The 63191-nt window shown below is 40.1% G+C and overlaps 1 protein-coding gene across 1 annotated transcript; it reads left to right on the top strand.

Moving 5' to 3' along the window:
- Positions 1–6520: 6520 nt before the first annotated feature.
- On the top strand, positions 6521–23841 carry ANXA1 (annexin A1). Its single transcript, XM_054809567.1, has 13 exons — positions 6521–6644; positions 9514–9592; positions 11760–11853; positions 12662–12756; positions 15231–15344; positions 15956–16046; positions 17059–17138; positions 18092–18148; positions 19126–19219; positions 19864–19959; positions 21014–21072; positions 21946–22068; positions 23466–23841. The coding sequence occupies exons 2-13, from the start codon at positions 9527–9529 to the stop codon at positions 23523–23525; spliced, it is 1029 nt and encodes a 342-aa protein (XP_054665542.1). The 5' UTR covers positions 6521–6644; positions 9514–9526; the 3' UTR covers positions 23526–23841.
- The last annotated feature ends 39350 nt before the right edge of the window (positions 23842–63191 follow it).

The following is a 63191-nucleotide window of genomic DNA, read 5'->3' as shown; positions in this document are numbered from 1 at the left end:
CTGGATGCAGTACTCCAGGTGGGGTCTCACAAGAGCAGAGTAGAGGGGCAGGATCACCTCCCTCGACCTGCTGGTCACACTTCTTTTGATGCAGCCCAGGACATGGTTGGCTTTCTGGGCTGCAAGCACACACTGCCAGCTCATGTTGAGCTTCTCTTTAACAAACACCTCCAAATCTATCTCCTCAGGGCTGCTTTCAATCCATTCTCTGCCCAGCCTGTACTTGTGCTTGGGATTGCGCCAACCCATGTGCAGGACCTTGCACTTGGCCTTGTTGAACTTCATGCGGTTTGCACGGGCTCACCTCTCCAGCCTGTCAAGGTCCCTCTGGATGGCATCCCTTCCCTCCAGTGTGTTGACCTCACCACACAGCTTGGTGTCATTGGCAAACTTGCTGAGGGTGCACTCGATCCCACTGTCCGTGTCGCCGACAAAGATGTTAAACAGCGCTAGTCCCAGTACTAACACCTGAGGAATGCCACTGATCACTGGTCTCCACTTGGACATTGAGCCATTGACTACAACTCCTTGAGTGCGACCATCCAGCCAATTCCTTATCCACTGAGTGGTCCATCCATCGAATCCATGTCTCTCCAATTTAGAGACAAGGATGTCATGCGGGACAGTGTCAAATGCTTTGCATAAGTGCAGGTAGATGACATCAGTCACTCTTTTGTTATCCACCAATGCTGTAACCCCATCATAGAAGGCTACCAAATGTGTCAGGCATGATTTCCCCTTAGTGAAGCCATGTTGGCTGTCACCAATCACCTCTTTATTTTCCATGTGCCTTACCATCGTTTCCATGAGGATCTGCTTCATGTTCTTGCTGGGCATAGGGATCACACTGACCAGTCTGTAGTTCCCTGGGTCTTCCATTTTTCCCTTTTTAAAAATGGGGGTTATGTTTCCCCTCTTCTAGTCAGTGGGAACTTCACTGGACTGCCAGGACTTCTCAAATATGATGGAGAGTGGCTTAGCAACTTCATCTGCCAGTTCCCTCAGGACCCACAGATACATTTCGTCAGGTCCCATGGACTCATGCACCTTTGGATTCCTTAGATATTCTTGAACCTGATCTTCTCCTACAGTGGGTGGTTCTGCATTCTCCCAGTCCCTGCTTTTGCCTTGTGCAACTTGGGCAGTGCGGCTACAGCACTTGCCGGTGAAGACTGAGGAAAAAAAAATTCATTTCGTACCTCAGCCTTCTCTATATCCCAAATAACCAGCTCTCCTGTTTCCTTCCAGAGAGGGCCCACATTTTCCCTCATCTTCCTTTTATCACTGACATACCTATAGAAGCTTTTGTTGTTGCCCTTGACGTCCCCCACCAGATGTAATTCTATCAGGGCTTTGGCTTTCCTAACCTGATCCCTGGCTGCTCAGACAGTTTCTCTGTATTCTTCCCAGGCTACCTGCCCTTGCTCCCACCCTCTGTAGGCTTCCTTTTTTGTTTGAGTTTGTCCAGCAGCTCCTTGTTCATCCATGCAGGCCTCCTGGTGTTTTTGCCTGACTGTCACAGATGAAGGTGTTTGACATGGTTACAATTTAGTCAATTCAGAATTTATTAATAGTATAAGGTAAATCAAAGATTAAATTTTAGCAGCACTTAATGATTGACTAACTTTAAAGATTTACAAGTAGTTCAGTAAATATATTATGATGAATACAGTGACTTAAATACAGATTCAAAGATGACAAGATTCACACTAACTTACTATAAGGTATCTTAAATCAAACTTTATAGATTGGTAGATATTGATATATATATCATATATATAAAAAATATAAACCAAATGGATACAGACAAATGAACAGAAATATTTGGGCCCAGTGATATATGACACCCACACTTGTAAAGGCAAATATATGTATTTAAATGCCTATATAAGTAGAGAGGTGGATGAAAGAAGCTACCTTATAGTTAGGATTTCACTCTTTGAGTTTAGAGTAAAACTCACAATGCAACAGCATCCCTCAACAGGTGATAGTTGAGACTCAAGAAGGCTGTAAGCTAGCTTACAGTTAAAATTTCCTTCTTTAAATTTAGAGTAAATAGGCACAATGCATTCCTTAATGGGCAATAGTTGAGACTCAAGAAGGCTGGCCTCACCCTGCAGATGATTCTCACGAAGTTTGTGTCTGAGAGGTGTCTCAGTTCAGGTGAGGGTACTGGTCACAGCCTGCTGCAATCCAGGAGAGCTTTAAAGGGTCTTACTTAGAGTTGCTGTTTATAGGGTCTGAGATAATTGACTTTTGTCAGGTAGTTTTCCACTCCAGCCCAGCTCAGATGGTGAAATATTCTGGTACTTTCCACCAGTTGCACAGACTCAGAACTTTCTGACATCTCCCCTTTTTGGGTCATGACTCAGGCCAAAGTGGATCAGGTTGTCAGGAGGTGATAGATTATCATTATTGTTCCCAAGTATTGAAGCAAAAAGAATGTCACGGTTCGAGCACAGATGTACCAAGGGAGAAAGAACCAGGCACTTCAAGGGGATGCCTTGACGCTCTGGTCTGCTGCTTAGATATGCAGCCCGGAGAAGCCCTCTTCACCAGGTTGGCAAGCCTATGACCAAAGATGCTCTTCCCCTGCTCTGACAGATGGACCCCATCAGACCCCAGTAGACCAGGGTTCTCAAAGCAAGTCCCATGGCCTAAGTAGCCGAACCCCTGGCTGTGGCACCAGTCCTGTAACCATTTGTTGATTCACCAGATTCGACTGGTCCTTTCATACCCCTTCCCTTTGACCAGGAGGATTGATGAAAAAACTGCCTGTGCTCCAGAGTGCCTCACTGCCGCTCCCAGGGCTCCGTAACCCTTCTTGATAGTCCTCAGACTGCTCCTGGCTGCATCACTGGTGCCCATGTGAAACAAGAGCAGCGGATAACAGTCAGAGGACTGTACAACGCTTGGTAGTCTCTCGGTGACACCCCCGATCCGAGCCTCCGTAAGCAGCACACGTCTCTGGAGAGTGCGTGAGGTCGGCACATGGTGCCTCTGTGCCTCTTGGAAGAGAGTCACCTACTGCGCTCACCCTCGCCTTTTCTTAATTGCACTGGTGGTTACCAGCACCTCAGGTGCTATACTTCAGTATGCTTCCTAAAGCAGGAATTTGTGCAGGAATTGGTAAATACATGTCAGTGCAGGAAGTAGTGGGTTTGCTCTGGAATGTCATGGAAGTATTACTGTCTTCAGTAGGACTGCTGTAACTCATGCAGCAGTGACATTACATGCTCTTACATCTATACCATCTATAGCACTGTCTCTATTACTTGGGATGTGAATATAGCTGGTTACCCTGCAGGTCCTGGCTGTCTAAGGAAATGGAATGTGTTTCTCTTCAGTTTTGTAGGATGGAGATAAAAGCTACTGAAGAAAAGTGAAGTCACAATGTGCAAAAGATGAGAGAGGCAGATTCCACGTTGCTTTGGCTTGCTATCAGCTGGCTTAAAATGGATGACTGTCCTGGTGGGAAATAGGTAGACCTTTGTTTTATGACTTATTGTCTGATTTAGTACACTGAGGAGCTCCTGCAGGATAATGCTATTTCATAACAATGAAATTTGTTAGTATCAATTTCCACTTAAAGTTTATCTCATAGGTAATCTGGAGGTCACTTGTAGAATGGTGTTCTTTGGCTAAGTGTGGGTAGAATGGTCCTTTCCCAAATACCCCCAAAATTAAGTCTTCTTTAAGGCATCCCAGGTAGAACAAACACAGAGGTACAGCAGGGGAGGCATTAGCCTCTGAAATAGATGTAAGGGCTGCTGATCTTTCTCCCAGCCTCCAAAAATTCCTGACTCATTTTGCTATCATCTTGTGTAGATTGAATTGCTTGGGGAAACTCCATCTGCCCACTCAAGCTGTTATCACCAGCCTCAAGAGAAATATTTGGCAAGGCCAAATCTGAAAGTTTACCAAAAGCGACTATTTTTCTTTTCTATTTTTACTGAACATTTCCATTTCTCTCAGCAGCAACTCTATTCCATACTACATTGACTATTGTATCAAAATAGTGATACTGGCAGTAACTGAGAGATGTCACAACGAGTATAAAAATAAATAAAAATGTTTCCTTTTGTCCCATTTATACTATAACAGTAGCTGCATGCTTTGCAACTTCTGAATAGACAATACCAGGTCAAAAAAAAAAAAAAAATACACAAACTGTTACAAATTTGTGAAACAAATGATGGAGTTACAGTTAAAAACTTAACAATAAAAACTGAAGCTCCCTCTAATTAAATTGTACTTTTAAGTGTGTTTTGTACAATAAAGCTCTCTAGCTCAGATGGTGACTCACTCCAGCTTCAGGAAGATGATGAGTCAACATCTCCCCGCCCATTAAGAAAGCGGAAAAGCAAATGCCAACAGCTCCTGCAATGAGTTGTAGCACAATGCCTTCACGTCAGATCACTTTGAAAGTAGAAAGACAGGCCTGAAAGACAATATAATAAAAAAGAGGTGAAAAACCTCTATGATGAAAATGGGATAATAGTCCAATTATTGTGAAAGTGTATTAGAAAAAAGAGTTGACCTGAAAGAATGTCTTACTAAATTCTTGCAACACACTGATTCCTGCCCTTATACGCCCACAGTAAATGCTGCTGTGCTATTTTCTTTACCCAGAAAATGCCAAAAACTTATAAAGATGCTTTGAGCCTGTGTAACCCAGCTTTCTAGGTTATTTCAGAACTTCAAAAGACTCAGTTAGGTACACCAGGGATATTTGCAGATTTCCAGCTTTTCAGTATAAATGGATTGTAATTAGCCATGGTCATTAATAGACAGGGGAAACTGTCCCAGAAAAAGAGCATAAACAGAGGTTTTGGCCAACATCTGACACCAGTGAAATAAGACTGGTAATGTTGTACTGACATGGAGAAGGTCAGGAGGGCAGCAGTAATCTGAATTTCACATATCATAATTAAATAAACAAAACCAAATACAACCTGACAGCTTGCTCACAATATTGCTGTCAGCTGGTAGGCCCCTTCAGTTCTTAAGCTTACTGAAAATACCTGAAATTCCTTTGTCAAATAATATGTGAAATTAGCAGGAAAAAAGGGAAAGAACCACATGCTGTGGGAAAATTCTGTTAGAGAGTTAGGGGTACTGGGGGTTCCCTGGGGGCCAGGACTAGGGGGGGAGGTCCCTACGGGGGCGGGCAAGCCTCTCCTGTCCCACCATCCCAGCCAGGAGCAAGACTGCTGGGAGGGGGCACTGGGGGCAGCTCCAGCCCCAGGCATCAGACACTGTCCTGGGGATGGGACAAGGCAGGACATCAGCCCACAGGCTGAGCCGAGCACAGGTCCCGCTGTAGGGTCCCCACTGGGACCCTTGGCCCAGTGGGATGGGGACCCTCTTGGCTATGCTGATCCTGAGCTGACCCCCAGCACCTGCAACCAGACCCTCTTGGGGGGACACATTTACGGCCCAAACAGTTTCTACAGAGCTATTTTAAACAGTGGAAGGTTTAAGCAATGCTGGATCGTGTATGCAATGATGTGCTGCTACCTTTGAGGAATTTGGGAGTGTGCCCTCAAATGCTACCCAGCAGTCTGTTCCCCTTCCTCCTCATTTTACTAATTGCTACACTTGTCTTTCAAGGGCAGATTGCATTACATGTATGTTCATGAGAGGCAGATCAGCCATACTTCCTCATCCTGGAGGTATCAGTGTGTTGTAGCAGGTCCAGATCAGCAGAAAGCAGAACCACAGCCCCTGGGAGGCCAATCTGCTAGTTGCAAATACTTCTGGTTCAGGAAATGTTTTTTCTTCACCAGGCATTGCATTCTGGGCCAATCTGAGATGTTTGCGATAAGCCACATGGTACTGTGCTGGACGTGCTCTGGTGAGTAAGTCCTTGCAGAAAACCACTCCTAGCAGGCTGGCGAAATCCTTCATCTTGTGTGAACCACTCTCACTTTGAACTTCAGAGTTTAATCTGAATGTTTCAACTTCTTTCTAATTATGTAGTTGCCAGTTATTGCCCTTCTATTAAGCCTGCCAGTTTCCAGGTGTTTGCTTTCAGAAAAGAAAAAAAGGGCATTGATATTACGTTTTAGACATGTCTTATTCCTGGACAACTAGACATGGGCTCGTGTGCAGAAGAAGCAGGACCAGTAGCCACCGGAGCTCAGTGAATTGTGGAAGCCACATCAAACGTTCTCCACTCTTTTTTCTCTCAAAATTTCACTGAGCAAAGATATACCTTAATATATTCACTTTGAAGTAGCATCAGACATGTCAAAATGTGAAGGGAATAACTTGAGTTTAGTTTTTTAACATTTTAATCTTATGATCCCAAAAGATTTATGGCAATTTACTACAGTGAGGGATGTGGCCGTGGCAGAGGAGGAGAGCTATCAACACATGATCATTTGTTGTATTTTCCCTTCTGAAATCTGCTCCTGCTTTCTCCAGCGCATAGTTTCGCAATGACTTTTTTTTGTGTGGTTCTGTGTTTTGGACAGTACCCAGATTTAGCTGCTGCAAAGAGCAGCCAGTTGCTGGGGCTGTGCAAACATGCTGGTTGCTAGGTGGGGTCTCCCGCCCAGTGTTATAAAAGCATTTGAGAGACCTCTGCTCTCTTACTCCTGACTGGGCTGTGCTGAAAAGTAGTATTTGTGAGGAAGAAGGTAGGTTTTTGAAGTTTTTTGATGCTCTCTGTAGACCTGGCAAACTTTAAGAATTGTACATTAAATTTGTCAAGTGACCTGGTGCAATTTTCTGTGGGTTGGATTTGCTGGCAAGGGAAAAGATGGGTGTGGGCGGGAGAAATTCTTTGAGTTTTGAAATGTTTTATGTACACAGAAAAGCTTCGACAATTACTGCTTTTATTTAATGCATATAAGGAGTTGAAAATAAAAAGCTAAAAAGATTAAAAGCAAACTTATTTGGAGTTGACTCTTTCCTATGCTTTCTCTTTTGCCTTTGCAGTAGGCTGCTGTAGAAATCTGCAGTAAAACTGGAATTGCTGGAAAACAATGTGCTTTGCATAAAAACTTAGAAAAAGAAACAGCTGTTGGTACTTCAACAACAGTTTGCTGCTTTGGCACTGTAGAGGGGTCTTTGCTCATGAAAATGATGAAAATGAGGCAAAGCAATCTTTTAGAAACATAAGAGCAATCCCCTGGTTTTGTGACTAACAGCTTAGGCAAAGCCACGTAAGGGCTGTATCATCCGGAGTTTGTTCTGCTAAAACTTTCCACTGAATTTTCCAAGGATGAGATTATTTTTCTCTCTGATGTTTTCATTCATATTCAGTAGAATTTCCCACTGTAAAACAAATTATTGTGTTAGATCTACTGCCTGTTTTTCTGATAGGGTGTAATGACCTTAATTTAAATCAAGATCCTGGTAACTAGCATTGGACGGTAACCAGAGATGATATATCTGATACAATTCATGATATGATTAAATAAGCATGGAGAAATTATGTTGTTTGACACAGACTGTAGTGTAAAAGTCTAGTTTGTGTCTTTAAATATTTTCAATAAATAATGAGTATTTTCTCAAAACTTTTAAAAATTTGCATGTGTCCAGTTCAAGAGTGCTTCTTCTGGGGACTGGGAGCCAGACAGAAAGTAACATTGCAGTAATTCTTGTGAAGCAACAGTTAAGTGCTTTCAGCCTGGATCTCTGTTTGATTTTTCATTCCAGTTGCAATGGTGATCATTCCAACTGGGAAAGATAAAATGCATAAAAATAACAATATTTTTCAAACTGAGAAATTTTAAGTGCTTGTTCCTGTTCCTTCCAAATGGGACATCTACACATTCCAGTTTGGGAAGTGGAACACATGTCCCCCAGAATTTTATTAAATAGAATAACTCTCAAGTAGGTATTTGTTATGGAGTAACCAGAAAGAAGTGTCACAAGAAGGGTACAGGATTCACTATAAAACAGTTTTTCAAGGCATTGTAAGTATGCTTTTCTGATCCTCATTAAACGACATGTTCATGAAAGTTGATCCTTACAATTTAGACAATATTCTGACCATTATTTACCCAGATGAGACCTACTCTAAGTCTATACAAAATACACATAAATATAGATTCAGAGTCAGTTTTTCTAGCAGCACAGGCAGAGCTGAATTTTGTCCCCTCAGGGCTGAGGGAAGGGCACAAAAAGCAAGAGATTTTTGAGGAAGAGGGTGCGTAGGTTGCTTCTGCCTTGGAGAGGGGACAGAAGGGTAGAGCTGGGCTGGAGGGCTGGGGGAGGGACGTCGGAGGTAGCTGCCACAAAGTGGCAGGAAGTGGAAGTGGAAGTAAGTTTTACAGTTTTGCTATGAGGGAAAGAAGCAGCAGGGCTGCAGCTACCCTGCTTGGTCTTAGGTGTGCGTCGCTGTAAATGACTGCTCTTTGGTCTTCCTGTGGGGCACAGGGCATAAGTAAGGCAAGCGTGTTTGCAGCATAAGCAACATCATTTTTTTACACTCATGCATATGATCTACATTATATTATCTGTACCCCAAGACTGCAAATAGCATCTTGTCTCGTCATACTAGATTCAAAGACACTCCACTTTAGCCAGCAGCACCTTTAGGTTATTGTTTGTATGTATGCTTTAAAACCAAGCCTTGCCTAGAGTTTGCTTTCGAAGTGTGTTTTGAAAAAAAAGTAAAATCTATTTTCAGCAGACCAAAAATACTTTATTTGATAAAACAATTTCTGCCCTTTGTTCCCTCACTGTTTCTATTAGCAAACAGAATACTCCTCACACCAAATGTGTTATGAAGCAACCTATTAATTCTTTTTGGGTGCTCAATGTCAAATCACATCAACTTTGGTCTTTTTTCCAATTCTGCATGGTATCTTAAAGAAAAGCTGGATTGATTTTCATTTGGATTGGTAAAAAGGAAAAGTTACTTTTTTTCCTTTAAATGGCTAATGCTCTATTCTTTTGTAGAAATTGGAGGAAATATGTAAGAAATAAGGAACAGGATAGGCGAAACTCTGATTTTACTCGTCTTCCTTAGGAAAGGTCTAGTGGAAGAAATGAGAATATATTTAAGAAGGGAATATTTATTGTCTTAACATAACACATAAGAGCTCCATCCTCAGTAAATGATCAGACAAGAATACTTGTTTACCACTAAATTTGAACAGATTCAAGTATTCAGTAAGCTAAATGGGCATAGCTGATACCTTAACTAATGGGGAAAAACAGACTTTAATTTGTTTCTGGTAACTTCCCTTTGTAAGTCAATGCTAATACTTAGGTATTGCCTTAGTAAATAAGCAAATAGTCCAACTAGTTTACTGCTCTATTTCTAATCTAAAACTTCTTGAGCAAGCAATTGTTGAGCATTGCGCCACCTGCCAAACATAAACAAAAGTTAACTGCTTCCAATTGCACAGGCCAATCACTACTTGGGAAACTAACCCCTACATACCATAGTATTTTGCGTTTGGGAAACCTCAAGTTGCACTGGTGCTGAAAATGATAAAAAATTGTTTGTAACTTGATGAGAAATGATTTATAACTTGAAGCATCTCTTCTCAGAAACTCTGTCAAGATGACTATGGTATCAGAATTTCTGAAACAGGCATGGTTCATGGAAAATCAGGAGCAGGAATGTATTGTAAGTATTATCACCTTTTGAGCATCGTGTTTATTTTCAAGTAGTTTTAGAAGTGATTTAAGGGCATAGGCCACCAAACATCTTTCATATACTCAAAGGGAGGAAAACCAATGGCAAAACTCCAGCTAATTAGAATTCAAACCCAATTTTATTGCAGCATGTAATCTAATATAATCTAATAGCCTAGTAAATCTGCTATCAGATGAAAAAATATTCTTATTTGCATATATCAGTCTAGTTGTCAATTCCTGGGCAGAACTAGTTACTGTAATGGAATTCCCACTGGCCAATCACTGATTCACTCAAGTCATCGTCTTTAAAGTAGTAATCTGATGCATAGGTATGTGAATGTGTAAGAACATGTTCAGATGACGTATATGAGAAAAACAGGGACTCCTAGGCTGAGGTACAGGAAGCCATGAGTTGGAGCCCAGGAATGTAAAGGAGGAACTAAAGTCACTAGTATATGTCCTGGTTTTCATATCATATGTCGTGCTTACAGTGGAAAGAGTCACAGTATGTAATAAAACATCTCAGATGATCAGTATTGATACTGATTAGAAGGGTGGTGGTAAGTCAAGAGTTATTGCACTAGGATGATGTGGAGAGTTTTTTGATAATGAAGTTGATTAAAATACTGAAATGACTGTCAGCAAAGGTAAAGCAGCACACTGTAAAGTCACAGGAGATTGTGAAAGAACTTTCACCTTGAAAAATCTCAAATGTAGGGGGAGAAATTTCAGTAAATAAAGTTTTCTGCTCTAGACCTTTGTAGATTTTGTAATTTTGACTCCACAACATTTTGTGCATAAACATTTGGCTCCACTGTCCCATCCCCCTTGCACCCACAGGGTCCTGAGTCATTCTGGTTGCGTTGGTTACAGATAGTTTTTTATTGCTAGTAGGCAAGTTTGTCATGGAAACCAGTATACAAAGATTAACCTGGCGTGCCTGGGAAACAGGCAACAGACTGTCCTGTTGTACATTGCCTTATCACACAAGTCACAGTGTTTTTTTCAAAAGTATGCAAGACACTTCTTTAAGAATGCAGTCCCTCTGCTCTCATACAACTCCTAGTGATATAACTGTGTAGGGAGTTGAGTATTTAATTATCAGACATTAGAAATGTAAAAAATGCAATATAGAATGCTGTATGTAAAGCACGTATCCATAAGACCTTGCCATTTGTCTTGTTCTATTTAACTTTAGTGGCAAAGGATTTAAAAAAATTAAAATAGTGACTTGGTGAAACAGGACAAAGAGGATAGGTGATTCTGAAAAAGCTCAGCTAAACTACTTTTTTTTTGTTTTTAAAAAAATCTCACCATATATCATACCAAGGGAAATTTTATATTAATATTTCATCCAAGAATCTTGGGGCATTTTATAGCTTCTGTAAAAGACGGTAACAAGTATGGGATTGGTTAGGTAGTGCTGTTCAGTTATAGGCCCTACCAGCAACTTGATTTGTCATGTTGCTGACTTAGGGAAAGCCACGTAACCTGTTACGTAGTGGAATTCATCATCCCTAGTTATTCCCAGAGCACTTCAGACACTGACTAGGGAGTGCCCATCTAGGAGTGGATTCACCAAAGGCAGCCAGTAGGTAGTGCCTGTGAAGAACGTGTGACTTATGTCTCAAGTTTCAAAGAAGTTGAGTAACAGTTCTTTTCTTCCTTGTAGGGTTAGACTTGAACTCTTCTCCGAGATCTTGCAGGCAAGAAGTGCTTGTAGTCTTAGATATGAGTCAGCTGAGAAGTCAATTAAGTGATAGTAGCATAGTCAATTTGCATAAGATGAGCAAAGAAACTAGTAGAACTTTAGTGTAGGATTTAATTGTGGCTTTAGAGCCTTTAGAATTTGAACATAATTGCCTAATGTGACAGTTAAGAAATATTTCCTGTGGAATCCAACTTACTCTTAGAAATAGGTCTTCAGGTGCCTAAACCAATATATGAAGTACTTTCTGTTTAAGAAAGTACTGTGAAAGAAATAGATCCAATGCATACCATTACTGAGTCTGTTTAGTTCTCTCTGTGTGTTCCTTGATAGTCCTATAATAGGCAATCCCAAATACATAGTTTATTTAGGCATCTAAAACTGCTTCTTTGCAAAAATATTCTTTGGCATGAGCAATTATTTTTAATTTTTTTTTTTTCCTCTGTAGAAAAGTTCAAAAGGTGGCCCTGGAGTACAGTCATACCCTAACTTCGATCCATCTGCTGATGTTGTTGCTTTGGACAAAGCTATTACTGTAAAGGGTAAGAGGAGTAAATATTAAACCTGCTGCATTAGGACTCTTCCTTAGGAAATTTTGAGAATAGCACTGAATAAAATTTCAGAGTGAGAGGCAATGGCAAGCAGGAGAGGTGCCTCTGCTTTTAAAAGCTTGGCAATACATTAAATTAGGCCACTTCCTAAAGAATCTCATCTCTTTGATATCCTGATGTTGTATTACAATTTCAGACCTTAATATTAAAGTTATTGACTATGTTGAAGGAAAGGTTATAAAAATTTAATTTCTAAAGAATAAAAAATTATTATAACATACTACACTAATACTTTTTGATTTGATTTCCCTAAAATCCCTGGAAGAGGCAGTGAATATGCTGATAATGTAGTGTATCCTTCTATTGCGTTTCTCTCTTTTAATGAAATTCACATTCGGCACTTTGCCTGTACTTTGAAACCTTTTTCAATTTGACTTACTGAGATTAAATGAGTATGCCATCTAATTATTTGATTATATTTTTTTTTCAGTTATTCTATAGCATAAGTTCTGCACTCAGAACACTTTAAAACTTTCTATATGACATTATAGAAACATAGGCTTCTGTGTTCTATGGGAATCTATTTGTTGGGTTTCTTCACTACATCACTAATTGTAAGTCAGCAGATGATTACAGTTTTTCCTTTGGTTAAACTTCAGTGTGTCAAGAAATCAAAAAATGACATAAAGCAAATAATAAAATTTAAAACCTGCTATTTGGCTAAATGATGCACTACAGACAGCTATTAATATTATTTAATATTTCCAATATATTAAACATGTTGTTTGGTGACTCATAGGTGTGGATGAAGCCACCATCATTGACATCTTGACTAAAAGAACAAATGCTCAGCGTCAGCAGATCAAAGCTGCCTATCAGCAGGCTAAAGGAAAGGTAAAGTATATTCAAGCCAAACTTAAATTTATACTCAGAATATCAATGTTACTCCCTGGTCAGATGGTACATATAGCTTTAGCTTCATAGAACAAAAGGTTACGGTTTTCTGCCTTCTGTACTTTGTGAAAGCCATGACAGAACGATAATACCCTGCAACTATATTGCCAGTGATGAGTCTTTGAATATTGTGGCCACTATTTTGGGATAAAAAAAAATAAAAATTTGAAGTTCTAACTTTCCAGCTTTTTGAATGTCCTGGAGATCCTTTAAATCAGTAAATCACTGGTAGTGCAGAGATTTCACTACCACCTGGGAGACAGTCTGCTGAGAGAAAGGGAGAGATGGAGAATGAGACTTGGAGGAATCTCTCTGAATATTTAGGTCCAGATTGAATACTAAATAGGATAGGAAAGTTATAGGACCATGATGCTGTTCCACAAGTACAGCAACACTGGTATGGGGATGAGTGTCCAGAATGTAGTGTTCTTCTACTTCTGAGTGGTAAAAGTACTGGTCCCTGGAACTGAGAAGCATGGAAATTACTGCATGTTTCTGGAAAGGTTTTAATTGCTCTTCTCTCAATAACAAACTTTCTCCAGGTGAACCTGTAACTCTAAACTGAAATTACAATTGCACAGTTGGCATACCAGAGTTACTGAATGTTTGCTCCTTGAAAAGTGATTCTTTTGAGCTTTTTGCTTTGTAGCTCTAAGTGTAACTATTAAGGGCCAACTTAGAAAATAAGTTTAATATCTCATTTTAGCCTAGGTTTCCTTTTTCTGTTCAGGAAACCACACTTGTGGTTTTCATAGCTCTCTCCTCCCTTGCAGGAAGCTTCAGCCTTGCAATTATATTGTTTAAGGACCTAAATTAAAATCTAACTTCAAAGACATAGGGACACTAATGCTGTTAGATCATTAGATACTCTGGTTCCTGGCACACCATCAAAAGCAAAACAGAACTAACTATGGACATAGTGCTTCCTTCTGAAATAATCTCATTGGTTTACGTATCCTGACGAGGCAGGTTGACCTTCTCACTCTTACAGCCACAATCTTGATACATACTTGGTGGAGAGCAGGACTGTAACTTTTAGTGTAACATTATAGAGTACCGAGCATTTCCAGATAAGAGGCAGAATAAATCAGACTTTTAAATTTTTTTTAAAGTTAAATGTAGGTCAAATTAGAATGTAGCCCAAATCTTAACTTCAGGACTTGCAGTTTTGTGTAGGACAATATTACAGTAGGCCCACAGAGTTTCCACTGCAAATCCTGTATCCTTTGTGCCGTAAATGGATGAATTAAAGTGTTATCCAGTTAAGCAACTCAGTCATAATCATAGCAGCAGTATAGTATTGCCTACTGTTAAAAAAGCAAGCAGCCTATTTTGAGTCTTCTTCTGATGCTGTAAATGGCTGATGTCACGGATGGAGTCATGCATTTCACTCACAAGAGAAGGAACAATATACTTTATTCACATAAACCAGTAACAAAGATCAATGGTAAATGTAACAGTAGTTTAACAAGATTTGATGGCAAGGTACAATTGATTATTTACTGCACAGAGGACAAGGTCAGACAGAACTGTCAGGGAGACCCTCTCGTTGAGTCATGAGGTTCAGAAAAGACCCCCTTGCTTTCTAAACTCCTTCTCAGGGAGGAGTCTAGGTGCAGCTGGATCCAATCCTAGTCCCAGACTTGGTCAATAGTTTATGTCTAAAGGATTATGTATGCACAATCAATCCTTTATATCACTTAGGTAAGATTTCAAAGTTTAGCATGCTATTAGTCACTTACTGAGGATGTGTTGTGGCAAGGAATCTCTCAACCTCAAGGAGTAACCTTGAGAGGCATCCCTAGTCGAGGGGAGAACCTGGCATGCAGCCCGTGCTGTGCAGGAGAGCTCAAAGGGCTCTTGGGCTGGTCACTATTTATGGGGGGTAAGATGATTGACTCACGGTCATGTTCGAATACTGACCAAAGATGCTCGTTTCTTCCAAACGTGGCTTGAGATGAACACTGACCGGCACTGTGGTTAAGTGGGCACGTTGCCATAAATTAGCCCTTGGCTATTGTGGTGTTCTCTGTCTCCCCAAAATCCACTTTGAGTCAGGTGCAGCCATCAGGACCACACACATCTATCACCACCACCACTGGTGGTTATCGCTTGAGCAGGGTTACAGGAAATGAAGGTCAGGTTGGGGGCAGAGGTGTGGGGAGCACAGTGTCACAGGTGAATATGGCTGAATTGCAATGTGTGAAAGCACTCCTGAATACTTACTGAAAACCACTGACACTTTGATTAACATAAAGGCGACAAATTAAGAATTTCAAGTAGGGCTTCATAATTCTTTCTAGTAGCTAAAGGAATGATGTTGACTAAGATTTATCAGAGATCAGACAATTTTTGGACTGTAGCTGAACAGCAACATTTTACCGTTAGTGCGTTTCTTACTCTTCCTGTCACAGAGTCTGGAAGAAGCCTTGAAAAAAGTTCTGAAAAGCCACCTGGAAGATGTTGTTGTGGCTCTGCTCAAAACTCCAGCTCAGTTTGATGCTGAAGAATTAAGAGCCTCTATGAAGGTAAGGCAAAAGCTTCTGAGAAAAACTTTCCTAAAAAGCATAAATAATTACCAGGGCCTGTAAATGACACTAGACTTGGATTTCAAAGCTTCCGTATTGTCTTCATTTTAACCCCATTTTGTAAAATAAATCTATACTGGTAATCCAGGTTCTGACAACAAGACCAAGAAACCTCTGCTGAATTTCAGGGTTGGAAGAGATTGGCTGCAAACGATATTCTTTTGTGAGAATGAACTCCTTCTGCCTTCTGAAAACTGGTTGCTGATGTAGTGGTAGAAAGCCATAGGGTTTACATACATGTTTACATAAGAGAAAACAAAAAGGGAAGGGGCTATTTTTCTCCATAAATTTTACATTTCTATCTTTTATGTGCACTTCTTGGTCCCTTTAGTGCTTCTTTTGGGCACCAATGATATTAGATGTGATAAAAAAATAATTTCAAAAGAGCTGAAATAACAATGTTATATGGAAGCACAACGTTCTTAATTTTTCTATCTTGTTCCACATGTGGCCTTCAAAGCCAAGTCCGTGATTTTCATCTTATTTCTGGTCTTCTGAATTTAGGTTTGTTGTATCAAATAACATTTCAAAAATTCAGTCATTTTTGTCAGGGGCTTGGAACTGATGAAGATACCTTAATCGAGATCCTGGCCTCAAGAAACAACAGAGAGATCAGAGAAGCCAGCAGATACTACAAAGAAGGTAACTCAGAACAAGAAGAAGTGATAAGTCTATAACAGATGCATTACAATCACAGCCCCACTTCTCAATATGAGGAGCTGAGATGACAATGTAGGAGACAAGTGAAGCATCACATAAGATTGAAAGAGTTGCAGGGGAGGGAGGCCATACTGACCTTTGCTGGCCTACATAGATCCCAATACAGAAGGAAAAGGCATATCATCACTGCCAGAACTGCAGATGTCTCATGGAATGGGCCATGCATTTAGATACTTTCTAGGGTGCAAGCAAAACCCAGCTGCTTTTCTTCTCTTGTAACTAAGCTTTGGCTGACCTCTTAAGATATCACTAGTCTTGAAAAAAAAAGCTTATTGAATTAGCAACATGGGTAACAGTAGCAGTAGGAGCAACCAGTGAACTAAAGGGGAACAATCTTTGAAGGGGTAACTAAAGTGTAATGTGGTATCTCTCATAGATGTAAAGTTTACTACAGTCAATCAGTGTTTTCTCATTAAATCATGTTTTCTGAGATTATGGGCTAACTTTTCCAAGAGATTTCCATTCAAATAGTTTCAGTTAGAAGCCCAAATTAATAGTTTGATTTTTCAGAAGACTTTTGTGATTGAGTTCAGTGCTGATAAGAACAACCAGAAATAAGAATGAAGGACAAATGGCTCAGAAAAAGTTTCAATCTTTTTTTTGTACTTCAGAAGCAAAAGAGCAAGACAATGCCACCCACAAGACCTTAGAGAAGGACTTGTTCAGCAGATTTTGGGTTTAGCCTCCAATTTCACAGTATGTCTCAGTGATTAGAGGACATTTTACAAATATACCCCTTCTCTCGAAGCTGAATGAGAGAAAGTAAGAAAAATGCATCTCTAGTGTGCATATTTAAGTCGTAAATTAAGAAAAGGCTGAAAAAAATCATAGAATCATAGAATGTTTTGGTTTGGAAGTGAGCTTTAAAGATCATGTCGTCAAACTAGTTGATAACTTTAAAACAAACTACGAATCATTTTTCATTTGATTTCAGTGCTGAAGAGAGATCTGACTCAAGACATTATCTCTGACACATCTGGAGACTTTCAGAAGGCTTTGGTTGCTCTAGCCAAGGTATGCTGTGCTTAAGCATTTTGAGTGACATTACCTTTAGTGAAAAATTAATTTTGTCAAGACTATTTTAGAGAAAGAAATACAATAAATAAGGATTTAGGTAATATTTATTTCCTTGCATTATTTTTTATTTACGTATCTTAGGCCATATGAAATTATTCTTAAACAAGATATAATGTGATCTTATTGCAAATGCATTGTAAAAACCAGTGGTGTTCATTATTGTTTATCAGTTACTCTTTTAAGACCTTGTTAGGGGATTAACGGTCTGTAAGCATTTGAAAAAAGCAACGTGAATAGTGTCATGTCAATTGACTAGAAATAGAAGAAGAAGAAATGCTTACAATTATGTAAATAAACCTTTTGGCTTGCTGTGAAGATATGTTTCTAGTAGTTAGATAATGGGACAGGGGCAGGGACCTAACAAGTGGAAAAAGTGTTTTATGAATTTTTGTTCAGAAGCAGATGATTTTAAACACTGGAGTTGTACAGTGAAAAGACCATTTTAAATTGAATAAATATTTGATTCCATGATTGTTGAGTACATGTATATGAAACTTGTACATGCACATGGGGTTCTTTTTTTTATATGTCTCTGTGCATTGATTTGATTTTCAGTTTTTGGTTTCAAACCAACTTGAAAGAAGTCTATTAAATGGTCATCAGGAAGCAAATCACAGCTTTCAAGCCTGTAACTTCACATTAAGAAACAATATTTCCTATGAATTTTGATGTAGGACTTCAGAAGTGAGTTGCTGATGGCCTTAGAAATGTGAGCTCTGACTGATTAACAAATACAACAGCTTTATTCACAGAATAGTTGACATAACCGTATCTATCTGCAGTTATATATTGTTACGTATGGGAATGGTAGGGCAGAACTCTAAAATGCTGAGTTTTTGGTGAACTGAATTATTGTGAGTACCAGTGAAATTTTATTTATATTTATGTAGGCTGACCGAACTGAAGATTCTCACGTGAATGATGAGCTTGCTGACAATGACGCAAGGGTAAGATCATACTTAGCACTCTGCAGATTTCTTCATCTGATTTACTTGAGATTATAAACTCTGTCTGCGAATGTTCTACCTGAATCTTGTGCATTGCACACTTGACAGATATTTATATGTTAAGTAGCAGTCTTTTCTGAGGGGATGCTATTTTACAAAGTTCCTGTAAGCTCTGCTATCTGAAGGAAATTAAATCTCCACCTGAACATCTAGCTTTAGAAACATTTCTGCAAGACCTCTTCTAGTACATGTAAAGTGTGCAGACCATTTGAAGTAGAGGTCAACAACTAGAGAAATTAGACAGAATCTTCCTTCTGTTTGTAACACAGTTCTTGAATTGAGGGACAAGGGCGTGCTCAAGTAGGTGCCGAACCAGCTGCATTACCTTGACCAGTGTGAACTCTGCAGTGTATTAGCTATAGCTATCATTTTGCAGTGATGAGCCTTTCAAGATTATCGGGTAAACCTCACGGTAATTTTCTGAATAATTCTAAAATAAGCAACTGATCTTTCCCTTATTTCTTCTACCATTAGTGTGATTTTTTTTGTTAAAATCTTGGTAAACCTTAGCGGTCTTTCCTGAGTTTTCACCTGTAAAATCTTACATCACTGTTACAATTTAAATATAGATTGAGTTGAAATTTATTTATTTATTTATTTATTTTAATCCAATCAAGAAAAGGTCATTGAGCAATACTGGTTTTAGTCATGCTACATAAGGAGTTTAGATTTGTCACCAGCTCTAGTTATAAAAGTGCATAGTGTTCTCTAGGTACTGTTATGACATAAGTGATGTATGAAATATCACTTGATAGAGCTAGAGTTATTTTGAGGTTGTGTTATGGACTGTGTCAAGGTTTGGAGTTCATTATTGACAAGCAATGGGCTACCTTTGGCTGGTAGCCTTGCAAGTACAATATTTCTGTTTAGGTTTTACTGTACTTGTTAACTTTTCTACTTTCTTTTCTTTATGACAGGCTTTGTATGAAGCAGGAGAGAAAAGGAAAGGAACAGATATTAATGTGTTTGTTACTGTTCTTACTGCAAGAAGCTACCCACATCTCCGAAAGGGTAGGTTGGATGAAACTTTGTGCTTCATAGGAATTGTATTTTGAACTTGGCCTGCTCATGAACTCAGCGAAGATACAGATTATGAAGTCGTGACTCTGACTCTGACTGCTACAAAGGTCCTTGGACACATGTTTGCTGACTAAGGGCACAGTTGGCAGCTTCGATATTCTTTCCAAACTAGTGATGAGCAATCTCATTTAGGTTTGTAACAAAACTATTACTGTGAAGTCTCACATGACTAGTGATCACAAGGGCAAGGGATCAGTGTGGCAGGAGTTCTGAATGATCCCCAACATGGTCTTGCTCCTCAGCCATTTTTCCTGGGTGGAGGGATATCACTTAAGTTCACAGGCTCCAGTGGAGTCATTGGACCACCTCTGTCCCTACCATGGGGGACATGAGCCTACCCAAGGGGAACATGAGCCCTACCATCCTAACAAAGTCCCATTCCTTTGGCTGACTCCAGCAGTCCATGCAGTAACACTGCTCTTTACACTGTGCTGGCTGAAGAAAATGAGAAAGATGCCCTGCAATCGTTCATCTGTGTGCCCTGCTGCAGCAGTGAGGGCAGAATAAGGCAGAGGCAATGCAGGGAGAACACTGTATTTTCATCACTATTCACTGAGTTTTCTTCCCTTATTTAGTCTTTCAGAAGTACACCAAATACAGCAAGCATGACATGAACAAGGTACTAGATTTGGAGCTGAAAGGTGATATTGAGAAATGCCTGACTGCCCTTGGTAAGTAGTTCTGCAGATTGTAACCCAGTATATATACTGACGATATGAAAACCTACTTTTTACTTCCATCATGCTTGCTCCAATTGAAAGCCATTCTGGGCTTACCCTGCTTCACTGAGAAACATGCTAAATAGTCCTTTGGAAAATTTATTCTGAACATAGTGATTTAATTGAGTTATTTAATGTCAGTTAAAGTTGCTGAATGAGTAAAAATACTTCTCCTGATATGTAGAAAAATCTTTTAAGGAGAACTAACGTGTCATCAACATAGAAGAACTTTACAGAAAGTTAATATGCTAAAAAGAGCTGTCAGAACAGGCACAATGTATATAAAAAATCCAATAGTTTTGAACCTATCTTCAAGAAACCAAAACCAAACCCACTCTTCTCGATTTTTTTTCAAAGACATTTATAATATATAATTATAAAAAATATAACAGATTTCCTTCTGCAATTTTGTTTGAGAAAATATAAGCTTTGTGATAAAGGTGTATATTAAGACCCTTAACATTACTGTTCCTCATGAACAATAAGGTGAGGCAGTGACTCAGTGAAATCATTTTTATCAGTGGACCAGAGATGGAATCAGAAGCCAGACACACATCTTGTTCTCAGCTTTTGCATCACAGTCAAGCGCACTTTGGATGAAAGAATGAGTGCTATCAGAACCCTCTTGATATCAGAAGTGGAGGACAAGTACTTGGTATAACTTTGTTTACAAAACATCAGATCATAACTTCCAGCTCTGCTGTAGAAGACAGAAATGTTTTCATACTATTCTTCTTGGGAATTGCAACATCTCTCTTAATTTTGTGGCAATAAACTAGGGAGTGCAGTCTTGTAACTATTTTCCCCTGACTGAATTGCTGTCTGAATAGACAGAGGATAGGCACTACTACTTCTCCCATGTTTTGAAGGCAAGTACAAAGAATTAGATAAAGAGGATACGCTGGTAGGAACACTGAGACTGCTTTTAAAGTGTTTTCTTTCCAAACTTTTCCCTTTTGTTACTTGTTACCTGTATAACAGATGTGACCTTATTGTTTCATTGCAGTGAAGTGTGCCACAAGCAAGCCAGCTTTTTTTGCTGAAAAGCTCCACTTGGCGATGAAGGTAAAGAAAGAACTTCTCTTTGTAAACATGGGGTGGTTTTTAAGCTGAAAAATAACAACCTAGCTAGAGCTCTCTAAGCCCTTTGTGTGATTAAAAAAAGGGACTGAAGAAGGAAATTCGGTGTATTTCTTTCTTGCCTTCTATTTTTTCCTTTGAAACCTCTGAGTGTCTTTCCATAGGAGGAGCTGTCTGTTAGCTGTAGTGTATCAGGAAGGCATCCGTCCAGCTACACATTTATCTTTTACTCCAGACAGTGACAGAAAGCTAACCGGAACATTTCTTATTTATGAAAACACAAAAATATTAGTGAAAAGTAAATAGGAAAGTAATTAGAGATCTGGACAAGAACCTTGTAGAAGCCTAATCTTTAACAAGACATCCATGGTCATTCTAGCAAATCTTGAACCTGAGCTGAGTGAGGCAGCTGGAGATCCTGAAACAGTTTAGTGTGCAGGTATTTTCATAACTTCTGTGACTTGGTTGTATACGTGAAAAATTGAGTGAAACATTATGAAAATACAGTTAATTGCACTCTTAAAAAATGATGAAAAAGGCACTGAAGTCTAGGTTGTCTCTGGTATCTAGCAAGCACAGGGAAGTACATACCTGTTTTTAGGAAACAGCTAAAAGAGATGCATAAAAAGGAAATCCAGGGGTGGAGGTAGCCTGTCAGAAGTGAATTGTGCTCACAGGGAACAGAAGGGAATGTGAGAGGACTCCCTCATGCGAGACGTTAAAGGAATAGGATGTGGCCTCCGCACACCCACAAAGAAGTCTGATGGATTAACACACAGAACCTTGATTTAAGATATTTCAATGACTTAAGTAGCGTCTTTTTTCCTTTTTTTCTTTTTTCTTTCTTTCTTTTAACAGGGCTTTGGGACACAGCACAAAGAGCTCATCAGAATCATGGTTTCACGCCATGAAGTGGATATGAATGAGATCAAAGGCTATTACAAGAGTCTGTATGGCATCTCTCTCCGCCAAGCCATTATGGTAGGTTTTCTTTCAGGTGACGTATGAAATGCAAAACAACCAAATGATTTTGGAAATTCAGTAAGGGTTTGTTAACTCTTCTGCTCTTGAGTCACCAGTTCATCCTGAGTAACTCCTTGTAGCTGAGTATTTCATGTTCCAAATGATCCAAATGCTGGTAGAACTAATTCATTTTCTGGAGCAACGTTTTTGTCACAAAAGCTATAGCAATTTGTTCGTAGTGGTACATGTCTCCTGATAACACCTTACAGTAAAAGCCAAGAGTTGAATGGAGACTACAGTATCCCCAAGTTCCCGTGCTTGGGCAGACATAAGGTACCTTGGCAGGAGAGTGGAGATGATTGTACCGACAGCAATTTGGGAGATGTTTGATGCAACTGGCTATTGCTTTTTAACAAAAAATACCTTGTTAACTTGACATTTATTTGACCTACTTCTCAGGTGACTTAAAAATATCTTTTTAAAGGGGACAGACCACCCAATGTATTTAAACCAGTGAGGGACCTGAAGAAAGCTAAACTTGAAAAGAAGCTTTGTGGAGGCTTGTAGACAACACTTTAAAAAAAAAAAAAGTCCTGTTTGGAATAGAAACATACTCCTTACATGTATCAAAATGCCTTTTTGATTTTTATTGGTGTCTGCTACTTCTTTAGTTGAGTGCCAAACATCACTTTTATTCTTCCCTCAAGAGTGATCTGTAATGTGATATGTGTGATCTGTAATTTGATATGTAATTACATCACCTCATTGTGTTCCAAAGAGATGATTGCATACAAATTGCTTGAGGCATAGCTGGGCTACACTAGGCAATTCATATGTCTCTGCAAAGTAGATTCAAATTTGAGAAAACATAGCGTGTAATAATTACAGTGCATATTATCCATTTTTAAGTGCACTTAATGCATATTATCAATTTTTTCCAAGCTGAATAAGTGATCCTGTGGTGAGTTGAATATCACTGTACACTTAGCCTGTGTTTGAGATAATTCTAGATGCAATGTGTCTAGTGTTTTAGTATTAATGAACATTGGACATCACTGGTCAAGGAAGGCATTTTCACTTTATCTAGAGAAGAAAAGCTTAAGATTCTAGGCAGATAGAAATCTTCTGTGCCTCTCTTTATTTATGCCATGAGACCTTCTTGGATTTTTATTGGCCTTGTCTACCTCTGCTTCACTCTGGAAATGCATGTGTTTATTTCTAGGTCATATGAATAAGTTCAGCGAGGGTACTCAGTTCAAGCTCAGTCTGTGGCTAACACACATGTGTTATCAAGTGATTAATTTATTTAGGTGAAGGATTGCTGTTTGGTACATGTAATTTGAGAGCTTACTAAAATTTATTCCACTTGAGACCATTATCCTAACAATTGTGGTGTTTTGTGCTTAAATTGACAGGATGAACTCAAAGGGGATTATGAAAATATCCTGGTGGCTTTATGTGGAAGTGATAACTGAGCTTCATGTTCCTGCAATGCACTCAAGCCCTGTTGCTGAAGGTCTTTATATTTACCTCAGCTGTTTATATAAAATACAGTGAGGTTTCTCTGGAATGGTACTTAATCCATATGTGTTATGTCAAAAACCTGTAACCTGGAATGTATTTTTTCAGTTTCTGTATTCTAAATGGCATTAATATCTCTCGTTGCCATTATTTATCCGAAGTTAAAGAACGCCCCACAGTTTTTACTTGCTTGATTAATCATGAAAAAGGTGAAGTTTTCATCTATGCAAAGCAAATAATCTTTTAAAAATAAAATTAACTTGTATGGAACTTTGTATGTCCTTTGTTGCTTTTCTGCATTTAATTTCAAGTTGTCTGTGTACAGTGCATGAGAAAAAAAATCAGTAAATAATTTAATCAAAAAAGAATGTAGCAATATCACACAGAATAGTTGAGCCTATACCTTTCCATTTCACTTCAGCTAGTGTTTATGTAAGCCAGATGTAAGAAAAATAACTAAAGATAGCTTATTAAAACCCCCTACAATATAAAAAAGCTAACAATATCGCTGTCTTGTTCTTTTTCATTTAACTTCTAGAGTAAATAAACTTGTTATGTTTCGTACATAGGGAAAAAAAAGAATTGAAAAAACTCTTCATATGCCAAGTAGGACTTTTATGTTTTTCCTGATGAATTGTGTAAATTTTTTATATTATCTCCACAGTGAAAAAACTACTATCACTACCTCTATTTTGGGCAGAGTTCATGCTCGGCATTACTGTCCTGATTGTGCCAGATGCTGTACATATGATTTATTATAGCCCACTGGTTAAGCATTACTTGATGGTTCGTCGTTACATGCAAACACTGCTAGTCTTTGTTATGGTGGCCTCCAATTACTCATTTGAAAACCAGCATGCTAAACTACTGGGAAATCAAAGGTCATCTTGGCTAATTTGTGTTAAACATTGCAGGCCGTCTTTACTTCATATTGGGATGGTCTAGGGTAACAGAACTAGGTGTCTGGAAAATAAGAAGACATTCTAGAAGAAACATTGGCATTGCTAGAGCTGAAGAGAAAATTCCCATGTGCCTTCCACAGGGCCAAGTTTTTACCTACTCCAATTATTTTCCAAGATCTATAGTTCCTACTCTACCATAGTTTACTTTGTTGGCAATCCTTATTGTCCTCATAGGATAAGTGGAGAAGAGAGATTCCAACAAAGAAGTTTATGGGACATATACATGATAGTTGTCAATTAAAACGGAAAAAAACAAGCAGACATATGTGTTGAGGGAGCTGTTTGATCAAATTACAAGCTTGTGTTGGGTTTGCGTGGCAATGTTTTGGTAGTGGGGGGGCTACAGGGGTGGCTTCTGTGAGAAGCTGCTAGAAGCTCCCCCTGTGTCTGAGAGAGCCAACGCCAGCTGGCTCTAAGACGGGCCCGCCGCTGGCCAAGGCCAAGCCAATCAGCGCCTCTGTGATAACATAATTAAGAAGAAAAAAAACAGTTAGAGAGAGAGCTTTTGCAGCCGGAGAGAAGAGTTGGAAGATGTGAGAAACTCTGCAGACACCAAGGTCAGTGCAGAAGGAGGGGGAGGAGGTGCTCCAGGTGCCAGAGCAGAGATCCCCCTGCAGCCCATGGAGAAGACCATGGTGAGGCAGGCTGTCCCCCTGCAGCCCATGGAGGAAGGATGAGGGGGTGTAGAGATTCCACCTGCAGCCCATGGAGGACCCCACGCTGGAGCAGGTGGAGGCACCTGAAGGAGGCTGTGGCCCTGTGGGAAGCCCACGCTGGAGCAAGTTCCTGGCAGGACCTGTGGACCCGTGGAGAGAGAGGCCCACACCAGAGCAGGTTTGCTGGCAGGACTTGTGACCCCGTGGGGGACCCACACTGGAGCAGTTTGCTCCTGAAGGTCTGTACCCCGTGGGAGAGACCCACGCTGGAGCAGTTCGTGAAGGACTGTAGCCCGTGGGAGAGACTCACATTGGAGCAGCTCGTGAAGGACTGTCTCCCATGAGAGGGACTCCATGTTGGAGCAGGGGAAGAGTGTGAGGAGTCCTCCCCCTGAGGATGAAGAAGCGGCAGAAACACCGTGTGATGAACTGACCGTAACCCCCACTCCCCGTCCCCCTGTGCCGCTGAGGGGGGGCGGAGGTTGAAACCGGGAGTGAAGTCGAGCCCGGGAAGATGGGAGGGGTGGCGGGAGGTGTTTTAAGATTTGATTTTATTTCTCATTCCTCTACTCTGTTTTGCTTGGTAATAAATTAGATGAATTCCCTCTCTAAGTTCAGTCTGTTTCGCTCATGACGATAATTAGTGAATGATCTCTCCCTGTCCTTATCTCGACCCACAAGCATTTCGTTAGGCCTTTTCTCCCCCGTCCAGTGAATGAGGGAAGTGATAGAGCGGCTCTGGTGGGCACCTGGCCCCCAGCCAGGGTCAACCCACCACAAAGCTTCAGAGAAAACATAACCAAATCACCTTGTATGTTTTGAGCACAGAAAGCAAAAGCTACATTTTCTTAAGAGGCAGGTATTAGGAGCATGCAATTACTCAATCCTTTAGTCCATATAACGATGAGTTGGAAAGGTTGATTGTGACAGTAAAAGTTGATTGAAAGAAAAGTCTAACTTTACTGAATATGAAATAAAGATGGTATCTTGATTCTTTACCAGAACCCCCTTGCTTCCTTTCTCACTAAAAAAAAATACACAGAAGGGAACAATTAGATGCAGCTGTGGTTTCCTTTTCAACTTTTTGTGATAATCATATATGTTTTGATTATATGCATATAAAAAATAATAAATATATATGCATATAAAGCATATATGCTTTGCTAACCTCTTTGAAATAGGTAACAACCTATTAAAAGTGAAGAAACTTCAATGACTAGATTTTGAGATACTACCTTTGTTGCTGCCCGGACCCTTGGAGAAACAAAAGAACCCAGAGTAAACATGTACTTAGTGGATGGGTCATAACTAATTAACTTGTAGCCAGTAGATTATTAGGCCTAATCATGAAACTCTTGTTTCAACATTTCAGTCATTGTGAAATTGAGAGTTGCTGTAGCTATGCAAGGGAAATAATCTGATTTCATCAGCACAGGATAGAGTTGTTTTTCAAGTGGTATATTCACCAGAGAAGCCAAAACATGCAAAAAAATCCATCAAAAAAAGCTATAGCAGGTTTTTAAAAAATACTTCCAATTAAAGCTGAGGGAATGATCAAAAATTTAAATTTATTTAAGTGGTCTCTTTCTTTTTGGCTGAGTTCAAGAGGGGCTCAGCAACAGCATGTTCTTTGCGAGAGCCCAGCCTAACCACTCAACTTCAAAGTGTGAACAACTGAGCGCCTAGAATTTTCATTGAGACTAAAGGAGGAGATAGTACAAAGTTAAATGTGTCATTAACAGAAAAATGGTTCTTATCTGAGCTCCGCAGGACTGTGCAACAGAATGAAATCATTCCTGTACTTTGCAGCATTCTAAACAGTTCTCCTAATTTTGAGATATTTCACTATAATTTTATGTGTATGCTTGCTAGAGGTAAGAGTAACTGCATTTTGATTGTCTTCTGTTTGTGTGTATTTCTACAAGTGCAAGTGCTGCTTGTTTTGAAGAGGAAGGATTGGTGGAGATTTGTGTAGTGGTGTATCAATGAGGAGTCACAGGTTTGCCACCACTGGAAGCCAGCTAATCCTCCTAGGCATTCACTTCTGTCTGTGGCACACATTTCTGTATAGTGAGGGTACTACTTCCACATGCATTTAAAAAACCAGGGTTTTTTTTAAAAAAGTTCTGCTCATATGGACATTTTGCAGCCATCTTCGGTATTATGATGTATTTACATGACTTATTTCCAGGGGAAATTTACAGCCAACTATTATAGTCCAGAAACTTTTCCAATTACTGCAAAAAATAGGGCTTAGGTTAATACTTGTGGAACAGAAAGATTGCACCATCCATTTCACTGCCAGAAGGTTCCCTGATGGTCTGAGTGGAAAGGAAAGATATTCCTAAACTTAAAAAAAAAAAAAAAAAAAAAGGTAAAAATGGTTTTCAGTTATAGCAACACCTAAGTGGCATTAAGAAAGGGCTGTTCTGGTCCTAAAGAGCTATACTGCACAGCCAAGGGGAAGGAGAGAGAGTGAGAGAGACAACTAAATGGATCAGCACAAATAAGGCAATGTTTTCTATGCAAATTAATACGAGCATCAACAGAGCAATATAAGTGAAGCTCTAAGTATAAGTGACTCTAGTCAGAGTATTGTTAAGAGCTGCATTACCACAGAATGCAGAAGGCGTTTACTTGCAACGAAGGCAAGCAAACAAAGGTAATATGGATCTTCTTTGCTTTTATCTTTCTGCTTATCAAAGGACAAAATGTCACGTAAAATCACTGCAAAAGTGTTTGAAATGTAAGTCCCTAAGGACTCCATTCAATAGCATGCCTCTCTCTCTGAACTTCAAGCATGGGATGAGTCCACAGATTTCTACCAAGGAGGGATGCTAGCACATAATCTGCAGCTATTTTCCTACTCAATGTTAGAAACTAAGCACCAGGACCAGGAAATATAAAGGGAGGGAAATAAAAAGGTATTTTCAAGTCTTTCTAAACTTATGTTAAAAACAAACGGAACATCTATCACACCAAACTTAGACTGTAAAGAACCACTCAGTATTCTCTCAGGCTGTCTGGAGAAAGGCTTGCTCGGACATAGTCAATGTGCTGGAATTTTCACCACTCTTTTAGTGAAACACAAGGTATTTTATAATCCCTCTTCTGAGGTGGGGATAGTCATTGGTAATAGCCTACAAAAATAAAGAAGCCTTTAATCAAGTGTAAACGGGACAGAAGGAAGGTACCCTGCATGGTTTGAAGACAGTCAGATTTGCTTGTTTTGGAAAGACATATATTAGAATTGCAGTAGGGTGGGGCTTTTTGCATTCAGCTCAGACTTCTGAGGAATGGTAGCAGCCCCACTTAATGGGGAATGGCCATCCAGCCGTTTAAATCTTATGAAGGGGAGGTGAGGGATGAAATCAAGAGGAAAGCATATGTCAGTAAATGTTACAGAAAAAGCCATAGTGAAATTCACAGATTCATAAATTCACAGATTGGTAGGGGTTGGAAGGGACTTCTGGAGATCACCTAGTCCCTGCTAGAGCAGGATCACCTAGACCAGATTGCACAGGATCGCATCCAGGTGGATTTTGAATATCTCCAGAGAAGGAGACTCCACAGCCTCTCTGGGCAGCCTGTTCCAGTGCTCTGTCATCCTCAAAGTGAAGAAGTTTCTCCTCATTTTCAGACAGATCTTCCTGTGTTCCAGTCTGTGCCCATTGTCCCTGTCACTGAGCACCATTGAGAAGAGTCTGGCCCCTTCCTATAGACATCCACCCTTTAGATATTTGTAAGTATTGATGAGATCCCCTCTCAGTCTTCTGCAAGCTAAACAGACCCAACTCTCTCGGCCTTTCCTCATGAGAGAGATTCCCCTTGGTGAACCCATGTTGACCACTCCCAATAACCCTCTTCTTGACGTGCTTTTTGATAACCCCCAGAATAAGTTGCTCCATCGTCTTTCCAGGGATGGAGGTGAAGCTGATTGGCCTGTAGTTTCCTGGGTCCTCCTTCTTGCCCTTTTTGAAGACCAGAGTGACATTGGCTTTCCTCCAGTCCTCTGGTACCTCTCTTAATCTCCATGGCCTTTCAAAGATGATGAAGAGTGGCCTAGCAATAACATCTGCCAGCTCCCTGAGCACTCATGGGTGCATCCCATCAGGGCCCATGGGTTTGTGGATGTCAAGTTTGCCTAAATGTTTTCTAACCTGATCCTTCTTGACCAAGGGAAGGTCTTCCTTTCTCCAGACTTCCTCTCCTACCTCCAGGGTCTGGGTTTCCTGAGGGCTGGCCTTAGCAGTAAAGACTGAAGCAAAGACGACATTCAGTAACTCTGCCTTCTCTGTATCCTCCATCATCAGGGCACCCACCTCATTCAGCAGCGGGTCCACATTTTCCCTGGTCTTCCTTTTGCTGCTGATGTACTTGAAGAAGCCCTTCTTGTTGTCCTTGACATTCCTTGCCGGACTTAATTTCAAGTGGGCCTTAGCCTTCCTTGTTGCATCCCTATATTCTCTGACTACATCCATATATTCCTCCCAAGTGGCCAGTCCCTTTTTCCACGTACTATAAACTTCTCTCTTCCCTTTGAGATTTTCCAGCAGCTCCTTGCTCATCCATGCAGGTCTCCTGCCTCCTTTGCTTGTTTTCCTATTCTTTGGGATGCACTGATCTTGAGCTCAGAGGAAGTGGTGCCTGAATATTGACCAGCTCTCTTGGGTGCACCTACCTTCTAGAGCCGTAGCCCACAGGATTCTCCCAAGCAGGTCTCTGAAGAGGCCAGACTTATCTCTCATGAAGTCCAGGGCTGTAATCCTACTCACTGCCTTGCTCCTTCCAGGAGAGGAAGCCTTGATGTAAGTTGGTGAGAGAGGATTAAGGGGTTCCAAAAAAGTAACAAGAGAACTGAAATGTGATTTTTTTTTTTGAAAATCATTGTACACTTGTAGTCTACAGGCAGGAAAGTACTATGAGGACACAGCTTCAAAGCAACCCTATAAATGAGAGAATCACCCTTCCTCTTCAGTAATGCAAGACAGGAAAAGTTTTCTTAAGGGATGGTGAGTTTTTAATCAGTTAGAAAGTATTGGAAAACCATTCCTTCAAATAGCACTAATTCTTTCACTACTGTTCGATAAAATGAACTGGAACTGCTAAATATATCACGTTCAGCTTATTAGTACTTTCTAATTAGACATCTTCTGCACCAGTTGGACAAGTTCTCCCATTTCTCTTTCACTGTGAATGCTCTTCTAGTCCTGTTTGCTTTGCCCTGACAAAACAAATGATAAATTTGCAGGAGGTTAGAAAAAGGCATCCGGAGCTTCCCGAATGGCGTTTACAAAACATTGAGCTCTGGTGCCACCTCGTGAGTAAATTGAGAACAAGGACAAGGAAATGTACTCCAGCAGAAATTCAGTTGCAAACAAGCGAAGATCTTACCTGGGCACTGTTTTCTAAGCTGTCGGACTGACGAGAAATAAAACAGTTCAGCTTGTTATGAAAAATGGGGACCTTTTTCTTCTCCCCACCCCCCCGCCTTTTTTTTTCTTTTTTTTTTTTTTTTTTTTTTTTTTCCCCTCCAGTATCTTTTTTTGGAGCTCTGGTTTCACAAGCAGGGAAAACTAGGGGACTAGCACTAACTAATATAGTCTTAAAGTGAGATACAAAGAGAGGTTTCTCAGAGCACAGTGACAGACATGGAATATTGGAAAAAAAAAAAAAAACAACCCACAACACAACAACACACAACACCAAGCCCCACAAAAAAACATATCAAATGTGTATGGTGCTTACAGAAAACCCTGCTCTTGAAAGAGAGTGTCGCCTACTCTGCAGCCTGTCTTCTTGTCTATTGTGTGATACACAGGAGGGTCTGAGCAGAGGTGTTTATGAGATTGTTATTCAGCAGACTTGGGCAAATAAAGGTGAACATCTGATAGATACCATAACAGAAAGCGCTATGGCAAGGTGATACAGCCAAGCAGCCCTGTGTGTTTACCTAGCATAAAGATAAAAAGATATCAATTTGGTTTTGGAAATTAAGCTGTTTTCCATCTCCATTCTGGAGGTCACCTGTGCAGAATTGCTTTTTGCATTCATTATCTGCTTCTTTTTGTTAAAATCATTGGAATAAAGTACACCAAAAGGTCTTTGAAAATCTGGCCTTTAAATTTTCAATGTCTTGTTTTGCAATCTATTGAAGTACCTTCTTCATTTAGCTTGACCAAGTATAGAAAAGCTAAACAAATTGCTTGCAAGGAAGTCAGATATTACAGATATTATAAAAGTGTTGGCAATTTATTATAGCTAGAGAGGATGACCATCACCATATTTAGTATTTTTTTCTATGCTATTCTTTACATGTCAATATCAGGATGTTTCTGGATTTGTCTGAATAAAGAAGGGCTGAAGTTAGATCTTGTCTGTTATTTGATTGTACTATGCAGAGCCTTTCATTAAATTGTTCACTGTGGTACTAATCTAGGTTTCTTGAACAGTTGCAGTTAATTAGTATTGTCTAATATGCATTTATATGACTCTAGCAATAATAACCTGCATCTGCAATTAAATTCATTATGCCTCTTTCAAATTCCTCTTAGTCCTTCCTTCCTATCTCCATTAAATGCTTGTGGGTCATTATCAAAAATTGCCATATGAGTTTTTCAAATAACTGATGAATGTAAATTGATGAATGAAGTTTGGACTTCTTACTGCACAGTTTTATCTATTTTGAAATTCAGCACTTTCTTTTTCTTCCACCACTTCTTACCATATTCTAACCTATGCTAGAACTTGGCTGGTAAACTACTGACAAATTTCTTACAAGCTTCTTGGGAGGCTATGTCAGTCTTCAAGAAATCCAATTGAATTGTGAAGGTTCTTCTGCTATTTTTGCAACTTTACAGCAAAACACACCACTCTGTGAAGTCATACATGTTTAATTATGAGGATGATTAGGTGATTTTTATTTATTTTTCAAGTGTTTCACATTTCAGTTAGTATGAAGTTATTGACAAATAAATACTTTTGATTTATGAATTGATTATTTTATTTCCAGACTTGTTTATTCCAAATAATAAATAGATATGAATAATACCACACATTGTTTATTATTCCTGCAAACACTATTCTGTTCTTCACAAAATACTGGTGTGTGTGTGTGTAGGTGTGGGTGGGTGTATTATTTATTGCATTATCTGAAATTATCAGTGTATGGTATTGTTAGAAATGCATAAAGTTTGCCTATATTTGATTGAGGTGAATGTTTCTGGAATGTCTAAAAAACATGACATTTTGTCTTATGGAAAACTGAAGATTTTGTTAATCCACGGTACATCAACCAGGTCTGGAAACAAGGCTGTAGTTAGGTGTTTTTCTTTTTATCAAATACAGATATGAACATGTGGAAAATTAATTGAACTTCTTAATCCCACTCCACAAAATGTAAATCATGGAATTTGGAATTTATAATTTCAAGTTCATTTTGTCTCTCTATGTATTTAGCCTATTAATAAGGATAATAGGCAATTGTAGTATACGAAACTTTTACAAACACACAACTCAAAACTTACCTTGACAAAGAAGCCTCCATCTCCATAGATTAATTTGCACAAGATAAACTGGAAAAAAAAAAGAAAAAGAAGTCACTTCAGTGAAGCATCAGTGCTCTTAATTATATAGCTTTACATTGGAGAATATTTTTACCTTTCCCCTTAATGCACAATACAAAATACTTTCCTAAAACACGACTTGGCTGTAGGAGAAATTGTCTTTACTGCTTAAAAACACTAGATGTAGCTGTTGACACTTGCAGAAGAAAGTCACTATTTCAGTTGCTGTGTCGTGTCGTGTCGTCCCCCGTCCCCCCCGCCCCGTGAAAGTAGGTATTTTTTGGGGTTTCTGTGTGATGTTTTTATTTTTTTAACAAACAAATCTTCATATTGTGGCTTTGCCTAAATTATTAGGGACCCTCTTTCACAGTCCCTGGATTTGTCAGTCCTTCTTCCATTACAATAGAAAAAGTTAAAGTATTAAATTTAAACATGACATGAGTTTTCATGAATTAATTATAAAGTAATGATGTTGGTAAATAAATTAGGATATACACTTTCAGAAATCGTCCTGACATTGCAGCTAGAGTGGTGTAGTGCAGGTTTCTCTTGTAGCATCAATGCATTTTACATAGCTAGGGTACAGCAGTAATCCGATCAGCTGCAATTGCCACAATACCAGACGGGTCCCTAAAAATAGAAGTCCTCTAGTGATCTGTCTAGATTATTGAATTCAGTGACCACTTGGCAATATATCACAGAATGTTTGCAGAACTGAATTAAAATCTATCATGAGGTTTTATTTTCAGTGGCGTCTAGAAATCTTCCATATACTGTTCTACCATTTTCATGGGAAATGCATTTATAAGGATACCCGACTTGCTATACTGCTTTTTGGTTTTTTCCCAGCTACCCGTACTATAGTAAAATTCAAAATAGTTTTGACAGTGCCACTCTGTAATATTTTATTGGAATAGTTTAATTAAGAAAATGCAATATAGAAATTCGAATTTCTTTATCAACAAAAATAAGGTATAAGTGTAAGCATATACAAAACTTTGAGTATCATTTTCCTCTGCAATGGTTGAGAGAAGCATGTTTGCAGGCACATGTATTTCTATTTACATGCTTTTCTAATGTGTAGTTGTAAAATGTGCATTTAGGGAGAGAGACAGAAAGGATGAATATGGTAGTGGACAGCATCATGAATATTTCTGATTTTTTTTGTTTCATTCATACCTTCTGAATGAAAAAGAACTGAAGTGAGGGGTCTGATGTTGCTTTTCATTTCTAGATGATAAATGTGAACCAATAGTTAATATAATGAAGTTGTAGTTATAGCGGAGTGTTGATGACAGACTGTTGACAAGCACATGTACAAGTACATTTATGAATGTGATATTACTGGGAGAGATGCATGAAGATTTGGGTTTAATTTACTGTTAGTGAAAATGTTGTATTTGTTATTAACATGAGTTGTGTTATACATACAAACTACTGGTAGTAGAATGACATCTACACCCTTATCTGAATGAAAATAAATACCCTGCAGATACAAATAACCTGTCACGTACCAGTGTCATCCACTCCCTTGTACACTTGTCCTTTGAGCCCGTCTCCTGTTCTCAGTTGTGCGTCTGGGACTTTGTATACTTTTTAGTGGAATTGCTATGATATAAATACACCTATACCAACTTTTGTAGATTCGTATGTGGTACTCTGCCTCCATGGTGCCCAGCTGATTTGCACAGAAGTGCTGATAGCTTGTCCAGACATTTTGCTTTCAAAGATGACTGGTCCAGGCAGCAGTGCAGTAGATGGTCGGTATAAGAAACAGTCTAATGCTCAGAGTGATAGGCTTATGGGTATTTAAACAAAACCAGAATTTGGCTCCAGGAGTTTTGCCATGAGGAACTCCAGAATTCAAAGTAAAATTAATCCTGAAGCATTAAGTTAGTAACAAATTGCAGTGGTTTCTTAGGCATCTTTCTCTGCTCAGCCAGCAGAAATTCACTCCAGTCACCAAGCCAGGAGAAAAACAGCAACAGTTTTACATCCTTTCTGAAGTTTTCCTGCTTTATATAATCTCCACAAGTGGGATCTTCTTACCTCTTTTTCTGCCCTCTGATTTTACTCCTTGACTCCAGTTTCCATATACCTAGTTCCATGCTGCTGCTGACTTCAACAGAATTTTGCTCTCACTATACCAACCTTATAAAATAGTTTGTTTCTTTCTCCTCTCCTCTCCCAACTCCATATCCTATGGATACAGAAGTCAAGACCTGAAGATGTTGTAGCAGAAATCTAGTACAAATTCAGATTTTACATGGAGACTTTTCTTGTCATTCATGGCAGTTTCCACCCTGCTTTTTTTTCTAACATCATACTTGTCCCATTTTTCCTTTTACTCCATTTGCTGGTATCTCTAGAACAATCCCTTCTATCTTTGAAATAATTTCACTGTATCTGTTCATTTCCTCAGTCGCTGTAGTAGACACCCATATCCCTTCGTCCAGCACTGTCTCTGAAACCACTTGCATGTGGAGGATCCATCTCTCTATTGTCCCTTCCTACCCTGCATCAAAAGCCAAAGGTCTTTGGCTTAGTCTCCTTTCCCCTGTCACTTGTATCGCTTCTTCAATCTTTTTTAATTTTGTAAAAGATATTTCTGCATTTGGCTATACTTCCTCGACGTTGTACTGCCATGTGTTATCTGTTTGCTCTCTTTGCGTTAGCTTTCCTTTCAGATGCTGTCTTCTGGATCTGTCTTTATCATTGGAATCTTTTCTCTCTTTCTCTCTGAGGACTTCATCTTCCATGCTGATCACTCTCTTATGGCCTGACCCTCATAAATCTTTAGTCCCATGTCTACAGTTGACTTGCAGCTCTGGCTTCACTCACTCAGCTGAAAGGCTAGTCCTTTGTTTTGCCTTTCATACTGCACAGTTTTCTTGCTAATCTGCCTGTAACTTCTTTGGCATTGACTGCCCTCTCTCTCTGATGCTGTTCACTAGAACTTTCATCAGCAGTTATGCATTTTCTCTCTCCCTTCTCTCTTCCTTCCTACTTTGATATAGTTTTGATTCTTTTCCTCGTCACCTTCTTTTCCCACCTGGACTTGTTTTTCTCTTGTTGCACTGCAAGGCTGGCAGTTATACAGTAAACCTTTGTTTCCCCTTCTGCATCTGATTTTACATTTTTTCCTCTGAAACTGTGAAGACTATAGTGACATAGCCAGCCAATTCTTTCCGCTGCTAAGTCATACTCTTCCCCTCGTGTCTGCTTCTTCAATGCTTGCCATTAACTGGAGATCGCTCCTGCCTGATGTGATATTTTATGTTGAACTAGGTGTAGGTGCATGAGGGCACACTGTGTGCACATTTACGGTACAAATGAAACAGACAGATGAAAGATGGACAGACAGGATTTATCTGTCATTAATGTCTAGCATCCAAGAGGTGGTCATTAATCCCTAAGGAAAATATTGTTCCTGGATATTTATTCTTGTATCACCACAACTTTCTTTTTCTATTTAATTCTGGTTTTCTGTATCTGCATACCTCTTCTCCCCAGGCAGATGCAGGATGAATGAGCTGTCACTTAATAAATTACAAGAGCTGATGTAAGATGTACTTTATTATGAATAGTAGCTCTACATTTCTGTTTCAAAACTTCTCCTTTCTCTTAGGGGTAAATAAATTGTAGGCTGTACATTCAGGCTAAGCTTTTCAGCTGATGTTGAGTCATATGAATCCAAAGAGCTGCTTTTTTTTTTAAGGTAGAATTTTGTGTATCCTTAAATTATGCATAAAATTGGAGAAATCTCCAGATATTTCTACTTGCAAAATTCTGCAGAACTGAGTTAAATTCTGTGCAGTTCTGTAGGCTGGGTGAAAATTGTCTTTCAAATGCATGGAATTTGTCAAACATGGATCTGTTAGATCTGTCTAGATCCATTCTGGGATGTATGAATGCTACAAATATGTGGGTTTTTTTCTTTTCAGACAAAGGAAGGAGCTATTTCTGTAGGTTTCTACCAGTCAAGATTTCTCTTATGCACACTCTTTAAGGAAACAGTTAAGCTAACAAAGCTGCTATCCTGGAGGTAAAAATCTGGTTTGTTGTATCTAATTGGTAATTGTATGAAGTGGAGATTAAATACTGGTACTATAAGAGAAACAATTATATCTGCACCATTGACTTACTGAAAAGCCTTGTTAAGATCAGGTGTATTTTCACTGAATATATTCATATTTATATTTTTTTTGTATTATTTTGTCATATTCATTGTCCTGTACATGGAAAATATGAAATTGCATTGGGATGTATGGAAAAGTAAATTCTTAAATCCTAGTTGTTGGTGGTTTATTTGTTTGTTTAAAAAAAAAAAATATAACTTGGCACTATGTAGGAAGCTAATTTTTAATTCTCAGTAGTTCCACATGTTTTGGGGATTCTCCTCTCCCCTCCCCCACCCCATCTACCTTATTTTGCTACTTGTATTAACAGAGTTGGAGGGCTACTAACCTCCTGTACAGAGATCGTAACTAGTCATATGGTTTTCACAGCTAAAACTATACTGAGGATAGCTGCTGCCATTGGAAAGTCTAGGTCTCAACAAAGCAACAGCTGCATTACAAAACTTGTACATGGGCTAAAGAAAGTGTACAAAAACTACCTCAGAAATGTGTGTCAAGCAAAAGTTGTGAAGCAGGGTAGGAAAAGTAATTTTTTTATTCTGTTTCCCACGTGTACCTAGTTTGTGCTTCATAGCAAGGATCTGCTTTCCTTGAGACATGAACTCTCTTCTGCCCCTCCCAGAGGTACAACAAAACAGTTTTACTTTGCATGTCTAGGGTACAGAGCGTCATGAAAACAAGTGCTCTGTGTACATGCCATTTTTGTATAATCAACATGAAGATTTAAAGTCTAGGGTGGCTGATTTGCATGTTTTCATGAGATACTTGCAAATGTAATCAAAACAAACCACTACAGTTTAAAAGTTCCAGCAATGGCTCTGTGATTTGATACAAAAATGGAAAAAAAAACCCCAAACTCCTGAACCAATGTTATCCATTTTACACTAAACTGGTTTTATTTTAACCAGTCCCATCCAAATTTTTTTTTCTCCATTGAAATATCTGTATTATGGAATCTGAAATGCATTGTCAGATATCATAAAGATGATTCTGAAACTGAGTTTCTTGCCGCCACACAAAGGTGCTCTCTTGGAAAAGAAATACAAATACAATGCATTACTACCGTTCTTGATTTGTTTAAACAGCCTGCCCTCACTCTGATTAAAGATGCTTGTAACCTTTTTAGTCTGCTATCTATGTTTACAATGAATTGTTTGATCCAGTTCGAAACAGGCATTACACTGCATTTCGTGCACCTAGAAACAGGGAAAGTCCGTTCTGTTTATATAAACAAATTGCTAAACATCAGAGAATGTGGCTGAACGTCTGTTCTGCCCCTCGCTGTTTTTCTGATCCTTGGACTGGAGTAGGTAACCCTTTCCTTCATGGCACCTGCAAAGTACATTAGGATTCCTGGATGCATGTATAGCACTCGTGGTCAATGCTTTGGACTGCTGGTGGAAACAAGTAGGATGCAAGTAGTGTGATACTCTCTTTACAGCTGCCACGGCTTAATAGAAGGGCAGCTGCATCCAGCATCAGAGCTTTCAATAGCCTTTTGAGGATATTGTAGAGAGTACCAAAGTGATTTGGTCTAAGAGTTACATGTGCCTGACCCACTGTGGTGAGCCTGACCCTTGATGAAAAGCTTGTCAGATACAGATCAATATAAACGCTTTCAATCAGGAGAACCAAATGGAAATAGGAGAACAGACCAGGTTCAAAAAGCAGTCCTAAATTACAAACTTAGACTAACCCTTTAAATAACAGGGATAGGAGGTATCCTTGTTATAGTCTCAAATACCCTGTTGCCACATACATCCCTTTTGGTTACACCTAATAATCTTCAGGTAGGTGAAGTGCCTTTTAGACCCTGGAAATTTTTAAATGCCTCACAAAACAAAACAAAAAAAAAAAAAAAAAGAGCACAAGGCTGTTGATGTGCAGCATGAACGCATCTGCCCGTACACATATATTTTATGTAGATCCCAATGACAAGAAGGCTCAGGTGTATTAAGTAAAATAAAAATTTTTCTTGACGTACGATTTTTCACAAATACTAATATTCTTTGTCAGAACTGAAAGTGCCAAGTTCTATTAAATGAGCATAATCATGAATAAATTTTCACGGTACAGTTTATGGTGTTCCTACATTGAAATAGGCAAACCCAATAAACAAGCTGAAAGACAAGCACAGCTACACTGTATCAAGATGTCTTAGTACACCTAAGCATGTACACATACAGTAGTTATTCCAATGACCGTACTTTACAGATTACACCCCCAACATGACTGTTAATCATCATTTAACACAGGAAGAAAACATTCACGAAGATGTATCTTAAAGAGCATATTTGGCCAAAGTTCCTTAGAGATCCCCAGCAGACAGGTCTTGCCAGCCCATCGGCTCCCATCAGCCTTCATAGCATGTACTTTAAAACATCTCACAGTTTTGATGATGAAGCAGTTTAGCACGTTGCTCGCCGTGTGATGTAAAAAGCAGAATTGCTTTAATTTTACTAGAAATGTTCATGAAAGCGTGAGAAGACTCTCAAACCCAGAAAACATAGGAGAGTGACGCCACGTGCTGTTTAGTGCTGCTACGTGCTGCCGCTAAGGCCAATGCCAGAGGTGAGTGCAGCTGCGGAGAAGAGGGCAGAATGGCTGTCGATACGTCTTTTACCCTCCTGTTTCACCTACCTTGTTCCACTGACAGTTTTGGAGCACGTGCTGAAGCCATTTGAAGCTATTTCCAAGGCAGGGGCTGTGTTTTCAAGCTGCGTTTTCATGCTTGTTTCTGGACTGATGGGAAATCCTCCTTGAACCCTCCTTGCACTCTCACAGTGCCCAGCCTTCACTTTGGAATACACACTCCTTCCAGGGAATCATCTTCTAGAAATCATGTCCGAGTTAAAGAGCTAATTTCTGTTGCACACATACACTCCAGAGAAAACAGCTGTCTTATCATTTTTTAAATGGAGCTGTATACTTTGTCGCTGAAAAAATATGACTACTCCCATAACTCATTCGGCAGGTGCTAGTGAATAGGGAAGATTCTTCAAACTCATTTTCATTTAATTCTGTCCGTCTAGCTAAGAACCTTAACTCTATGGTCTTTTAGCAACAGAAACAACAAATGAACAGAAACATGTTACTGAATATTGTTACTTATGAAATCTATCTGATGAGATTTGATTTCTCTTTTCAGGAAAAAAAAAATTAAAAAAAAAATGACCTAATGGAGATAAGAACTGTCCTGAGGGATCTCTGTCATTTTACATCTTTTTTGCATTCTTGAAGGCAGGTTTAAGAGAAATGGTTGCAAATAAAGCCCATAGGAAATACGTAGCTGACATTACTACTGCCCTTAGGAGAAAGTTACACTGCTTTACCTGGCTACTCTTCTATATATGCTATACTCCATCATTGTTGTCATCCCGCAAAAAAGATTGGTGATAAGATGTTTCAAAACACTTGTAAGCATGTCTTTTTTTGAGGTCATTCAGGTATTTTTTTGAATATTACATTGGTGTGAGAAAGTCAACATAACAATTTGTAGTACATCTTCAGATATTGTGTACAACATATTGGTGAACAAATATGTGCTCCTGCAAGTTAGAGGGTATTTAATGATTGACCATCCACTGGAAGGAAAATGAAAAAAACAAATATTGAACTCAGACTTTTCCCAAAATCTCAAATTCCATCTGCTTTTTCAAGCCGTCTGCTTTTTCTAATCCAATGGTGACTCATAATGGCAGTTAATTTGCAATGCATAAGTACCAGAGAAAACTCCGCTGTGATGTCTGCAGAGGTAGAACCGCCAACTCTGTTTTTAAAGCTGAAATTCCCAGTTCTGTTCCCACTTCCTCTGAGGTCACTGACATCAACAGAATTGTAGTTGCATAACTCTGTTGTTACTGAAAAAGCACGAGACCCCACACTCTAGACTGCGGTGGGGTTTAGTTCATTTGGTTGTTACCCTTCTGCAGTGTGCTTAGGGGGGAACGCTGCAGTGTGCTGTGCTGACCTACATCCGTATTGCTACCTTCACGGAGATAAAAGTGAGAGTATTCATCAGCAAATGAAATACCGGAGTTTGCAGAAGCTGTTAATAGCATAATACAACAGTCAGTGACAGATAAGCCTGTCACTACTACATTGTCTTCAGTCAAAGCAACAGAAATATAGGTACCAGGGGAGCAGCGGGTTGCAATGTGACAACTTGAGTTTTGCGGGGGCGGGGGGGGAAGTTGTGGGTTTTTTTCAGGCGCCTATGTAGAAAGTCCTTGTTAGTATCTTTTTAGAGGCAAGGCTGTCCTTTTTTTTTCAGCTTACAATTATAAAAATATATAAAATACAAAAAATATTAAAAAATAAAATATAATAAAATATAAAATAATTTAAAAATATAAAAAAATAACCAAAAAGAGTGGTAGTCAGTCAGCACCCACAAATCTATTAAAACGCCCTGAATATCTTTGATCTGCATTCTTGACATTGGCAAAATGTTAGGAAGTCTGGATAAAGTGACAAAACAACAAAAAATCCCAGCAACAAAGAATTACTGTGTTATTCTTTTGTATCAAATCAGAGTCCTGGCTGCAGTAAGGGATGGCCTAATCAGCAAGGAAAAGAAATGGTCTGAGGTCAGTCTCAGTGAATGACAGCCTGGCAGAAAAGACATTTCAGCATCTTCCTACCATTTCCTGCAGTTGATTGTAATGGCTGTTGATTGTAATGGTAGTTTGAGCCATTTTATATTATGGGGATTGTCAAAATCTGTATTGTACAAGGACTCATAGGTTTACAAAAATACTCATTAGGAATTGCAGCTAATGCAATCTATAGCTTTCCTAAATACTAGATGGAAGCAATCTCTCACCACACTTTCCCCCTCATTTCTGCATTTCTCTGTCTTTCACTACAGTATTACAGCAATTATTTGCTTTGCCCTGTTTCATTCTGGGGACCATTGTGCAGGTTCAGGGATTGTCCCTGGTAGGAGTGAAGACGGTTATAACCTAAGAGCAGAGTCTCCTGTGTTATGTAAATCACATTCACCAAAGCTTATGCAAGAACCACACTTTTGACCTCCAGATAACACATTATTATAAAAGGAGCATTTAAAATTGCTGCTGTTTGTAAGTCTGGTTCCAGAATACTGCTTTTTCAGCTGAAATTTTACATTCTTTTATAGCTGAGACAAAATACTACAAAGCAATCTAAAAAAGGATTTTTCTCCACCTTTCTCATGTCCTGTTTCTCTCTACCACTATTTCCTTCTGTTTCTCTCCCTGCTAGAACAACAGAGAAAGCGATCCTTTACCTTCACTTGTCTCTAGCATACAATATACAGTTCTAACTGTACTAGCATTTCTTAAGTTTGTGTTCCTGACCAGGATGGTGCAACTAGCCTGAAAGCTTATGGTGCCATTGAACCACAGTTTACTATAGCAGACTTTTCACATATCATTTTATAAATAAAGTTGAAGAAATACTCTATCTTTAGGTCCATAGGAATTCTCAGCCTGCCCCTGAATGCAAATTTTTAGCCTGCTTATTATCTACAGATGTGTTCTCCAAGTGTTTTTTTAACTTTGACTATCATTTTACTCAAATGATCTGCCTTGGAAAAGATTAAAATGTATACCATCATGAAGAGAAATAAAGGGAAATTGAAGATCCTTTAGCTATAAGAGGTATATCTGGTAGATATAAGTCAGGAAAAAAGGTAAATTAATGAAAATGTTTGGGCTACGAATCCCAGAAAAATTGTATAACCCCAACTAATCCTCCAAAGTAAGCAGTAAGATGTCATGTAAGAAGGCTCTTAGGTATACATCAGTCATATATTTTAATGGGTCTTGTTAGAATTCACAAGAAAGTTTGCTGACCACTTCTGCTCTAATTGCTTCTGCTTCCATTTAAACAATCTGCAGTTATGGAGAGTTGGTATGGCCACAGCATTACTCTAATAAATAAAAAATGTGCAGCTGTTATTAAAAAAATTTGTCTGCAAAGTTAAAAAACATGATCTTAGTATAATGCAAGACTGTGTCTAGCTTTATTTGGGGGGCTCTTAAAATGGAACTGATTTTCATAGTTTCAAATTCTTTTCACAATTCTCCAAAACAGTTTTTTCCTGTCTCCATCCATCTGTCCATTCCCCCCCCCCCCGCCTTTTATTTTTCTTCACAGACTTAGTACATCTATGGGGAAAACTAAAAACGTAACCAAAACCCAGCAGTTTTAGTTTTCTTTTTTGATACTCTTGGAATTTCTTTTCTGAAGTTGGAATTAGTAAAGGAAAATTACCAAGCTTCATGCTTTTCTACTGCATTTTCAGTGGGAAAAAGAGGGAAAAAGGTGAGAAATTCTCAAAAATGCAAACCTCAAAACTAAACAACTCTGTTTTACTAAAGAAATATTTTGGCATCTTAGCTGAAAATGAGGTTATCCTAAAAATAAGTGGTTTGTGAACCCATAGTATGGATATTTTTCAAAGGAAACATTTCCAACTACTGTTAGTAATAAAGGGTTTCAACACTGAACAGATTCCTTATCATGCAGTAACAGGCAAGGTAATGTTCATATTCCATCCTGAAGAGTAGTCATTAGTGTTTGCCTAATGGGTTATTTTCAATAATAATTATTACAAAAGGTGCATATTCAGAATGTTTATTATTATTATTGTTATTATTAATAATAATGCAAGCCTTGCATTGACAGTAAAGCAACTCAATAGAACTAGTGATGTGACTTTAAGAGCAAGAATATCTCACCACTATGAAATTTTTCTAGTTGTTATTTTATATTGCAAGTTTGAGCCCATAGTACTAATACCCCCTGAAAAAAGGAGGGTTGTGAATCCAGAAGAGAGGTATGTATGAAGGAGGGAGTTAATTGTTCTGAAAGCAAGAGATTGTAACTGTAAACTGCAGATTCCTCTTTAATTTTACAGTTTGAAGCAATGAATTGCATCATCCTTATCTACTCTCTCTCCCATCAGCATGCATAAGTTTTGCTGGTTCTGCTCCAGCCTCCTAACACCAGTCAGGCTCCTCCATGGAGATCCTAAGAGGTCTGTCTTAGTTTTGATATATTTGTTCATCTTCAACTATTGACATTGTGATAAAGAGCCAGAGAGCTTTCTAGCAACGTTCTTTGTCACCACTTATATTTATCTTTCTGCCATATATAATGCTGATTTAATTTAAAGAATCCAGCTATATTTTCTCTGTTTTAACATTATAAACAAGCAATCAAAAAACCCCAAACCCTAAACAAAACTAAATCCAAAATGGACTCCTTTGTCTTCTCCTCAGCTTCTCCCTCTCTCCCCTCTCTGTGATGACTGATGACTACCTGTACTCTGCATGCTGTGGCTTTTCTTGTACAACAGCAGCATATAATCAAAGCTGACAGCTGAACCCCCAAACAAAATTCTTTTCTGTTCAAGCCTAGAAAGAATTGGGAAAACATAGGGAGAAACATGCAGCTAGCACAGAGCCTAAAGAAATACTGTGTTTTGCTTTCTCACTATCGGAAAAAGCATTTACTGTAAGAGACTCTCATAAAGGGAAGAACCCCAAATAATCTTTTCCAAAGCTTTTTTCTTTCAAAAAGTATATAAAATAAAGAGGAAGTTCTTTTTTTTCCCCCTTTCTTTTTTTTTTTTTTATTTTACCTTTTCCTTTTTGTGACAGTATACATTTTGATCTGATTTGAAAGTAGTCAAGGGCAAGAACAGAAGGAAAAAGAACTTTTGATTTTAGGTCTACACCAAAGCTCAGTGACTACACTAGAAGACGACTCAGGAGCCTAAGAGGAAATCAGAGAAAGAGAAAATTGGCCATAACCAACATGTAAAACCCCACACAGACTTCTAAAACATCAAGAAAATCTGAAATAGAATTTGATTCCACTGTGCTTCCTCCTGCTGCTCTTACTGTTGAACTCAGTGGTACTGAGAAAACCAAAATTACAATGCTGCACTCACCCCTAAATCAAATGCCAGGACTGCCTGATTTAGAAAAATTGTGTCTGAATCTGCTTTCTTACCACACCTACCTAAAATAACAACAACACAACAACAACAACAATGATGACAAAACCCACCCCCCCCCAAAAAAAAAAAAAAAAAAAAAAAAAGAGAGAAAAGTCCAAAGGTATGTGATTGTAGCTCTTAGACTGTATGATCATAGGATCATAGAATCACAGAATATCCTGAGATGGAAGGGACCCATAAGGATCATCGAGTCCAACTCCTGGCTCCACACAGGACCAGCTGAATCAGAGCATATGACCAAGAGCATTGTCCAGATGCTTCTTGAACTCAGTCAAGCTCGGTGCTGTGGCCATTTCCCTGGGGAGCCTGTTCCAGTGACCGACCACCCTCTCAGTGAAGAACCTTTTCCTGATACCCAACCTAAACCTCCCCCGTCGCAGCTTCATTCCGTTCCCTCAGGTAATACCTATAAGGGGTAATACCTATAAGGGGTAGAGTTTCCTATCAGGAAACATTAGAAAATCATTGTCACTTTCTATACAGTAGCATCCTACTGGGACAAGCCTGGAAGAGTCTAAAGGCTTTTGTTCAGATCACCTTACCTGAGTAAATAATTTTTTAAGCATTATCTACATAAATCTCCTAATGGCTTATAATGGTTTAATCCTGGCTACAGGAGGACCCTCTCTTAAAAGACATGCTGTTCTACCTCTGATCCATGAAACTTAGGGACATCAGAAACTTGCTTATGTTTCAACACAAATTGGATTAAAATGATTCTAGCTTTGTAATTTTGGGAAAGACTTCATAAAGTCCTGTATGATAACCAAAATAACAAGTAGTCTAGTTTTGTGTTTTGTTTTTTGGTTTGGGTTTTTTGTTGCTGTTGCTTTTGTTCGTTTGTTTGTTTTTCCCAGTCTGACACATTCTTAAAATATCTTTTGAACTGCATTGACACCTACAGAAAAATACTCTGATTTTTTTTTTCACCAGGAATGTACTTTTGTCTGTACGCATGGGCATGTTATTTTATCTTTATGCAGGGGCACCAGATGCTGGATATTAATATTTGATATTCTCAGAAGAAAATGCATGTTTTAGCATTAAAATACAGATAAACAAGAAAAACTGTGGGACTAGGTTTATAAACATATGAGAATTAGGACAAGCTTTACGTATCGCAATACTATGTACAATTATGCCAGTACTTGAGAACAGGGGTTAGCTTTTCTGTACTGAAGGAATCAGAAGATAGTGATGAAGAATATGAGAGTTTAGTAAATAATTCCAGCAAGAGCCATGGAGCATAAATCCCATTCATTTTCCCGTTTGGCGAGAAAAGATTAATAGAACAGTTATTCAGTCCTGCTTTTAGGGCTGGTATTGTGACTAGGTAACACTGTTGATTCTGCAAAATGATAACAGACCCCAGTAATCTTTATTGTTGATCTTTGTTTCCAAGAGTCACTTAAGATGCTTGCATAGAGCTGTTTCAAACAGTTATGAAGAACCTGGACAGAACATCTACCCCATAGCTTGGCTTTGCTGCACAGTCCTCTAGGAGATGTTCTTTTCTTACTGCCATATTATAAAGATGAGATAGGTGATTTTTTCAGGTTCCTCCACTCCGCTTGTCTGAATATCACAGTATCACAACACGTCCTTTAAGTCCTTAATATTCCCCTGGTTTACAAATTGAAAATTCCACCAAGGAGCAGCACAGAATTTTGTTCATTTAATAAAAAAATATTATTTGTGTTAATTATAAAATATTTTGTGTTTGTAAGAATTTAGGGATAGGACACAGTATCAACTATGGAACTGTCATTCTTAAAGTGAAAAGACATGAGGAGCTGTAACCAGATCCTATGTACGTGAGGCTGAATTTGTTCCTGGTCTGTGCTGGTATTCAGTAGTGGGAGTCCCTAGGGAGAACTAGGAATGGAGCTCTTATTCAGCAGGGTTGCAACAACTCCAGACAAACATGAATTCCATTTCATAGTGAGGGTCTCCAGGTAGCTAAAGTGTTTTCTGCCCCAAACCAGATTTAATTCCCGTTCTTCCCTTTTCCAGGAGGTTAAAACCTTTCATCGAAGAAAACAGAAAATTCTGCTCACAGCTTTATATGATTCACATCCAGATCAGGAAACAGAGACTGTATTCAAGACTATGGATAGTGTCTCTAAAACAAATCACACAAGTAATGTGTAAAACTCAGCAGCACAATTATATGCACAATAACATCTGTTCAACTTTCTAGTCAGTGATGCTTCTGGTCTGTCATAGGCATTGAGCTATACACAAATGAAGAGAAGGACCTAACTCTTAGACAGTTAGTTATTCTAAGGGAACAGTGGATTTTCTCTTTTCATCAGAAAACAAGGCCTGAGAAACCTTTCATGATGTTTTGATTTTAACAGTGAATGCGAACACTTAGAAAGAGGAATAGTTCAGATTGGAATGGAACCCTGGAGGTATCTGGTCCAAACCCTGCTAAACACAAATCCAGTTAATATACCTTGTTCATGGTTGGATCCAGCTTAGTTTTGAGTATCTGCAAGGAAGGTGATTTCACACCCTCTCTGAACAATCTTTTCCACTGCTTGACCATACTCATTATAAAAAAGTTTTCCTAGGATTTAGCTGGCATTTCCTAAAAAGGCTTCCATCTTCGTTCTCCTTGTGTCCTCTTCATTAGGTAGCTGTGGACAGCCATCAATTCTCTTCTCAGCCTTTTTTTTTTTTTTCTTTTTTTTTTTTTCCTGAGGCCAGACAAACCTAGCTCTTGGACACTCCTTGAATGTCTTGCGCTCCACCATCCTGACCAGCTTGGTAGATTCCACTGGTATCACTCCAGTAAAAATGGTCTCTCAGTTGCCACATAAGCTGGAAGAATCACTTTCCTTGACTTGTTTCCTACACTTTTGCTACCACTTGAAGCAATGTATGCAGTTATCCTGCAGACTTTTAAACCCAAATGTTTGTCAGCCTTTAAATGTGTATCTTTTTAACATACACTTTTCCCCCTTTTTGGCTAAGACTTTAGAAAGGCCAGTGTTCAATAATATGGGATATTTGTCAGTTAGGGATTGCTTTTCACTAGTGACACTTTGATTCTCTTAGCATTTATTGCTGGCTTGAGGAACAAATACAGAAACAGAGTAGTAGTTTAACACACTGAGATCTTGGTAATGATGCCATGACTGCACTCTGAGTTGTATTCTGTTTTAATGCTTCAGGAAATGATACATCTCTTTTAACCAAGCCCCTTTCTTTTACTAGCAATGTGTTTGAAACTAAACCTGAACAATTTAACCTGATATTTACTATCACATAGATAAGCACTGGCCTTGTTTTTTAATTGCTGAAAAGGTAGCATACCAACATTTTATTTTCTTTTTTGTATCTCCAGTCTATGTTAATATTTGGTATTTTCACAGCAGGGAAGAAACATGTTTTTTTCTCTTAAATGGTGAGACAGAAAAACATGCAGAGGACTACTTTAACTTCCTAAAGATGGCATTAATTCCTACTGTCCAATTCCACACTCAACAATGTTTACCTGAAACCCTGTGCATTAGCTTTTACTTCCCCACTAGCTAAGATTGAGCTTCCTATTAATTTGTTAAGTTACTAAAGTTTCATGCTACTAAAAGCAAATTTGGACACGGATCCAGCACAGTTTGATATACATATGTGTTAACAGATGACCCCCTCACAGAGCTCTTCTATCAAATGACCTAGTTTAAAACTTGAAAAGCTTTCCTGTGAATGGGTTGCTTCAAGTTGGATTTTCCTTGTTTGGAAAGACAACTGTGGAAATGCAATCAATCTAAACAAATCTGCGAAAGTACAGGTCATTTATATTGAACACTTTCCCTTACATTTAAACAAGAAAGGGAGAGAGACCTCAAGCACACGTTTTTCACCTCATCATTTTAATTTAACTTACTGGAAGTATCATTGTGCCAGGCTGCTCCCAAAGAAGATTTACTCTGGCACTTGAAATATTAGTGAGACTAAGATGCTAGCTCTGTCACTGGACTGTCCTTCTTGTAGGAATGAGGATGTGATCTAGGAACATAACATTTCCTGTAATATATATGTGTATAAATTTATTGTATTTGTTAAGTTTTCAGACAAATGTTTCTGGACTTAAAATTAATTTTACAGAAACTTCTGTTTAATGGAAAACAATTGTCCTGTAAATATACTTTTTTGGAATCCTAAAACAGATTACATGAAGATGCTTTTGCTGAAGGTTAGCCATTGTAAATATAATTTGAACCGTCTGTGCTGTGGTAGCGGCAGCTGGGATAACTGCTATTGACCGTTTAGCTCTGAGAAAACAAGGCCTTGAGCTGTCTGCACAAAACTGATTTTGACCTTAGTGAGAATTTGGCAGAAGGGTCAGCCCTTAAATATCTGATATTTTACCTGCGCTAAGAGATTTATGGGGGAATCAGACAAGTTTGAGATGAACGCATTGACTACAACTGCAGTCTTTTAGAAAGAATCCTCTTCCACATTGTTCGTTTATATTTTTGGGTAGTGTTACTGCTTTACTTGTCCTTTTGTTCTTTTCCCTAGAGACTTTTACATTTCCTCTGTTTCCCATGTACCTGTTTTTACTGCTATCCAATGGCCATCTGTCACATCAAAGGCGTAATTATGATTTTCTTGGCAACTCTGGGTGGAGATATCCCTTCATTTACTGTGCAGACACAGAAAGCACACCCAAAGCTGCAGTCACTACGGGCAGGCTCTTCAAACCTGCCATTCTTATAAGAGGTGTCCCAGCATCAGACTCCAGAGTTTTGTTTGTCAGGTTATCCAGTCCAGCAAAATGTGTGGCCTCGAAACCCAAGGAAAGTTTAATATGAAGTTTCTGGTGGTGCCACTCCTCAGAGATACTCGGAATTTTACAGGTAGTTTTTTTTAAAGCCTATGGCAAAATCCTTAACCAGGATCTTTTCTATTTCAGTCAGGTGTTAGAATTACAAATTTAAATATTACCGGGAGGACTGTTATGGGGCAGGTGGGGAAGGTATTCTTGGGTTAAGAGAAAGCAAGCTGAGTCAGGTTAACAAGTGATAAATTCAGCCAGGCTGAATTAGACTTTGGAGTTGTTTTCAGACTGTTTATATATACCTTCTTCTGAATCCCTATGTTTTCAGTCCTACACTCAAGCAGCATTTGCTTGCTTCCATTTCCTCAAGCATGAAAGGACTGCATCTCTGACATGGCCCAAGCCTAGTTCAAACTCATTCTCTGTCTGCAAAGCTGAGACAGTAAAAAAAAAAAAACAACTGGCATTTTGCCATGGATCCTTTCTAATTGCAAATTGTGAGGCATAGGATCCTTTTGGCTGGAAAACAAAGTGGGGAACAATTTCAAGAAGAGAAAGGCTTTGTATTTTTCACGTTGAAACCCAGAAAGTTACTGCGCAAATCTTTCAAAGGTTTAACAGTGTTGATGTTTTCTCTTTTTCTTCACCAAATGAATCGTTTTCCCTTTCTCTTTTTCATTTTTACTGATGTCAAAATATTCTTGATTTTCTGTAATTTTTGAAATATCCAAACATAATGAAAAAGCATTATGAAGCAGCAGACCACTTGTATGGCTGCATAGCTTTCTAAAAATAAAAGAATACACATGGATAAAGTTCCTTGATTGATTTTTTGCCATTTTGCTATTTTTACAGAGTTGAGAAAACTGTGTTCTTTGTTAAACTCTACCAATTCTTCTGTACTAAAAAAGAAATTCCAAGACTTCTCTTGTAGAGAACTAGCAACGTTTTGGGTTTGTTGGTTTTTTTTGTTTTTTTTTTTTTTTTTTAAATTTACTTGCAGATAAACTATTTAGAGACAAGAAAAAAAGCTTATAATTTTTTGTGTTTCAAAACTAGCTGATTAGTAGATTTTTCCATTTTTCTTTTGTTGCACTTATTCATTAGAGGATATCTTCTGCTATAGCTCATTTGTAATGAATTAGATTAAATGATAAAAGATGATTCAGAAAGTATTAGATGAGTTAGTGTAGATGAGAGGATAAAGGACACCCAGCCTGCTCATTTTGTCTGGGAAGGTTAGACTATAAATAGCTGTCTTTTGCCCTCCAATACACACATTCAACTCCCATTGAAGTCAGCAGCATAGAAATCAATGAGAACTCTGTGTGTATGTATCAGAGCAGATTTTTTGTTCAACTGAGTGCTTTGTACTTAGTATAGGAAGATCTAGAGATTATAAGAAATCTGAAATGTTCAGAATAGTGATATAATCTATAAATCCACCTAATCCTGCTGTGTATGTTTGACTGTACTGGGGCATTCTTAACACGTGTATACAATACACATTGGAATAGATTTAAAATAGGCATATCTATAAATACACACAGCATATTTCACCTCTATTATACATTTTATACTTTATAGCAGAAAGTAGAGGATGAATTTCTACTATTCCTTTCTGCTATGATTATTTTTCATATTTTTGAAATCTCGTACTTATATTAGAGAGCATTATTCCTCTTGCTTGGACTGTATTCTTAGTTCCTCACACTTTGACAGCAAGTTTTGCTTGCACAGCAACACAATATTCAGCCTTATTTAGATATGTTAGAATGCCTGGAAAATAACCCTAAGAGATAGAATCATAGAATTGTTTTAGTTGAAAAGACGTTTAAGATCATCAAATCCCACTGTTAAGCACACCAGAAAACATATTTTAAAATGTTTACTGTATTTGTGTCTGCCTTCTTCACATCAATCTTCAGAACACAGAAAGAGTTCATGTAAGGCTCATTTTGGCAAGAAATGAGTTGGATCAGAATAAACTGATTTTTAACAAGCAAAAAAATTTAAACTGGAATAAATTGCTAGGCAATATGGGAATCTCTACGTTTTCCTTTATGGACTGTCTGTAAAGGTATTCCAAATCTATTCACTGCTAAAGCCACATGACTGAGGGGCCTGTTGGCCAGGCTACCAGTAAATTATTATTATATGGAGGTGATTCTTTCTCCAGATGCAAACATCTATCCAGATTGGAATCTGTCTCCCACCATGAAGAGCTGGTTTATCCAGACAGAAGTCTGCAAAGTCCTACTGCAGCTGATAAAAAGGGTATATCCTCCTAAAGGAGGAGGGAAAAGATAGACATTTCTTAGTATCTTAAGTTGATGGGAATGATGCAGGAAGTTTTGGTAGGGAAGAGGAAAAATCTTTATAGGCAGAATAGTACAGTTTGCCAGCAGCCCTGACCAAGGCCAGGGAAGACAAAGCTTCCTGCCCCCACAGACTTCCACAGGAATTGGGGGACACTGTGGTTAAGGAAGAATTCTGCTCCTCCATGTCTTGATAAAAGGCACTGGTAATGCCACTTTTACTAATATTTTGAGGGAGGAAGTGTGTTTCCAGCACAAGGGGTCTTAAAAGTCAAGGCTAGATTCTGAATCAAATAGTCAGTATGATTTCATGAGTGAAATTTAGAAGAGGTATTTGGCAGATGCTTCGTAATTCAAAATCAAAACACAGGCAAAGAATTCATATTGTTAAATCTCCAGAAATGTCATATATCAAGTACTCCAGTAGCTGAGTCCTCATACTGGTATCTCGTGCCAGGCCAAACTCTGTCCCTGGAATAGCACTAGGTAAATGATCTGCAAAGGTGCCTTGGCTTGGAAGGGAAAGTGACTGCCTATTGTTAAAATAATGGTTCTAGGATTACTGCTGTCTCAGTGCTTCTTGGGCTATACATAAACGAGTGGAAGTAATAACTGAAGGAAAACATTCAATAAAAATTCAGATGACCAACATACTAAAAGAACGGTGAGCCTAGCCTCTGCAGCTGGAAAGGCTGGTAAGGGAGAACAAAGAGACGCTCCTTGTAATAAGGGAAAGCTTCCTTTTCTGCGGTGGCTTTCAGTTTTGCAGACTGTTGGACAAGGTGAGAATTCATTCAGGAAATTTTCTAAAGCAGAAATCTATCCCTGTCTTAGTCTGCATGGAGCATTACTATCTATCATTTTAAAGTTAGCCTGTAATGTATTCAAGGTGCATGAAAGAAATACCATAGTGGCAAAGTTTAAGGGGGCAAGGAATGTAGGGGGTCGGTGTCTACTGATATAGTTGGGAATAACTCCTCATACATTTTAATGTCAAAAATTTTGACTTTTTTCCAGCTTTATTGGTGAACATGAAAGATTTTACATTTCCTTACATGTCTTGCCTCACTTGTGTGACAGTTAAAATATTACTGCAAAAAAGAATACTACAAACACTCACCATAACCCATCTAATTCCCTTGGTTTGGACTGAAGTGCCTCCTTTTTTCATGCAATAGCCAAATCTTTAGGACAGTGCCAGCTGAGAATCTCTTCTGGGATGTACGACCAGGATATTTGCATGTATGAGATGCTACTTTGAAATAGTGCACAGAACAGTGAAGACTTTAGCAGTAATACTTAGCTTGTTAGAAAACATTCCTTTCTTCACAGCCTTATTTATGGTACACTGGGACTTTTGAGTGAAGGAATGGCAAACAGTTAATAAAACATTTGATGGGTATTAATTACTTTCTACTTAATTACCTGCCATGTGGATCTTGTTGAGCTATTGATTACTGGCAAACATACATCCCACTGGGGATAGTGTGATTTAACTTCATCCAAGGAGTCAATTAGCCCAAGTAACACTGGGAAAGCTGGTGCTCTGCCTCAGTAGCTGGGGTTTCTTGCCAAGAATGGTAGATAAGCTATTTATTTGTTCATTAAAACACAGTACTACTGTCAACAGGAGGCACTTACCAGGTGTTATTGAGATTGGTAAAATGTCACTGTTTCATCAAAGATTAGTGGCAGTTTGTAGCTGCAAAGTGGGTGAAAAGACCCGCTCTGATTTGAGAGCACCAATGAATGGATAAGGTCAAGATGTTAACCCCTGTTTGCTTCTCATTTGTGAGAACTTGAGTTACAAATTTGCATCAGCTCTCCCAAGTGCAAAACATCTTTCATTGTCATTAATTCAGAGTTTGTGGCACAACAGACCCTGAACTGTGGCATGTGACATTCAATTAATATTACCAAGAGTGAAATATATGGCATGGCTCCCAACTCACCAAAACTAAATACTTCTCTGCTCCTCAGTGAGGATTATCTTCCTAGCTGACAAGAATAGCCTGCTGTCTTCCCATGAATTAATCTGAGAATGAAAAGATCTTTTTTATTTTTTTATTTCCTGCTTTGTGATTTAAATTACATATGCAATAAACCATTATCCATAGTGATAGTTCCCCTAGTATGTAACTGAAGGTATAAAAAAAACCCTTCTTGGCTGGAAATTAGAGTTTTATTAAGAAACCCAAACAAACAAACCAACAAAACCCCCGAACAAAACAAGAGAATATAGGTGGAGAATTAAGTTTGTTCGAGGAATTCTTAAAGTAGAACTTACATGCATTTGTCTAAAGGAAAAAAAATGGATATTGTAACGAGAAGATATCTAGAAAAATTGCTTTTATTTTAAATATGAAGGTTTGATTGATTAAAATACAACTCAAGGATGGTGATATGGCTCCATGGCTGGTGTCACCATCACAACCTTAGGTTTTTTAATAATGGGATAGCCTACACAGCACCAGGCTTGATGAACTCTGATGGGATTCACCTCTCTCAAAAGGGGAAGAGGATCTTTGCCCAGGAGCTAGTGGGGCTCATTGACAGAACTTTAAACTAGGCTTGAATGGGGAGGCGGATAACATCAAGCTTGCCTGTGACATGCTGTGGGATGATGTCCCCAGGTTGGAGGGCCGGAGTGCTGGTGAGGGCCCTCAGCCTGTTGCCGATGCATGTGCTGGACACACTGCAGCACACTCGAAGCCTCGAGGAGATGAGCCAGGGGCTCTGGATGCAACAGGAACCAACAGGGAAACACTGGGAGAATACATCAAAAGAATTCCAGCCACTCCAGCCAGTAAGTCAGCCTCATGGGGGCACATCTGAAATACCTCTAAGAGAACACATGGAGCATGGCGAATTGTCCTGGTTCTGGCAAGGATAGAGTTAATTTCACAAAGAGCCAGGACAGGTGAACCAAGCTGGCCGGGGGCTATTCCATACCATGTGACGTCATGCTCACCATAAAAGGGGGCTAGTCAGGCAGGGGTGGGTTTGGCATGGCTCCAGGATGGGTTGACCGTTTGGTCGGTCCTGGGATCGGTAAATTGTTCTTTGTTATCACCCATTGTGAATATCTGTTATCAGTACTGTTGTTGATTGTTTCCCTCTCCCTTGCTGTCCCAGTAACCTGCCCTTATCCCAACCCTCCAGGCTTTGCCGTTGTTTTTCCGTTCTCCTCCCCAGCCCACCGGGGGAGGGCTGAGTGAGCGGCATGTGGCACTCAGCTGCTGGCTGGGGCTAAACCACATCAGTCCTTTTTGGCGCCCAACATGGGGCTCGAGAAAATCGAGATAAGGATAGTAATTGGAAGAGGTAATGGGCAAAACATTGACTGAACTTAGCTTGAGAGTGAAATAGTGGTGAAGGGACGAGAGGTGGATTCTGTGTGTATTGTCTACTTTTGTTTGGTGTTGTGATAGTGGTGTTTTGATTTTGGTGTGGGGAATTCTTTTTTCTTTTCCTTGTTGATGTGATTAGTGTGTGTGAAGCTTTTGTGTTGAATGTATATTTTAATGATAATTCTTAAATGTGTGATTCACAGAGGCGAGGGGTGGAATGTGTTGGGTTTCCTTGGCAAAGTTTTGGTAGTGGGGGGGATATGGGGGTGGCTTCTGTGAGAAGCTGCTAGAAGCTCCCCATGTGTCTGATAGAGCCAATGCCAGCCGGCTCCAAGACGGGCCCGCCGCTGGCCAAGGCCAAGCCAATCAGCGCCTCTGTGATAACATATTTAAGAAGAAGAAAAAACACTTAGAGAGAGAGAGCTTTTGCAGACGGAGAGAGGAGTGGGAAGATGTGAGAAACTCTGCAGACACCAAGGTCAGTGCAGATGGAGGGGGAGGAGGTGCTCCAGGCACCGGAGCAGAGATCCCCCTGCAGCCCGTGGTGAAGGCCATGGTGAAGCAGGCTGTCCCCCTGCAGCCCATGGAGGAAGGATGAGGGGGGTGTAGAGATTCCACCTGCAGCCCGTGGAGGACCCCACACTGGAGCAGGTGGAGGTACCTGAAGGAGGCTGTGGCCCGTGGGAAGCCCACGCTGGAGCAAGTGTCTGGCAGGACCTGTGGACCCGTGAAGAGGGGAGCCCACGCCAGGGCAGGTTTGCTGGCAGGACTTGTGACCTCGTGGGGGACCCCACGCTGGAGCAGTTTGCTCCTGAAGGTCTGCACCCTGTGAGAGGGCCTCCATGCTGGAGCAGGGGAATGATGAGAGGAGTCCTCCCCCTGAGGATGAAGAAGCGGCAGAAACACCGTGAGATGAACTGACCATAACCCCCACTCCCCGTCCCCCTGTGCCGCTGAGGTGGGGGGAAGGTTGAAGCCGGGAATGAAGTTGAGCCTGGGAAGATGGGAGGGGTGGGGGGAGGTGTTTTAAGAGTTGATTTTATTTTCTCATTCCTCTACTCTGTTTTGCCTAGTAATAAATTAGATGAATTCCCTCTCTAAGTTTGGTCTGTTTTGCTCGTGACGATAATTAGTGAGTGATCTCTCCCTGTCCTTATCTCGACCTACAAGCATTTCGTTATGCCTTTTCTCCCCTGTTTAGTGAATGAGGGGAGTGAGAGAGTGGCTCTGGTGGGCACCTGGCCCCCAGCCAGGGTCAACCCACCGCAGGAATAAACAAGAGGAGCTGGAGACCTGCACATGCCTGCAGGGCTATGACCTTATTGGCATTACAGAGCCATGGTGGGATGGCTCCTATGACCAGAGTGTTGGGATGGAAGGGTACAGGCTCTTTACGAAGGCCATGCAGGGCAGACAAGGAGGGGATGTCACCCTCTACGTCAATGACCAGCTGGAGTGCATGGAGCTCCACCTGGGGATTGACGAGGAGCTGGCTGAGAGATTATGGGTCGGAATCAAAAGGAGCACAGGGACAGGGGTCATCATAGCGGGGGTCTGCTACAGGCCACTTGACCAGGGAGACCGAGTGGATGAGGCCTTCTATAGGCAGCTAGGAGCACCCTCATGTTCACAAGCCCTGATCCTTATGGGGGACTTCAACCACCCCAACATCTGTTGGAGGGACAACAAAGTAGGGCACAAGCAATCCAAGAGGTTCCTGGAATGTGTTGGTGACAACTTCCTCCTCCAAGTGATAGAGAAGCCAACAAGGAGAGGTGCCATGCTAGACCTTATTCTCACAAATAAGGAGGGCCTGGTAGGGGACGTCAAGCTCAAGGGCAGCCTTGGCTGCGGTGACCACGAAATGGTGGAATTCAGGATCCTCAGGGCAGTGAGGAGGGTGAACAGCAAGCTCACTATCCTGGACTTCAGGAGAGCAGACTTTGGCCTCTTCAGGGATCTGCTTGGTAGAGTACCATGGGACAAAGCTCTGGAAGGAAGAGGGGCCCAAGAAAGCTGGCTAATATTCAAGGGTCACCTCCTCCAAGCTCAGGAGCGATGCATCCCAACAAAGAGGAAGTCAAGCAAAAACACCAAGAGGCCCCCATAGATGAACAAGGAGCTCCTCGGCAAAGTCAAACAAAAAAAGGAAGCCTACAGAGGGTGGAAGCAAGGGCAGGTAGCCTGGGAAGAATACAGAGAAACTGTCTGGGCAGCCAGGGATCAGGTTAGGAAAGCCAAAGCCCTGATAGAATTACATCTGGCCAGGGATGTTAAGGACAACAAGAAAAGTTTCTATAGGTATGTCTGATAAAACAAGGACGAGGGAAAATGTGGGCCCCCTCTGGAATGAAACGAGTGACCTGGTTACCCAGGATATGGAGAAGGCTGAGGTACTCAACAACTTCTTTGCCTCAGTCTTCACTGGCAAATGCTTGAGCCACACTGCCCAGGTCACAGAAGGCAAAGGCAGGGACTGGGAGAATGCAGAACCACACACTGTAGGAGAAGATCAGGTTTGAGAATATCTAAGGAACCTGAAGGTGCACAAGTCCATGGGACCTGATGAGATGCATCCGTGGGTCCTGAGGCAACTGGCAGATGAAGTGGCCAGGCCACTCTCCATCATATTTGAGAAGTCCTGGCAGTCCGGTGAAGTTCCCACTGACTGGAAAAAAGGAAACATAACCCCCATTTTTGACAAGGGAAAAAAGGAAGACCCGGGGAGCTATAGGCCGGTCACTCTCACCTCCATGCCCGGGAAGAACATGAAGCAGATCATCCTGGAAATGATGTTAAGGCACATGAAAAATAAGGAGGTGATTGGTGACAGCCAACATGGCTTCACTAAGGGCAAATCATGCCTAACAAATTTGGTGGCTTTCTATGATGGGGTTACAGCATTGGTGGACAAGGGAAGAGGGACAGATGTCATCTACATAGACTTGTGCAAAGCGTTTGCCCCTGTCCCACACGACAACCTTGTCTCTAAATTGGAGAGATATGGATTTGATGGATGGACCACTCGGTAGATAAGGAATTGGCTGGATGGTTGCACTCAAAGATTTGTGGTCAATGGCTCAATGTCCAAGTGGAGAAAGTGATGGGTGGCGTTCCTCAGGGGTTGGTAGTGGGACCAGAGCTGTTTAACATCTTTGTTGGTGACATGGACAGTGGGATTGAGTGCACCCTCAGCAAGTTTGCTGGCGAGACCAGGCTGTGTGGTGTGGTCGACACACTGGAGGGAAGGGATGCCATCCAGAGGGACCTTGACAGGCTGGAGAGGTGGGTCTGTCCAAACCACATGAAGTTCAACAAGGCCAAATGCAAGGTCCTGCACGTGGGTCGGTGCAATCCCAAGCACAGCTACAGGCTGGGTGAGGAATGGATTGAAAGCAGCCCTGAGGAGAAGGACTTGAGGGTATTGATTGATGAAGAGCTCAACATGAGCTGGCAGTGTGCGCTTGCAGCCCAGAAAGCCAACTGTGTCCTGGGCTGCATCAAAAGAAGTGTGACCAGCAGGTGAAGGGAGGTGATTCTTCCCCTCTACTCTGCTCTTGTGAGACCCCACCAGGAGTACTGCGTCCAGCTTTGGGGGCCCCAGTACGAGAAAGACATGGAGCTGTTGGAGAGAGACAGGAGGAGGGCCACGAAGCTGATCAGAGGGCTGGAGTACCTCTTCTATGAAGACAGGCTGAGAGAGTTGGGATTGTTCAGCCTGCAGAAGAGAAGGCTCCAGGGAAACCTTATAGCAGCCTTCCAGTACCTGAGGGGGCCTACAGGAAAGCTGGTAAGGGACTGTTTATCAGGGAATGTAGTGACAGGACAAGGGGTAATGGGTTTAAGCTGAGGGAGGGTAGATTTAGATTAGATGTTAGAAAGAAATTCTTTACTGTGAGGGTGGTGAGGCACTGGAACAGGTTGCCCAGAGAAGCTGTGGATGCCCCCTCCCTGGAAGTGTTTAAGACCAGGCTGGATGGGGCTTTGGGCAATGTGGTCTAGTGGAGGGTGTCCCTGCCCATAGCAGGAGGGTTGGGACTAGATGATCTTTGAGGTGCCTTCCAACCCAAACCATTCTATGATTCCATGATTCTATATATAATATACTTGAAAGATGGGATAAATTGTCTTAGTGGTGCTAAGTGGACTGACCACAAGTTCTTGACTACTTTAGATTAGATTAGATATATACAAATGTATAAACCAAACAATGTGTCCCCAAAGATGGGGACACATCCTTCAGTTTTTTTCTTTTAGAAGAGTCATGAGGCTGTTTTATAAGTTGATTTATCTGACAGTGACCTGCACAAGAATTTGTATTTTCCAAATCCATGGAAAATATTGAGGGAAGGATTCAAATTCTGTCATCTGCCATAAATGAATGATATGATTTACCTATGCTATGTTTTATTTTGTTTTAAAGAATGCATTAATTTCTATTTTATAGTTTTCTTTATATCCATAAGAGCAAAAACTAACTTTTAAATAATACTTCAGATAGCCCTGAGAAATGTTAGAGATTTGCTCTGAGTTCATCTTCACAAACTGAGTTTTCCATGTGTTCTGTAAGAGAGGGTCACTGAGTTTTGAAGGTGTAACAGTATTATTATTGCAACATAAGGAAACCAAAAAAGTTCAACAGATATTTGTCTTGTTATAAGACAAATTGCTTTTAAGGCTGGATCAAATATAAAATTGAAAAATAGAAACAGAAGTATTTAATTCAAACAGGTTTTCAAAGGTTTCATTCCTTTAAAGTTAAGTACCTTTTATGAAGACATTGCACACTATGAAAAGAAACTGGTTCATTAAAATTATACTTACATTTGCAACTGGGTGTGGTGGGTTGAGCCTGGCTGGGGGCCAGGTGCCCACCAGAGCCGCTCTATCACTCCCCTCATTCACTAGACAGGGGCGAAAAGGCCTAACGAAATGCTTGTGGGTCGAGATAAGGACAGGGAGAGATCATTCACTAATTACCGTCATGAGCAAAACAGACCGAACTTAGAGAGGGAATTCATCTAATTTATTACTAGGCAAAACAGGGTAGAGGATTAAGAAATAAAATCAACTCTTAAAACACCTCCCCCCACCCCTCCCATCTTCCCAGGCTCAACTTCACTCCTGGCTTCAACCTCCGCCCCCCCTCAGTGGCACAGGGGGACGGGGAATGGGGGTTACGGTCAGTTCATCACACGTTGTTTCTGCTGCTTCTTCATCCTCAGGGGGAGGACTCCTCTCACTCTTCCCCTGCTCCAACATGGAGTCCCTCTCACGGGAGACAGTCCTTCACGAGCTGCTCCAATGTGAGTCTCTCCCACGGGCTACAGTCCTTCACGAACTGCTCCAGCGTGGGTCTCTTCCATGGGGTGCAGACCTTCAGGAACAGACTCCTCCAGTGTGAGTCCCCCACGGGGTCACAAGTCCTGCCAGCAAACCTGCTCTGGTGTGGGCCTCTCTCTCCACGGGTCCACAGGTCCTGCCAGGAACTTGCTCCAGCGTGGGCTTCCCACGGGCCACAGCCTCCTTCAGGTGCCTCCACCTGCTCCAGCGTGGGGTCCTCCACGGGCTGCAGGTGGAATCTCTACACCCCTCATCCTTCCTCCATGGGCTGCAGGGGGACAGCCTGCTTCACCATGGTCTTCACCACGGGCTGCAGGGGGATCTCTGCTCTGGCACCTGGAGCACCTCCTCCCCCTCCTTCTTCACTGACCTTGGTGTCTGCAGAGTTTCTTACATCTTCTCACTCCTCTCTCCGTCTGCAAAAGCTCTCTCTCTCTAAGTGTTTTTTCTTCTTCTTAAATATGTTATCACAGAGGCGCTGATTGGCTTGGCCTTGGCCAGCGGCGGGCCCGTCTTGGAGCCGGCTGGCATTGGCTCTATCAGACACAGGGGAAGCTTCTAGCAGCTTCTCACAGAAGCCACCCCTGTAGCCCCCCCGCTACCAAAACATTGCCACGCAAACCCAACACACAGGGAAAATAGAACTAGAACTTTGCAAGGTGGTAGTAAGTTTCAATAAAACTAGATATGTAAGTTATGTTATGCTTTTGTAAGTTACCTTAGTTGCAGACACTGATGTAAAACCTCATTTATGTCAGTAGAATAATTTTGGATTGTTAAAAGCATACGAAAAGGATCAGGCTCCAAATCATTGCTAAAAATAATCATATTTTATGATACCGTTCAATAGCATGGGTCTGGCTGGGATGGAGTTAACTTTCCTCATAGCGGACCATGCAGTGCTGCACTTTGCGTTGGTGGCTAGTATGGTGTTGATAATGCACCAGTGTTTTGGCTATTGCTAAGCAGTGCTGACACAGCATCAATACTGGGTCACCAAACACCCCTTTCTCCTCTACAGGGCTAGTAGGCTTGAGCGTGGGCAAGAGGCTGGGATGGACCCCAACTGTCCAAAGGGATATCCCATGCCATACAACATCATGCTCAGCAATAAAAGCTGGTGGGAAGGAAGGAAGAAGAGGAGGAGTTGGGAATTAGTGGTGTTTGTCTTCCCAAGCAACTGCTACGCATGTTGAGGCCCCGCTTCGCAGGAAGTGGCTGGCCATGTGCTTGACCATGAGAAGTAGAGACTAAATTTCCTCTTTTTGCTTTGATTCCACAAGTAGCTTTTCCTTTTGTTATTAAACTGCCTTTATCTCAACCAACCATCCTGCCCATCTTAGTGTCTCCCACTGTGGTGCTGAGGAGAGGGAGTGAGAGCATGCCTTGTTCGGAGTCTGGCAGCCAGCCAAGGTCAAAGTACCACAAATATTTACAACTGTAATTGGCTTTTAGAGAGTTTGCACACCCAGTGTGAGTGCACAGTGTATATATTTATGTGTGCACCTCTCATTTTCTGTTCAAAGCCATTGCAGTGCATTAGGATGCGCTGTTTAATTCACTGCAAGAAAACAAGGAAGGCACAACTCGAAAGAAAGAAATTATCAATAAAATATTGGATTAACTGATATAAATCTCTCTGACATATTGAAGACATGAGGACAAGAGAGGAAGTTGTTAAAATTTCTATTTTTATGTAATTTTTATGCAATATAGGTGTCACTGTATTTTACCATAAAGCTCTGGGAAGCTGTGAAATAACATAGGTGAGCAGCAGGGGATGGGGCAGAAATTACTGTAAAACATTCTTGTCTCTCCCAGTATCAGGTTTCTGTGGTGGTAAATTAGCATGCTAAAATGAAAGCAGTTGACCTATTTTAGATGGTGGTGCAGTTTGTGTGTATGTTGTGGAGGAATTATTTAGTGGAGTGTTGTGCTTTAATGTGGTTAATGGTAGTACAAAAGGGGAAAGGGACCTTGTTTTTCTGCTTATGTTGTAAACAAGGTTTCAGGGGAAATTCTTTGAAGTATGGAGATCTAAGCTGGCCGGTTTTGAATCCCCCCTGAGGTACTACAGAGGAACAGTAGGTATCTGATAATGTTTGCTCTTCGAGTAAATCTTTTTGGGCATCAAACACAGTGTTGACAAACAAGATAAAAAGTGGATTATTTAAAAGCACTGCTTAAGATAAATAGGATACTCATATGATTTGTGGTGTTGAAGTTTTTTACTGTCTCTCTCCAGACTTAAAAAAAAACCTGAATGTAAAGCAGAAAGGACTAGCCTTTCAAAGCATCTTTGCTCAGCTCATGTTCTTACACAAAGATCCATGGCTGAGTTTTCGATAAGTCTAGGATTCAAACCACAGTGGGTGGTGTACTGAGGTGTACAGGTGTACTGCTGACATCATCATAGGGATGTCATCCCTAGTATGCTCATCTCTTTGGAAAAAAATGGGTATGAGAAGCACAGTGAAATGCCCCGAC

The sequence above is a fragment of the Grus americana genome, chromosome Z (assembly GCF_028858705.1).
Source record: "Grus americana isolate bGruAme1 chromosome Z, bGruAme1.mat, whole genome shotgun sequence".
Lineage (NCBI taxonomy): Eukaryota > Metazoa > Chordata > Aves > Gruiformes > Gruidae > Grus > Grus americana.
This window is presented reverse-complemented; position numbering and strand designations above follow the sequence as displayed.

What these genes read in the sequence shown, in the direction of transcription:
- ANXA1 (XM_054809567.1), top strand. Translation starts at nt 9,527, where the DNA reads ATGACTATGGTATCAGAATTTCTGAAACAGGCATGGTTCATGGAAAAT. An exon ending in ATCAGGAGCAGGAATGTATT is followed by an intron (nt 9,593 to 11,759) that starts GTAAGTATTATC and finishes TTTCCTCTGTAG; the next exon opens with AAAAGTTCAAAAGGTGGCCC. An exon ending in CTTTGGTTGCTCTAGCCAAG is followed by an intron (nt 17,139 to 18,091) that starts GTATGCTGTGCT and finishes ATATTTATGTAG; the next exon opens with GCTGACCGAACTGAAGATTC.